This window comes from Corvus moneduloides, chromosome 1 (genome assembly GCF_009650955.1).
Source record: "Corvus moneduloides isolate bCorMon1 chromosome 1, bCorMon1.pri, whole genome shotgun sequence".
NCBI classification, from domain to species: domain Eukaryota; kingdom Metazoa; phylum Chordata; class Aves; order Passeriformes; family Corvidae; genus Corvus; species Corvus moneduloides.
In genome coordinates, this window is record NC_045476.1 from 133,482,421 (window position 1) to 133,551,800 (window position 69,380).

General features: G+C 38.6%; 1 protein-coding gene across 4 annotated transcripts; it reads left to right on the forward strand.

The window, feature by feature from the left end:
• The first annotated feature begins 3,232 nt into the window (after positions 1-3,232).
• PKIA (cAMP-dependent protein kinase inhibitor alpha) lies at positions 3,233-51,886 on the forward strand. 4 transcript variants are annotated; one of them, XM_032128019.1, is made up of 3 exons: positions 3,233-3,320; positions 39,816-39,993; positions 45,008-51,886. In XM_032128019.1, the coding sequence occupies exons 2-3, from the start codon at positions 39,843-39,845 to the stop codon at positions 45,085-45,087; spliced, it is 231 nt and encodes a 76-aa protein (XP_031983910.1). In that variant the 5' UTR covers positions 3,233-3,320; positions 39,816-39,842; the 3' UTR covers positions 45,088-51,886. The 4 variants fall into 4 exon arrangements, with proteins under 4 accessions (XP_031983910.1, XP_031983885.1, XP_031983901.1 ...); XM_032127994.1 differs by lacking the exon at positions 3,233-3,320 and adding an exon at positions 3,816-4,085; XM_032128010.1 differs by lacking the exon at positions 3,233-3,320 and adding an exon at positions 24,585-24,609.
• The last annotated feature ends 17,494 nt before the right edge of the window (positions 51,887-69,380 follow it).

A 69,380-nucleotide genomic window follows, 5' to 3' on the forward strand; every position in this document is an offset into this window, starting at 1 on the left:
TTTAAGGTTTGTGCCTGCTTTGTTTTTCTCCTAATTCTTATCTCACAGAAGGAAAATAAGTAAGTAATGAATATTTTGAACCAAAACCACTACATAATACTTCAGAATTTTTTCTTTTCCTTTGTGATTTCCAGATGATGAGTCTCTAGTGTATAATCAAAAATTTTTGGCTTTTTGTTTTCATTAAAACTTTATCTCAGCTCTATGGTTTTACTCTTTATCTGGTTAGCATGTTATTTCAAACATTCTGTATATTGCCTGTGGGTTTTATCCAATTTTAATTCATGTATAGCTACTTACCAAGACCACTTCTGAAAACACATTAAAAAAATCAAATCCAAAATTACTTTTTGAAATGCTACCCCTAACTTTTCTCTAGAATGCTATCTTCTCTTAACAGGACCACTTTTTGCCATCCTTCATATTCCTAATCTCTTACATCTACACCTATCTCTGTATTCTGCAGTTTATCAAATGGGTGCCATAGTAAAAACATCCCTGAAATTCAGTGTTGCATGCTATCACCAACTAGGTCATGTAACTTAAAATTCCTAGGTCTCTTTTCATTTCATAAATACTGGTACTGTCTGACAATCTCCAGGAATAGGGTACCACCTCTGATTTAACAAATTTAGATGAAGCTTTACTCCTCTGACTTGAATACACTCTTGATTTTAATTTCCCTGTGAAAACAGTAACATCGCTTTGTATACATTCATTTATTCCCCTTCACTGTTTTTATTTTGCTTCACCTTTTACTCCAGTCAGCAATTATCAGGAAAACTAGTACTCAGTTTGAGTAAGAGAGCCTTGAATTTTCACCCCTTCCTCACTAAAAAAAAAGAGCTCAACTTCTTCATTTCAGGATTTCTTTACATTTTTACAAGTGATGCACCTTTTGCTGTTCATTATTTATTTTAACAATCTAATTTAATTTGAATGTTGGCAAATCTCACCTTACCCTTGCTACTTCTAACCTCTAAGACACAACTTTCTCCTCCTACTACTTCTGCTATCTTGTTTGAAGTCACTCCCTTTGCAAATAAGCAGTCTTCCTTATACAATGTTCTTTTCACTTACTAATGAAATTTCCAGACTTTTCCCATATTCAGATGTTCAAGAGATCTCACTATTTCTTTTTCTTTCTATTTCTTTTTATTTTCCCTACAGCATACTTTTTAAAGCCAAAATGCTTAGATTACAATCAATATATATTGACATTCAATTTAAAGTGATTGAACTGATTACTAAATCAAAGATTATATCCTCTGAGTAGAACAGGCTTTTTGAATGTTACTAAATGATGAATATCTATCTGTTTTCTCTACTGAAATAAAATCCTATAGGTGTCTCACTCATTGCCTTGTTTTTGCAATTATGTATATTGGATAGTACTAACTAAAACCCTTGGGCCAAGAGCATTTACTTCTCTTGACTCTGGAATTTATTGCTACCAAAGAAATAATAAAAATTAAATAATAATAACTCCTAATTTTCCACAGATCTAGGATTTTCTAGTATGCTAATTATTTAGTGAATTGTATTAGGAGTTGCTGAACCATATAGCCCAAGAGAAGAGAGGCTACCATAGCAACGTTTTCCTAGGCCTAGTCAGTAGCAAGTCTGAACACATATTCCTAACAGGCACACATACATAGAAAGTAGGTACACTCAAATATATATATATATAGAGCTATAGATATAGATGATATAGATAGATATAGATATATAAGCACAAGGCAAACCACACAGATCAACATAGACAGAAACACTCAAACACAGATGGCATGAATGGTGAAATCCTGTCCTCCTCTCTGGCATGGCTCCCTGTAATCTGAGGTGTGACTCTTGCTGCTGGCACTTTCACCCATGCAGAGACACACATATAGCACAGGGAGACCTCTCACACAGTAAGTTTTAGAAACAGAGTCTAGTCTAGGAGAGACTACACTGATAAGGTGCAGGGCATAGCAAGACAAGCAGACTGACCAGCAGGTTGTTTACACAGGACTAGCCCTATTTACCTCCTCATCCCACTATTTTCTCACACTTGCTCAATCCCGTATCACCTTGATCCCTTCCTTTCCCTGCCTTTGGTTCTTCCCCTAAACATCCCATAAGTCTTAACCCCAAAATGCTCTATTATACATCCCATAATATGTAGCCCTAAGCAGTAACACCCACACAGAGCTTTTTGGTTGACTGCTGGGTGTGTCCCCCACCTCCACGGGAACTGAGGCTTCCCTGGGAGGGGCTAGATACGTTTTTTGTCTGACCTGGCTCCCCCACCTGCCCAAGTGCCCCTAAACTCCTCTGTGCAGGTGGAGATGTGCCTTAAATCACCTAACCTAACACAGTCAACTGAGATTAAACATCACTGTTGAGATGCTGCCAGTGCTGCACATTCAGGCCTGCAATTCCAATCAACAGAAGAGGTTCAAGGCAGGGAGTAAACAGGAGCAGCCCAAAACAGAGCAACTGCAGAACTGCACAGGTGAAAAGCCGTACCATAACCACTACAAAAATAAACACAATGGATTTCCAAAAGGGAACTTAGGTTTAGAATTTTGTATTTCATCTGAGAGACTAAGAACTTTACCTTAATGAGATTTCTCTTTGCTGCTTTCCTCTTCTACTACAGACAATCTTCCTATCTATACCCAGGCCACTGAAGCAGCTCTTCACGTTTCAGACCTTACCACAATGGAAATCATCAACATTTCCAGCTCGGGTCTACTCCAAAACCTTGCTGAGGCACCACTTGACCACTGGGTCAACTGAGCAGGCACAGCACCTTGGAAACTCCCGTGTGTGTTTGTTCTGGGAGCTCATCCAGCATGGCTTTTCTTGACCAGACACAACCCTGACTTGCTCTTGAGATACGAAGAGCTCTCAGACTACAATGATTTGACATGCACCAGTGACATGTATTATCAATCCAAACTAGACTGGTTGGTGTTATTTATGCACCAACATAACTGTGCTTGTCCTGCACATGGGATGGGTCATGGGTTTGTAAACTGTGATAGGAATCCAGCCTTCTTTATGAGCCTGTCGGGCACTCAGTATGTGCACAGCACTCTGTAAGCAACAAAAATAGACATGTTGCCTACTGCTGGATCTCAGAAATATCAGGACGCCCTTGGTAAGAGGGAAGCACGCCCAGGTGACCTTGAGCACAGCACAGTGCCTGTCCTCTGCTCTCCCCTTTCAGGCACAGAGCAGGAGCCACTGCCACAGGAGCTCTCCTCCATCCCAGGGAGCGCTGCATTTTTTAGGGGCACGAGCTGAGGAGCGCTTGAGCGCCCTGAGGCCGGGAGGTGAGAGTGGGAACAGGGAGCCCACACACGAGCACGAGCGATTACAGCGGATTTTCCTTCAAACGGCGAGACCCAGGCACACAGCTCTCCCGGGGGACGCTCCCCCTTGGCTCCGGCCTTGCGGCGCGGCGGGAGCTGCCCTCCCGCGTTCCCCGCCGCTCAGCGCGGTACGGCCGGGCGGCGAGGACGCGGTGCCGGGCACGGGGGTCGGAGCGGGGCGCGCAGCCCGATCCGCCGGGCGAGAGCGCCGCGCTCCCCGCGGCCGCCGAGGGGACTCCCGGGAGGGCCCGGCTGGCGCGGGGCGGAGCGGCCCATCCCGCCGCCGTGCCTGGGGAGGGTCCCCCGGGCCGCCACCGCACGCGGGAGACGGTGCCGCCCCTCGCAGGCTCCCAGGCAGCCGGGCACGGGTGTTCCCGCGGGAGCGGCGGCCTCTCCGGTGCGGGTGGAGCGCCAGGGCCCCGCGGGGCTCGGGCGGCCGGGCGGCGGGGCCGTCTCCCCCTCCGCGGCGGGAGCGGAGTGCGGCGGCCCGCGGAGGGGGCGGGGAGGATGACTTCATGCCGCCGGAGCGCCGTGAATTTAGGAGCAGCAGCTGCCGCCGCCGCCGCCGGCGGGATGTGGGGGTGAAGTGACAGCGGGAGCTGCCGCCGGCTGAGGGAGGAATAGCGCTGGGCACCCGCCGACTCCAGGGGCTCTGGGCCGCCACCAGCAGCCGCTGCGGGAGAGAGGGAGGGAGGCAGGAAGATGCGCTGAGCCGGTCGCTGAAAGGTGAGCAGGAGCTGCCGGGCGCGGGGGCGGGTGGCGAGCGCTGCGGCGCTGCCCGGCCGGGGGAACGTGGTGCTGCCGCTGCGAGCCCCCGCTTCGGCTCTGCCGGCTGCCCACCCGGACAGCGTCTGGAGCGGTGCTGGGGCTCGTAGCTTCCTTCTCTTTCCTTCTCCTCCCTTCTGCCGTGGTTCCCTCCAAAAGCGGCAAGGCTGCCCTCTCTGAAGCGCCACAGTGTTGCGTTTTATCTTCCGTGGGCAGGATGTGCCCTGGCTCGGTGCCTGCTCCCCGCTCGGCGGCCCGGGCTGCACTCCGTGCCCGAGGCGGGGGCACCCTGTCAGTGGCGTAGCACAGGACGGGGGCGAGAGCGGGAGGGCTGCGACAGGTGCGGGATTGCGCCCCGGACTGCCCGGGCTCCCCCCAGTCCGATGCGCGTTCCTCAAGTGACGGGGAAGACATCTTGGGGCAGAAGGGCTTCAGGGGAACAGAAGCAGAAAAAGATGTCATCTCTTACACATTCCTGGATTTGGACGTCGCTTCGCAGGGAACCAAAGAGTGTAGAAGTTGGGAGAACAGGCCCTTACGCCAAAATGGATTCTGTCGTCTTCTTCGAAGACTTCTGTGGTTTTTTCCTTTTATTAATTTTTATCATCTAGCCCAAGGTTTGCAACAAACAAAATAGCAGCAGAATTCAAATGCTTTGTTTGTTAATGGAAGAATTAGTGAGTTGCTGTTCCATCATATCACCTGTAGAAGTGGAAAAAACAAGAATGCATGTATATTGTAGCTTGGCTGTTGACATTGCACATCGTGGTATGTACATACGTCTTAACATCAAATGAATAGTGCTTTGGAATTGAGAAGAAGGAAAAAAATCTGCCTGACCTATTTCTGTGCCTGATACACTGGTGGGTTTTGTTGGGTTTTTGTGTTGGTTGGTTTTTATGTTTTGTGTAACTTTGTTCTGTTTTCAAAAGGAAAACTTGCCCTGAAGCAGATATGGCAATACAGGAGGTGGGTGTGCAGAGGCAGCTCATTAGAATAAGCACTATCTGTGTATGTAATGGTTAATGGCTCTATGTGGTTTGGAAATGGAAGCAATGACTGTGTCTCTGGGAAGTAAAGAATTGGGAATTAATCTGTTCTTAATGAAAAAGCAAGCAGACTACTGGAAGCTGAAGGTTATTTTATTCAATGTCTATTTACCTGTATATTCATCTTCAAGGATCCTGTTTCCCAAGCGTTCACAGAGAAGCTCAGACAGTTGAGGGATTCTTGGTTGTGGCTGAAGCCTCTGGTCATGGTGCTAGAATGACAGAAGTAATACTTAGGGAGGTAACAGGCAGTTGCTTTGTTTGTTGTCATTATTTCTGGGAAGATGTTTAAATACAGTCAGTACTGTTGCTGGGTATGCAGAAGGCAAATGACAGCTACAGAGACAGAAAATGTGTATAAAAAACAATTGAGGCTTCACAAGGCTGAAACAAAGAGCGAGTGATCAATTGCAGAGTCAGAAATCAGTTCAACAGACAAATCCTTTCTCTGAAACACAGTTATTAACTATGATCATGTATAGGCTTGTTGCTTTAAGCGTGTCATGGCACATGCAATGTATGTATTTCAAATTAGAAAAAAAAGTCTCATTTTGTCAAACCTGTATCTTTCATCTACCATACATTTATTTTGCTCCTGTAAAACACTTGGAAGGATTGGTTAGGACATTTCTATTGGCTTTTCCTTTCTAGAATTAAGCATGGCTGGCTGTTTCAGAGGTTGCAATGTTTGTAGTGTTTGGCTGATTTCTTCTCTAGTTGCGTTTGATTGGAAAAAAAAAACATGTAGCTGAGTCCAGATGCTTCACATATTAGCCCACCCATTCTACATAAAGTCAATTTCTTCACTGAAGTGAAGAAATCAAGTAATGGCCTCCCAGGCAGTTGTTGCAAGCACAGGGTAGTGTGAGTACTCACTAATGTTGACACAATGTTATCACAGCAAATTTAACTCTTTGTGCTTCCGGGCAAACCTAATATTTCAAGACTCTTAGTTAACATTCTTTTAAAACAATACGGTTGCAGAGATGAAGCAGTGGTTGACCAAGAACACGACTGTAAACTTAAATTACTTCTGTTTTTATCTTGTGTACTCTAAAGGCAAATGGTGTAATGTGCATTTTCATTGAAAAAAAAGTATATCTAATTATTGATGGGAGTTTAGTTCAATGGTGTAACTGATGTAAATCCACTTCCTACAGATTTCTTTCCCAAAATTCTACTTGCTCCTTCTGTTACTGTAACTTCCATACTCCTGCCAACCAAAGAAAAGTGTTTTTATTGTGGTTAAATGGCGCAACAGCACCACTGACTGGAAGAACAGCCTAGTTGGCCAGCTGGTTGGTGCCAGACAGACTGGGTAGCAGCTGAGATTTAGTTGTCTTTTCCTCAGAGGTTCTGCTATTTTGGAACACTTCGTCTGGGTTTGTTCTTCAGATTTGCAAGAGCTTAATTATTTTTGAGGTTTCTGGGTTGCCGTCGGCCTTTGAACCAGCAGGTTCACTTATGCAGTTTTATTAGTGGGGACCAGATGGGTATGTTTGCAAAAGGCTTGTTTCCTTAGTAGAACACACTGGAAAACCCCGTGACCTTGAATGCACTTGAAGTTGCAGAGGTTTGATTTCACTTGTGGTCCTTTCCAAGGGCTGAGATGAAACACTACAGTTAAATACTTTTTCTATTACTATGAGAATTTTAAAAATGATGTTTCCAAGTGCTGTTTGAACTAACTGAAATGACCGTGTTTCAGAGCAAGCAGGTCATTTTTCACTTACGTTGCTAGTAGGCTTTCAGTTGGATTATTTTTTCCAATTTAAGAATTCTATAAAAAAAGGCTTGAGCAGGGTAAAAGGGGACAGATATTACACAATGAACTTAAAACTATGTACTTTAGCATGTTCAAACAATCAAGAGTATTTCAACAACAGGGATACCATTTTTATTTTGAAGAACAAATGCATTCACACTTTCCAAATGCATGTCCTTCATGTGCAATAGCTCATGTTTCTGGGAGAGAAAAAAATGATTTCTGAAAAATAAATGCCAGACACAAACTAAAACTTTGTCTCCTACTATGCAATTGGATTTCATGCTGGACTAATTGTCAATAGGGGATCTTTATGTGAGTGCCCAGTCAACTGCAAAGGTAGCAATCATTAAGGAGAACTAACAGTTTTATCCATTTATAATATATTAGTGGTGGCAACAAGACAAGTATTGATTATCTTTTAATTTTGAATGTGACACAGTAAAGTAAGTCAGCACTTCACAACCCAAATAAAAAGCCCCTGAGTTTAATATGAAATATGGAGACAGAAATGCAGAGTTCATGTGTGCTTCTTGCAAAAGAAAGCTGATTGAAGCCTTTCCCTTGAAGGGGACTGTGTGTAAACAGCAGCACAAGCATGAATCTATTTATGTGTATTGCTTTCATGATGTATTGAGAAAGTCTCTGTATTGTCTACTCTTAGAAAATCACTTTATTGAAAAAACATAAAAGAAAGGATCTGATTATACAGGAACTGTATGTTTCCAGTATATATCGCAGTCTTAAAATATAATCATATCAGAGGAGATAGTCACACAAAATAGACTCTTATAGGACAGTTGGTGCAAATGTCCCAGCCAAATGCCAGATCAAAAATTTTCTTTTCTTTTTCCTTTAATTCTTATGGTAGAACCAATAAGGTATGATAGTGGGTTTTGTCTTTCCTAACATACTGAAGACACGCTGCATTTCTGAGCTGGTCATATTCTGTGATTGTAAAGCAATTCCAGGGTATCTCTGCTCTTCTTCCCTGGCTGAACCAAGTATAAAACATGAACTCTGAGGAAGAGCTGTAGTAGAAGAATTTCCATGTCAGCTGGGGTGTAGTTCTCTCTAGCAGAATTTGGTTTGTTTTCTAGCCTTTATTAAAATTAATTTTAAAATTGGCTACACTGCTGTTCTTTGCCTTTACAGGACTCATGGGGAATTTAACCTGCCTTTATGGCAACTGCCTGGTCTCTGCACAGCTCTGTATCCCTTTCTGCACTCATGTCCCAATGATTCATCAGATGTAATGGGCAAATAGGTCTAATGACAACATACAGTCTTAGTTTCTCTTACTTCGACTGCTTTTTCTTGGTCACATTTTTGTTCTAGCAACTATTCCAAAGATCCAAAGGTATATCGAAGTTATCTTGGCAGCTGTTAGCTGGCCCATGAAATGTGCTGCAGCTTTAATGAGATCATATAGATCTTAATATATCCATATAATTATATATATTACATAATATATATATTTGCTAGCTATTCACTTATTTGCCTTCTACCTCCTACAGAATTCCAGTTACACATATGGTGAGCATATAACTGTGGTGAAACGATCTCACCACCTGTTGTTTTAAAATAGCACAGATGCTTATTAATGGTCCTTCCATGATACTGTTTATAGTACATGTTAAACCTCACTTAAAATACTGTGGATCATGTTGGTAAAGGATATTATTACTTCAGCAGCAGCCTTAAATTGATTCCTGTTCAGCATCTTGACTTGTCGGTCGTTGGTAGGTAGGAGAGAGGTAAACTCCACAGAAGAGTCAAAGCTGTGATGCTCATTGAGTGAGCTGTCATGGAATCCTTCACAAGGTGTTCTGTGGAAGTGCCTGCTGCCTTTTGGATAACTAGTCAACCCCAAGATCTGCAAAAATCATGAGCACACAGATTGGCTAACTCATAAGTCTTGTGCTCAGCTGATATGAATTCCTTCAGGCCAAGCTCAACAGCACTTTCACACTTCAAAGCAAGGGAAAGTAAATAATTGCAGAACTTTAACCTTGACCAAGACTGTTGCCTAATGTATATGTATCTTTTTGTCATGGAAAAGTCATTTCTAAACTGACTAAATTAAGTTTAGGTGTATAAATATTCCATTAACTCCTGGGTTTTTTTGTTCAATCTCAGGAGTCACTGGGATTCTCAGTTTTGCTTTCAAACAATTTCTAGAGTTCTTCTTAATATTTCTGCTCTGCATTTCTACAACTCTACATTTGTTTTGGAATTTTTTTTTTTTTGGTCTAACCCAGTCAAAGTAGAAGTTAAAAATGTATCTCTCCTTTGAAATCATCTATCCACAAGTAGACCAAGAAAAATTCTTGATGTTAAGTGTCAGTTCGCTGAGATGTATATTTGAAAGTGCAGTCAGGCTAAACAGATTCAGCTACTTTCAACCTTCTCAAGGTGCTTCCTTGAGGCACAGAAAGTTCTTGATATTTGTATGTTGCTAACGAATTCCAAGAAAACACTTTTATATACTGAAAAAAAATATATAACAGAAAAAGGAACAAAAGACGGGTCTCATTCAAGTTTAGCAAAAACTCCTCATAACTAGTAGGATAAGTAGCTCTGGATTTTTTGTGATTTTTTTTTTTTTAATGAAAAATATATATGAAAACTTTTTTTCCTGTGGTACCTGACAGATGGCATTGATTATTTGTGTTTAGTATTGCTAATAAATTAAAGAAATAGTTGTTCACACTAAACAGTGACTGTCAGATGCCAGTTCCAATTATACAGGATGGGCAAAAACCTCTTCTTGTTCAGTAGAAAAACTCCATGGCATATTACAGTGTAGCTTGTAAGAATATAAGTCTGCTATTAAAATAAGATGGCTGGCAAAATTCCAGTAAAGGATGCTTAGAGAAGTAATGAATAAATTAGGTGGAGTAATCATCTTTTGATACAGTCTCCCAGTGTTTGGTGCTCAGCATTGATTAGCAGTTCTGTGGGCATAAAGCAATGTTTGCACTATTCGATTTAATTGCAGGAGGCATCATGTCCTCACTGCATGTGTTCGTTGATCTGATTTCTGTTCACAGGCTCCACAGTATCCTTTGGCATGATTCAGAGCATGTGGAGTGTAAGGAAGAAAGTCTCTTTGTTTTCCCTTAAAATTTGTTGTCTAATGGTTTAATTGGGGGCCTTTTTAATTGACATGATGTGAGTAATGTTAAACACTTGGGTTTTTTTCAGTTTCTCACAAGTCAAGATTTTCTGTCACACTCTTTTTCCTCAAGAACAGAATTGTCTTCCTATATGTACTCTTTCTGCACATATGGACTCTATTTCATATTTGTTTTATTCTTTGACGCTATTTTTATACTTCCTGAAAATTTTTTCTGATGTGCAGAATTCAGAAACTCTACTTAGTAGAACAATAATTTCATATTTATGTCCCATTTCTTTCCCATTTTTTTCACTATGCTTATTTTTTCCAGTTACTAATTGCGCTTCAATTGGGCTGAAACTTGTGTCCCTATGAGGGTCCTTTTCATTGTAGGATCAATACAATAATATGTTTGCATGACTTTAAGGTACTGGTGCCATTAGCAGGAGACAAAAGAGCTGATAGCTGGATATCAAAAATGCATTTTAAATGTAAGAAAGAACAAACTGTAGTGTGTAACCTTACAGAGAAATTCAGTCATAAACCCTTCCTTTGTTTTCTGTTACTGTTGTTTTAAAATAGTTGGATGATGGCAGCTTTACTGAGTTGGGCTAATGTTTTTGAGCTCAGACCTAGGAAGCAGAAAATAAGTGAATAGGATTTGTTAATGCATATAAGAACTGGAGCATGTGAAAATAATTCATACTCTAAAAGGCAGGCATAATGTGAAACACTTTATTAAAAAAAAAAAAAAAAACAACAAACCACACAAAACCAAAAATAGTCTGCTGAATTTTAAGTAACTGTTATTTGTAAGGTCTCATGGAGTCAAAACGTGATAAGAGATGTGAATGGAGTCTGCATAAATATAGAAGCTGTATGACTTGAGAAAGAGACATAGCTCATCAAAATGATTACAACATGCCTTTAAAGCCTAAGGGAACTACAGCTTTTTGTCAGTGAAATAAGCCCATTTTATCATATATTTGTTTATATACAAGCTAATAATGTTTCCAAACACCAAAACCTTTTCCAAGCAAAATATTTGTCCTGAATAGGGAGTTCTCTTAAGTTATTCTGAATAGCTTGAGGCTTTATGGAACACTTTGTTTCTTTTTTTTCTTAAACCTCCTTTGCTTATGTGTTTATTTGCCTGCAGGGCATACAGGTGCTGATTTACTGAATGGCAGCTATAATATTATACAATAGTAAGAATTGTATTGATGCCAGTGTCATTCACTCTAAGTGACAATATGCAAAAATAATGCCACCACTGCTACATGTCCTTTCAAAGTCTAATTTTTCTGTCTATACCTAATGTGGTACTACTTGGGGCTGACTGAGGCAATGGCAATATTCTCTTCAATTTTACAAAAGCAAAATCCCTGCTACATTGTGAAAAACAGGTGCAAAGCCTTCAGTCATCCCCAACTTGTGCACAAAGCATCTCCAAAACAGATAAAGTTTGAATGGGTATTTATAGAAGATGAACATGATAGCCTGCACCCAGAGGAACACAGATACTGTATAAGAAATTTAAGCATGTAATATCACTTCCTTGCTGATACTTTAGTATTCATTACATGTTCATGTAACAGTAGGCTTTTAATACTAGCTAATAATGGGGAATGACTTCATTAGCATTTAAGGAAGGAATTGAAAGTGTTTTGCATGGTGTAATTCAGTAGCCAATTGTCACTCTAGAAAATACTTTTCAACTTTACACTCTGCGCTCTTAGGGAATTGCTGTATAGACCAAAGAGCAAGAAGAAACATTTTTGTTATCCTCTTTTTCTCGAATACTGGCAAAATGTATTATTTATGTAGCCTCTTTCATCATGGAAGATCTCAAAATGCTTTTCAGCACTTCCATTTTCATTGACAATATTTGGAAATAAGGGATGAAAGCTGTTATTTAAACATTGTTTTCCCACAGTTGTATAGCCAATAAGACTGCAGATCAGGGAGTTACTTATGCAAATCTCCAGAAAAAGGTACTGATTTCTGATGACTGCTGCAGCACGCTGAGCTGTGGTATTTCCTTCCAGGCAGAAAATTCTCTTTCCTTTCACTTTTGTGCCTCATAGAAGCAATTTTTGAAGACCATTCATCCGTTAAAGACTGCTGCTCTGCTTGTTAAGCAGAGTTTCTAGTGGGATAACACACTATGCACATATATTTTGTGTAAGTTTTCTAGGTCCTCCAAGTCCACTCTTTGTTTGCATTTCTGTTCCTCCATGCTCCTCTAGCATTCTTGGTCTGGTGAAGTCAGGGACTGGTACTTGTTTTGGAAGTGTATTTTTCCACTGAATCTTTTAGTGTAAAATTTTTGAGTTTAAAGTTGTCCCTTTTGGTAGCACAATATTTCTTAACTACTGTCTTGAAAGTTTATTTGGAGTCTAACAGGTTGCATATGTTAAATAACTGGATATGATTTCTTAAGCCAACTACAAGGCAGAATTCTAGAAAGAAGAAAACTTTAGCACTGTTCTGAGGTCAGTATCCAAATGAATGCCTATTTTCCTGTTGTGGTATGTTGCTTTAATTTCCTGGAGCAATGGGAGAAAAAGAAGTGGCGAAAACATTCCAAGTTTCCTCTGCTTTCCAGACTGTGTAATCTGAACACTGTGTATTTTTTGATCCTAAGGCACCACCTGAGCATTTCATTTTGCTGTCCAAGCATGTTTCTGGCAAGTAAGCTCTTCTATCCAGCTCCTCTTGAGAGGAGCAGTTGCCTGTGTCTCTGTGCTTAATAGTGATTCATTACACTCTCAGGGCTCATCTTCAGTGTCATCTTTCATAATTCTATTCTTGTATGAATTTTGGTGGCAAGTATGAAGTTTCTGCATTTGGGTGGGGGGTTTTTTGTGGCTGGCTGTCAGCAGGATCAGAGTTGCAATCTTTGCTTTCAGTTAAACAATGTCTGTGAGTACTGCTGAGGACTAGGACAGTTTCATACATGACTGTTAAACTGTTGCCGAGGCTTTTTGTGCATTTTTGACTTATGTCAACTTGTTCTTCCAAAGAAGGCAAAACTTGTTCTGGGAATTGTTGTGGGTTAGATGGCATTTCCCAGCAGGTGATTTGAATGTTGTTCAGAAAATAAATTCTCCTTTTAGTTTACCTGACTCTCCTTTGATGTGGCTGCTGTTGAGGCAGGCCACATTTTTAGCTAATTTGTCTGGCTTTTCTCTGCTCAAACTGCTGAAAACAGTGGAAGCTTTCTATGCATCCTGTGATACCTGTCTTTCAGCTAATGTTGCTTCTATGACATTCTTCTTGAACACTTAATCATATCTGCTATTTGTTCTGTTGAAAGAAACTTCAAATTCCCATCCCCCTTTCTGAAGTATTCCTGTTCTGCTCATAGAGTAGTAATTTCAGTAAAGTGTTCTACTTTGTATCTCTTTTTGAGCATATTTAAAAGCCTTTTTAAGGAAAGCAGAAATATTTTGGAGTATTGTGGTTTTCATAGTAACAGGTGTAGATACTTTCAGTAGTTTTACTTTCTGCATGTGGGGTTTTTTTGTGAGAGATGTGACAATCCAAGATAAGTCATAATTTAGCACCTTAAATTTCTGGATTATCCCTATATAATCCCTGTTCTAATTTATAATGTAATTAACATTCTGATAACAGTGGCCAAAATACTAGACTTTTCTTTGTCACCAAGATGCCTCTGTTGTAAGAGATTCTTTTGTAAGTAAGGACATTAATGTGGACAGGTTGGAAAGTTGTTAATGGGAGTTAAATGTCACCAGAAGAGTGGGAGGGTGGATCTGGTGCATGTCCTTCTGGATGAGTCAAAAATATAATATCTAAAAACTCAATTGTATATATGTAGTCATGTTGATACACATTATCAGTTGTTTGTCCAGTGGCTGACTTTTTCTCTCTTCTTCCATATGAGGTGCCATCTCTGGAACTAACAAGTGTCAGCCCAATATGAGTGAAGGAGTAGTTCCTTTTACGAAGATTAGTAATAGCAATTTGAGTAACCCGAATTAAAGGTACCTGTGATCTCCACTCTAAACTTTTCCTCTCCTTTTTTCTTTTCTGCATGTATATGTATTTGGGTATTAGTTACGTGCTTCTATCTTACGGTTTGAGCATAAAGACTTCTTACGCAAGCTAAGAAACAAAGACTTCTGTGTTGGGTTTTTTAATTTTGTTTTTCTTATAGGTTTCTACTGTTCTCTCCAACTAGCCAGCTCACTGAAAGCCAAAGTCTTATACTTGGCTTGACGGTTGTTTTTATCTAACCCAGCTGATGTATCACTAAAGGAAAAAGTATTCAGAGAAGCATGAAAAGATTCAGTAGGATTAAATAGCAAAGCATATTTTATTCCATGCAGGAGCAGCCATTGAAAGCTAAAAGCAAGCTAAAGAAAGAGCCATTAATTGTGGGAAGTTAATGTAAAATGGGAATCATGAGAGATAATTTTTCAAATCCATTCAGCTACTGCACACATTGAATCAGAGGTCTTAGGTTTACAAGTGATCAAGTATAAAGAGAGATAGAAAAGAAGCCTATTAGGGATAAAGTAAAATTGTTGAAGTAGCCGATACATACCTGCCCAAAATCAGCTGAGTGTGAAAAGACTCTCTTCTTTCCTACCCTTGAGGACGGTTTTAGACACATTTGACCAGAAATGTTGCTTATTTAAGGTGGCATGAATGACATCTGAGAGTGAGACAGAGATGAAGTCAGTATCCATGTGGTTCTATAAATAAAGAAGGTTGCCTGCAAGGCCTTGCTGAATGCTGGCTTGTCTGTTAACTGAAAGGGCTAACTCTTCACAAGTTTAATTCAAGTTTTATTCCTTCAAGCACTTGATTGTTCAAAACTAAGCCAAGGCAGAACACTGGTTACTTTCTTTTTGTATTTCTCCTTCCCTATTTACTGATTGCTTCCAGAGCTTCACGTCAAACTTGATGAAAACATAATTCTCTCTTTTGTAGTCATTTGCTTGATTTCACCTGGGAAATCTTCACACAACTGTATCTGACAATAACCAGTTACTCCTGAAGGATCCTTTGTCATCCTCTAAAAATTCTTTTGTCTCTGAACACAAGAGGAATAAACAAAGACTTGAATAAGCTCTAAAGTTCCAACCGAGTGCTTCGTGTGGACTTGGGTAATCCACAGCACAATTACTTGGACTGTGCACATGTGCATGTCTTTGCATGGAAACTGGAATGATGGTGCAGAGAATGGGAATGCCTCGGTCTCATCCTGACATTTTATCGTGACAAGTCTGCAAAGTAATTGTGAAACATGCAACTTTAATGTTTTGTCTCGCTCACTGGCACATTTTGCTGCCAATTTTCTTTTAAAAAAAGAAGGTAGACTTCTTTCTTTAAAAAAATTCTTATAATTTAAAAAATTACAAAAGCTAGTCTGCTACCTGCACTGAGTAATACTTCAACTGTTTCATTTGCTGGAGCGGGTCCAGTAGGATCTATCAGAAAGCATGGTTTAGCCCTAGTTTTCTCATGAAAATACCTGTTCTGGCAAGTAGTTTCTATTTCCACAATTGCTGGGAAGAGGACATACTTGATGCTTTCCCATCTATCTGAAGCTGAATAGAAAGTTTTACACTTATGTGGTTTATCTCAATGTGCAAGCTTTCTACCAGGTGCTTTGAGGGAGCTAAAATTGTGTTCCTTCAAGCAACCCATTTCAGAAAGAAAGTAGTTAACCAAATTGTTATTTGTAGTTTTCTCTACTCAAAGTGCCTTTTTGAAAAGATACTTCACCTAATAACTGAAATTATTTTGACTCCTTCCTCAAGCTTCCTGGGAGAAGACATAGGCCAGAGAGTTTTTATATTCAAGGGAGAATTTTCTACAAGCTTTTGATGAAGTCCACTTATTTCTATGGAACATTTGTGGTATTCTTCTCATCTTCAGATGGCATCTGTGACAAATTTTCTAGTCTTTTTCTCTTACTATGTGTATATAAGCTACCAAAAAGAGTGGAATTTATTTGTGCCACATTGTTGGATAAACTTTCTTAAATAAAACCCAAGCATCACTCAAATTTAAATTTAACTGTTCACCATTCCTTCTTCCATGCTTCTGTACTCTTCACTTACATTTTTTTGGAATAGCAAGGAAATGACAGAAGTCAAAAGAAAGCTAATCTAAGATCTTCTACAAAAAAAAGGTGAATATAGTGACTTAGTTACCAAGATCTGCTGAGCTGATAAATCCCAGGCAAAACAATAGAAAAAGCAAAGCTGTACGTGTAAAGTATATTGAAGGACAGGATTATAATTCATGCAGATCACTGATGGCTAATGAAAAAAGATCGTGTCAAAGAGACTCTGACATGCTGGCTTTACATATTTTGGAGGTTACAAAAAATACACTATTAAGCCTATTTTACTTGGTGAAAACTGAAGTTGAGGCTATTTCCCGTATTCCAGGCAAACACGGTGGTGGTTTCAGCACTGTTCAGCATTCAGGTGTATTCAGTTCATACCTATGACTTACCCACTGCAGCTTTTTTTGTACCATGTGTGAGGAATGACTTCCCAAAAAGTAGTTCATAGTGGTGTTTAGATCAGTACTGGCCCAGACGGTAAGCAGCTCCTCCTGTGTCCACTGTGAAAAGATTCCTAGAAGATGAGTTAAGAGTCTTACCTCCTCAGAAAATACCAGTATCTATTTGAAGGAAAATGCCTGGTTTTCCCTTTTTTTCTTCTGTCTCTGCAATGGTTTGCAGTATTTGTAAGCGTTCCATTACCTTTCTCTCTTCCCTGACTACCACCCTGCTCCCTCACCCGCCCCACCAAGAAATAAAAGCAAGAGGGAAGTTTTTCCTACAGCAGAGAGTAGAAGCAGAATTCAGAATTCAAAAGAGCTGTGAATAACTGGAGAGCTGATTTCATAGAGCTGATTTGCACCAGTTGAAAAAAATTGTTTACTGATAACTTACCTTGACACAAATCTTTCTTTTGAAATAGAATTCTGAAACCAAAGAAATGCAAACTAAGTTTACTTGTTAAAAAGTGTTGGTACTCAGAATATATAAGTATAGCAAATTTCTCAACAGTATCTTAAAAATACTTCTTCATAAGACTCACTAAGAATGTTTGTTAGCTGAATTCAAAGGCAGCACAAACCAGATTGAGTTCTACCAGACCATCTAAAAAACCTGCATGACGAGTGCTATTTTGTCTGTCTACATCTAATGCATCTGTGATCCTGTTCATTGCAAACTTATGTAATAAATCCACTAAAATGGTCCCTTTCTTGCTGTAAAACTATGAAACTGTTGAAACACTGAAACTGGACATTTCTGTTTCTTTCCATATGACTCATCACTTTGTTTGCCTCATTTAAATGTTTTACAACTCATTAATTTCTTCTCATTATTTTGTGTGTCTTAGTTCTTTCTACTTTGTTTGTACTGGGCAATAAGAACTCTGTTTTATTTGTCTTTCTGCATTTCAAACTTTGGTACAGGCTGCTCTCCATTTCAGCTCCTTGTTCCATCTACAACAGAGTAAGATTCTTCCAGACATCAGCGTGTTGCCTAAAAATCAAGAGGGTGGTTTAATGTCCCACTATCTTCCCTACTCCTCTTGCGGGAGATATAGTGAAATCTTGACTGCTGTGAAAACAGCTGCCTGCCAGCTGTGCCACATGCATGTTACCTAGTACCATGACGAGAACCTCTTGTATCTGTTGCAGTCAGAGGATGCTGGCTGGGTCTTTCAAATTATTGAAAGTGGCACATGAGACACAAGATGAAGAAATGCAAAGAAAAAGCTCACCAATTATAATGAACAAGGTCTTTCAAGAAGTCTCTGAGAAGCAGCTTAAGAAAAAAAAAACAAACCAACACAAACCAAAAAGCACTGAAAAAACCCCAAACACTAAACAAAAAGTCCCCAAACCCTCCCACTTTAGAACATACTTATTTTTCAGTGCTGTGGTTGGAACACCATATGAGAGTTCCTTTTGCAGAATCCTTTGTTTTCAGCCTCTAGCAGTTCCAGATCACTCTGTGTTTGTATCCCTCCCCCTTCTTCTTGTTTTCCCTCAAAGAACAAATATGAAGGTCAGGTCTGGGCTCAGACCATATTTGTGAGTGATTGATTTTTCCTATACACCTACAGCTTTTTTTCCTAACTTCCTTTACAAAATCCTAGGATGAGGGAACCTCTCTGCAAAAATGCATAATTAAGTCATTTTTTCCAGATGCTATTAACAGATACAATTTCTTATTAGTTTTTTATTTTACTACTTCAAAAATTTTTAAAAAGAAAACCTTATTTCAATGTCTGCTTGCCCTTTGTGTTCCAAAGGCTCGCTTGTGGGCCAGTTTATAAAGGAGATCATGGTTCTGCCTCTTGTACTTTGCTACTGAGCTTGTAGGTATAGTATATATGTAAGACTTTATGAGATAGAATATGTATATGCATTAAAAGCAAAATGCATAACAGCCTTTAAGCTATCATCAAGCTGAAGGCCAGAGAATGTGTGTTCTTGCAAGTTTAGGAGTTAAGTATGCAAATCCTCAGCTTCTCTTGAGATATTATATTTTTTTGACTGTATGGGTAGAATCTGATGAGAATTCAGCCTGTGAAAATTCTCCAGTAAAGTTAATTAAAGCTGGTATCCTGAGAACACTTTGCATTAATTTTGAATTAGATTATACTTTTACTTTCTGCAATCTTAAGTAATCACATCTTAATGATTACTCAATCTATAGCACTGTTTGGGGCTTAAAAATATCAAGGGGTATATTCCTAATTGAATGCTGGTATGTGGGAGAGGAGGGGTAGGTAGATATTGGTCCCCTTTTCTAAAGGGGAAACAGATTCCGAGCAGAAGGCTGAGAAAGAGGAAAAGGGCAGCTGGTCCTTCAGGACAAGAAATGGCAGCAGAAGGGAGGCAGCAAAGTAATTAACAGGTCTTTCTCCAGATGAGAAGGTGGCCTTTACTGTGCCTAATTACACAGGCAGTAATTTAAAACATGCTGTCTTGTCTCACAGTTGGATCTTGCAGTGCCTGGTTCATGCAGGCAGCCTCCTGGAGTCTCAGGCCTGTAAGCAGAAACCCAGGTAGTCTTTGCCTGAGACCACAAGCTGAGAGGACAGATTTCTTGTGAAGAGTTAGAACTCTCATCCTTTTTGGATTAATGTCGTAGTTTAATCCTTTGTAGATTAATGGCTTTGGCCTGTAATGTTACTGTTTCGCATTGTACCAGGATACAAAGGAGTATCAATTTCAGTGTAAACCTGGGCTCCAGTAAGTAGAAAGTTAAAATCTGATTTTGCAAACTCTGAGCAGATATGTCATTAAATGGAAAATATTTAGTTACTTGTACTATACGTCAGGAATGGGCAAATCTAGAGCAGGCTGTACTATTGTCAGGGAATCATCTTGCTAAGACTCAGCTGTGTGTCTAAGTTGGGGCTGTATTTCACCTATGACATGGTGATAACTTTTTAAGCTCGTTAATAATGGATTAATCAATGTTCCTGTACCCTTCGCTTCTCCAGTGCTTTTAATGAGACTGGACTCTTGAGCCAAGAAGGTATCTGGGAACTACATACAGCCTTGAGGAAACTGAATTCAAGACTCTAATCTTTCCTATTTTACTTAAAAACACTAAGAATCTAGAACTGCTGGCCAGACTCTTTGTATTTGCATACCATCTGTCTCACCTCAGATCTGGTAAGTAGGACTCTGATCTTGAACTTGCTAAGAGGCACCAGTGTGCCATCACAATCATTCAGACAGCTGCTACAAAAGGGATATATTGACGTGTTAACTCAAGTTTAGTGGAGCCTACAAAAAACGTGAGGCTGGAGCACATGATGTACAAGCAGGGACTGCAGGAACTGGGTTTGTCCAGCACGAGGAAGACACTACAAGGAGGTCTAACAGCACTACCTGAGGAGGCATGGTGGAGATGTTATAGACTTTTCTTGGAGGCCTGCAACAAAAGGGTAAGTGGCAATAGTCACAAGTTGCAATACAAGAAATTCCAGCTAGATGTAAGGAAAATCTTCCTCTTAAAAAATGGTTTAGCACTGGTACAGCTTGGCAAAATGCGTGGGGAACCTCCACCCTTGGAGATACTCCAAATTCATCTGAAGTCCCTGAGCAACCAGACTGAAGTTTGAGGTTAGCCTACCTGTGAGCAAGTGGTTGTTGGACTCAATGGCCTCCAGATATCCCTTACAAAGTTTTTGTGTGATTCAAAGACTGCTGGTTTACTAGGTGTACCTGTACAGTCCTGACTCAGGGTCCGAATTTAACTCAAAAACCTGTGTGGAGGTAGGGAAGAAGTGAATCTCACTGCTCATCTTCCACATAATATCTTCATTCTAAGGAAGGAGGAGACTTGGTATCCAGACTGTCCTCAGTCTCAAGGAACCCATGGACACAACCTCCAGTAAAATGTCTGTTGAAGTTGGTTTATCAGTTAGAACCGCAATTGTTTTCCTTCTGGTCCTGTGCCTTTTTGCAGACAAGGATGCCTAACTCTTTAGTCTTATGATTTGTGTGCTGAAGACTAGGAAACCTCCACTTCTGCTCCTTAGATTAAATGCGTTGATTTTAATGGTCTCTAGAGTAAAATATGTGAGCAGTTCTGGAAGTCCTCTTAGCTTTTGGTGTTATGCTTAAGACAAGCTTTTCCGTCACATGGTGCTTATTTCACAGGAATAAGCTGATGTAAGATCATGCAAGAGACAGAGCTTCAGTTACACCTGAGAGTGTCCAAATGCAGCAGAGCAATGCTCAAGTGCCAAGATGAAATGGGTCTCAAACTCCTATGTGTAGAAGAGAGTGACGGCAAGCTGCTTTTCTCCTGAACCTGCAAGACATGACCACAGTCTTTTTGTGAAGAGATGATTTTTTTTTCCATATGCTGCTGCCACATGTGAAATTCTTACTAAGACAATGAGATATGAACAAAATAAGCAATTCCATATTTAGGTATTAATGACTGTCATTGTTTCATGTACCTTACTCTGGTGCAGAAAAACCACAGATATGTGACAACAGGCCTTGCAAACTAAATTTATCCTTCTATAAAATCCACCCACGCAGAAGATATTCAAGAAAAGCTCCATCACATGCTGAAATCTGTGAAAATAAAAGAACCTTGGGAAGTAAATTAATTTAAATTAATAACTATATCGTTCATATTGTACTGGGGGGGAATGACACAAGAAAGCACAGAAATACATTAAAGAGTGTAGAATTTCAAGACTATTTGGGGGGTTTTTTCGTGTTTTGGTTTTTGGTTCATTTTTTAATTTTTAATTGTGAATATTGTCAACATTATTCTAGGAGACCCTGTAGCTTCTTCTCCTGAGGTGTATTCACTCTAAACAACTGCCAAAGTCCTTCTGTACAAACCTGTTAAGGAAAGATAGTGAAAAATATTCTTTCTGGATAGAGAAAACACTTCTTTTCTGATTCTCAGAAAAAAATATATATATTTGGTAGTAATGTTGCTAGTGGCATAACATGAAGTAATCACTTTGTATAGAGCACAGGGGTTTTTTTATTTATGCATGCTGCACTATTATATTTTATACTTTATTTTTCCTATTTGTAACTTTATACTTAGTTTTTCCTATTTCCTACTTGCTTTCTTACAAACTATCATTGGATTGTATCTTCTAAATTCTGTCCTAATCTATTTGGTGTTAACCATGATCAGCACAATATTTTCCAGTCTTCTTCAAAGCAAATAGAAATACCCTTGTGACATAGCATGTTTCTGGGTCTGTGTGTTTTAAGGAAAAAGATATTCAGCCTTATAATGGCATAATGAGAGTAATTTTCTTAATGAAGCATGTGAGCTGACTTGAAGTGCTTACTCTTCTAGATGTACCTCATCAGGATTTGTTTCTAAGAACCTTCTTACCTAGTATCAGGCATGGTTCTGTCTCTGGACCTCCTCTGCTCTATTGTTTTAGAGTGCCCAAGATTAGTAGGAAGAATGCAGAAAAAAGAACATAATATGAAGCTGAACAGAGCAAAAATTATCTGAGTCTCGTATGGTTTTGCTTTAAAAGACTTGGTTGTTACTGTTGTAACATCTGAAAGACATAATGCTGTGCTGCTTCATTAAAACTTCATGCAGTAACATTAGAGCTCAGTGGAATCTTTGATTACCTGCTTAATAATCAAACTAAACCAGTTTGCCTGTGTTGGCAGTGTAATCATAGTCTGTATTTAATCAAATTACAGGTGGTGGCTTGTTTTGTTATTTTTTCTTGAAGTTGTCATTTAACCAGAAAGTTAACTGAAATTGTTCCAACTAAACTTCATTGGGTAAGAAGCAGTGGTTTGGTCTCGTATGTGGTAAGTGGAAGAGGTGTGCTTGTGTTTCATGGAATTATGGAAGGTTGGTTTGATTTTTAACAATAAACAACCCCCCTTCTTTCTGCTTATATTCCTAGATCAAATATGGCAAAGGCCTTTTTCTGTTCTACTGTTTTTATCATGAGGATGGCGTAGCACTTAATTTATCCTTGTCTTCATATAAATATCCTCTTTCGATTGTCAGGCTTGGAGAATCTGTTTACATGTTCTCAGCAGTCCAGTTGTATCTTTTTTAAGAAAAGGAAAAAAATCCTTCAGATTTGTGTTGGGGGTTTTTTTGTGGGGAAATTTTGATTAAGTTTGATTTTATTTTCTGTTGAACCCATTAATTTTTGAAGTCCCTTAAATGGCATCCTGAAGTAGGCCAAACAAGAGGAGAACTTACGAAAAATAGCTTTAATGAACCTAAGAATCATCATGTTATATAATGTGATACATATGGAGTTTCAGGCAATAACCAAATTTGACTTTACAGATAAGTTTGTTTCATTTGGCATATGAGTCAAATGGCTGAAAGATTTGTAGTGATTCCCAAAAAACATCTTGTCACATGTAGATGACTGCTGTCTGGTTACAAATGTGTTAATCCTGTAATGACATCATGAAAAATATCTCTGTGGAAAGGAGATTAGACATGTCAAGACATGTTTAAACTTTTATATTTCATAATTAATAACCTAATTTTTAAAAAATTTCATTGATTTTAATATTTGAGTGCTAATGTTTGAATAATCCTCATAGGGTGTTGAGCAAGAAAAGTGGCAAAATGCAAGAGGGAGAAAATCTTGTTTGGTTCTGAAAATCATACTTTAAAGATATTCCCAACAAAGGGTTAACAAGCAAATTACTTAGGGGGAGTAGAAGCATTTTATGAAGAAAGATTTAAAACAGACTTTGAGTCTGAGCATGGTATAGTTAAGATGTGTCTTATCAGAATGTTATTTCATTCAGACTGCTGAAAAGCTTTCCTGAACTGAAGATACATCGTCTTTCCATTTTTAGCTTGGCTCTGATTTCATTGGAGTCTGATGAAAACAAATATGGAATGTTATCTGTTGTGCAAATATCAGTGCTATTTGTTTGAAAATACTGGCGGTGTTTCTGCTGGGTCATGAAGAGGCTGTAGGTATAAACTGTGTAGTAGCAATGGAAAATTTTGTTAAAGGGAAGGGTAGAGAAGATAATTCTTGGTGGTTGAGATAGCAAATTTCAAATGTATTGCACTAAAAGTTAGAATTTACTTACCTAAAGGTTACCTGTGGAGTACATGCTCAGTGAAGCTTTTAATCCAGTTGTAAATAGCCATGTTAGAAATTAATTGGTTAGGAGTAGAAAAAAAATGTCTTTGCCTTCTCTCTCCTGCCTCCCATATTTCTTCCCTTAATGTTTTTTTAAAGTCTGACTTTAAAAAGTCAGCTGCAATCTAAGTGGGGTTTTCCTTCATCAATGTTTGGTCTTCAAATTTGCATTTTATCTTCAAATTTCATGGGTGGTGTCCTAAATTTCAACGTTACATTAAGTCAAATTTTCAGAAGTGATAAGAGGGCTTGCAGTTGCTAGTTTATTTCACTACTTAATCCTAAATACTTTTACAAAGGTTAGTTCATACTAATTTCTGAAGCATAAGGTCCTTTGTAATATCTCATGTTGGTCACCTGAAACTGAGAATATGAGTCTCTATATAGTCTAATTATTTACCCAATCTTGGCATATGGGCAAGTGTTTTCTTTTTACCTATTGTTCTTTCGGAATGTTTACTTTATGAACAAGCTAATCAATGCTTAGAGTAGACCCACAAACAAACATGTTACCTCTTGCAGTGTGTTTGCATTCTTGGCACTTCTGGCTCTTCTGAGAGGCATTAGTTCAATTGAATAATGTGGTGTGATCTTGAAGAAAACTTGTAATTTAGTTTCTGTAGTGAATGCTTTCTGGGAAGTAGCCTGTAAGTTTGAAAAGCTGGTGTATACTCCTCTTTTACCTTTCTTGGTACAGAAACCTAAAAATGGCAGCGCTAATCTTGTATTAATATTCTTTAAAATAGCAGAAAAGATTCATTGTCCTTTCTCACGTAAAACAGGGCTACAGTCTTGGGGAAAAACACATTGATTCTGGTGTCTATGATAAAGTCACGGCTACAGTGCTCATGAGTGCTGAGTTTTCCTTGGTCTGCGATGGTAGAAGCTGGTGAGTAGAGAATAGTGCCTTACTGTCCATCTCTCATGGTGTTAACGTGCTTATCCACATAGCCTTTGCTTGGAAAGAGGCTGCCTCCTATCAGCTCTGAGACACCAGGGGTGAGAGCCTCACATGGTTGTGATTTCTAAGTCTTAAGTGAAGTGACAGGAGGGCAGTCTCAGCAGTTAGTGGAGTTTAGGGAAGACGCTGGAAAGCACAGTAAGTACTTATGGTACTTTTTTATTTATTTATAGCCACTGAGTATCTTCTGACAGATACGAATTTTGTTGTTGGGTAGGTGTCGGCAGCGAGGTGGCTTTAGGGGCATCCTGTGTGAGGAAAGGCCAGGGTCAAGTCAGCTCCATGGATTTACTGCAGGATACAGCTGAGCCCCTCAGCCAGGACAGTGGTGTCTCTGGGAAAACTCTGGGAAAATATTTAAGCAAGGAAATAAAAATACCAAAACAAACAGGTAGAGGAGCAACAAACAAAGGTAGTGAGACACAGCACAGGGAACACAAAGGTTGAAGGAAAAGGAAGAAGTGGAGGTGTCGCTCCAGGCACTGGAGCAGAGATTCCACTGCAGCCCATGGAGGAGACCACAGTGGAATAGGTATAGGAGTAGGTATTTGCCTGCTAGTGTGTGCCACACCAGGTGTTTCCTGAAAGAACTCCAGCCCACACTGGAGCCTGTGGGAACAGCCCATGAGAAGGACCAATGCAGGAGCAGGGGAAAAGTGTGAGGAGGAAGGAGCAGCAGAGATATGACTGCACGTTCCCATTCCCCATCCCCTTGGGCTGCTGGGTGATGGGATAGAAACTAAAGAAGTAAAGATGAGCCTGGGCAAAGGCAGGGTGAGGGAGAGTAGGGGACTGATGTGGAGGAAAGGTGTTGTTTTAACTTGTCTTTGTTTCTCACTATCCAAACCTATTTTAATTGGGAGTAAGTTAGTTTTCCCCAAGTCTAATCTGTTTTGCTAGTGCTGATAATTACTACAATGTCTCCCTGTTTTTATCTCAGCCCACTGGTTCTTTCATCTTACCATCATCTCCCTTGTCCTGTTGAGGGGGAATGAGAGAGCAGAGTGAACATCAGCCAAGGTCAACCTACAAGGGATTCTTTAAAACTAATTATTTCAAAAATAAACAGACAAAGGTTTGGGATGAAGGCAGTTCTCTTACAGCTTATAGGAAATCTACTAAGCTTACAGAGTCTACTGCTAAATATGTCTAGATGAAAGTAGTTATGCAGATGAAGTGAATAATTCATGATACCCACCTCTGCAGGTATACATACATATATTTACATGAGTAGATAAAGCCACGTTCAAAGTTCTCTAACCCTGAACACTCAAACTGTTACATAGGAACATTACTGATTTCTACCACTTTTCTCAGGTGTTATGGTCCTTTATGTTTTTCTAGGTATAAAGGTGGACAATGGTACTTGGGATGGGATAGAGGCTTACAGATCAGCATCCCAAGATTTTTGCCAGGAGGAATGACAACTACAAAATAAATAAAAATAAAATAAGTCTCATCTCTGTCAGGAGACATTTCAAGTTGATTTTCTTCTTGCTCAGTCTGAGAGTCCATTTGGGTTTGTTTTCATGCACTTTCTTACTGTGCTCTGCCCATATGTCTTTGCAATGGCTCCTAATTACTTAATTATTTTATTGTCTTCATTGCTAAAGTTTACCTTTTACTTGAACAATGCTCTTCCCTAGTGACTATGAGATGCGGGTTTCATTACTTCAGATTTTGAGCAGCACTTTTTTATATTTTTACCTTCTTCCTCTGAATTTGTACCTGCAGCTTGCCTTTTATGGGGAACATGGTATCCAGGAACTCACATCTGTGGGTGATTCTTATTCTTGAGAGGTTTTTCCCTGTGCCAGGATTTAAGAAGTGGAAGTCTTAAGAAATATTCTGCCCACATATACATTCTTACTGTAAGCAGACAGCTGGTACTTCCTTTCATTATCCACCAGCAGGTAGTAAAAAGGAGGGAATCTGTGATTTGCATGGCCTCGAAGCTCGGGTAAGCTATTCAAATACAGATGGATTTGTGTAGTCTAACAACATGAATTCCTCTCAGGAATTTTGTGAGGGTTTCTGTAAGTTCTCCTGTGTGCATATGCTCATATCCAGAAAACATGGCTTACACATTATTGTATTTTATTGAGTTTATGCATATGGCAAGAACTGTATGTTCAGATTCTTCTTAGGCTTTTCTAACATTTCTTAGTGCTCAGCAACTTCTGCGAAAGGGAGAGTTGCAAGGTAGAATTAAGAACTTGAGCTGCAGGAAATATGTGCTTGTTTGTATAACTTTTCTTGGCATGAATATAAAATGTCTACTGTATGTGGGTTTTAATAGGCCATCTTTTAAAGTGATTGAGCAATTTGTTAGGGTTGGCTGAAATCAATGAGCTTTGTGAGAGTCCAGAAAATTCTATTTCATTTATATGCTTCCATTGCTGGCTTGTAAATTGCCCAAAATGTTACCTCCATTTGGCAGTTTCTTTTTGTAGATGAAGAATTGGGACATTAGAGGAATATGAGTTAAGTATTTGAGCTTTAATTTCACTTGAAATTGGAGCAAAGAGAAATATTTGACCATCAGATTCAAAGCTTACTAACAGTGATTTTAAGTAGCTGTGGTTTGCAGAACTCGTATGCTACTCAGTTGTGGTTGGGTATTGTGTTTGTCAGGGTACCTGGATTCGCATCTAGAAATGCATCTTAAATCTGAGTATCGTGGACAGAATGTGTAATGCAGCACTTTTTTTTTTTTTTTTTTTTTTTTTTAGTTTCCATCTAATTCCAACACGTGGAAACTTGTCAGGAAAGTACTCTATAGTGCGTAATTCTCAATACAAAGTGTACAAAATGTTTCTACGTGACAAAGGATTATTCATCAAAAGAGTTGTTGTTTGTTTTGCTTTTTTCCTCTGCTTAATTAGATTATTTTTTAAATGTGGATGTGCAAAAGAGGTTGATAAGGTTCCTATCTTCAAGCATATTGTAGCAAATATAAGGGACTTCTTCTGGCTAGGTTAGAAATTATTTGGCCTGTCTTCCAAATGCCCATAAATACTGCAAAGTATAAAATACAAATAACACATAATAACACATATAGCACGTGATAACCAATCTCACCATGATAAAGAGTTGTTTATTAATGCTTTCTTCTCCTTCACCTGACTCTGGGTCGTTTTTGAGGTTTCAAACTGATTGTTGATCCTTCCAAGTGTTACTGCTCTTCAGAACTTGATCTCTTTGCTTTCAAAACAATACTGTTACAGGTTTGAGTCTGAGCTGTACTGCTTATGTGGTTTAAAGAATAGAGACTTGAAGTGCATCACTCTGGGAGAGTCCCACTCACTAAACCTTGCTGAATCATATTCTTGGATAGCTTGGCTATTATGCATGTATGTGGTTATGCATATGAATGTGGAAAATTACCCCTTTAAGCCACCTCCTGCATTTGGTTTTGAGAAGCCTAGCACAGTCCACTCCATTTAAGAAAAAGTCATCTTTAAGACTTGCAAACAGTATGAAATTACTGCTCTCTTCTCCCTCTTCCTTTAAAAGACTGCAGGTAGACTTGCCTCTGCCGGGACCTTAACTTAAACCTTACTCTTATTTTCTCTGGCTCTGACAAACATCTTTCTCTTTACCTCAATTCTGGACTGACACATTGCTCTCTGTAGATGCAACTGCTGCTGAACATGCTAAGGTGAACAAGACAGAGAAAACAATAAGAGGTAAAATATTTCCTTTCATTAAAATATTCTGTACTGTTAGACCTCCTTCCTTTGATCCCTCAGCCTGGTGCATTGTAGGGCATTTGGCCTTCTGGAATTAATCAATGCTTGATTAAGAGACTTGTGTTTATATTGCTGTATGTATTTTTACAGAGATTAATTAGCTTAAGATTCCCAATGACCCCAGCTATAAGAAAACAAAACATTATTGTTCCGCTCTTGAAGCAGCAGCACTAGGAAGGTTGTAAAAAGAAAAATGCTGTTGAAGGCTGGAAAGATTGAAGGTTTCACAGGACAGTTTCTCAGGGGCTGCTTGAAGATACCTCAGAAAGCAAATACATATCCAGTTTGTGGTATCTGTAGTGTGATTTTAAAAATTTGGAACCTTGTCCTAAAGAATTCTAAAATCAACTTATTTGATAATGAATGGCAACAAAGAATATTTGCATATGTGTTCATTCTGTTAAGATGATTAAATTTATAATAGACTTTATATAAAGAGGGTTCATTTTTCCTGAGTGGTGACATACTCTAAATAGAGAACTTTTCTGTTGAATGAAATAGAGTGAAACAAACAGCGATTAAGAATATTTTTTTCCTCTGATAATATGTGGCTCTCATACACAGGAATAACATCTGGCAAAAATATAAGAATATTTGTGATATTTACCTCCCTGTGAAAATGCAGCAGGTATGTCTGGAATTTTGCAAGCAGTAACATCATTTTTTTTAATCTTAGGTAGCTACCAATACTTCCCAGGTGATCACTATCTAACACTGTGGTAATATCAGTGGTCCATTATAAAGAATCTGTAAAGTATTCCTGCTGGAAACAAGTCTAAAAAAAGCACATTTGAGACAATTATTTCAGGAAGCCCTAAGTAGGCTATGCTGTTGCATAGCAACAGAGCCAGGCAGTCCTTAGTCTCTAAAGTAGTCAGTGTACACATGGGAACAGAATGCAAAAATGATGGAAACCTTGAAAAATGTAAGCCTGAGAATAGGAGAAACCAAAGTGAAATGATACACAGTATAAAATGTGAATTTATTTTGTGAGTTATAATAAATTGAACTGCTTTTAAGTTAAAAAACCTGAAAGGCTGTTAGCCAAATTGTGTGGGGTTTTTTGTAGCTTCTAGATAGTAATTAAAAGGCAGAGTGTCTAATGGCTGAGAAAACTAATTCAAATGTAAAGTAGGTTTTAAATGCCTGCCACAGAAAAAAAATGGATGGAAAAGGCAATTTGTTATTAACAAACCAAAAAGCCGACCAGATAAACCAGGAATGTGAACGTCTTTGTGCCACAATACATTAATCAGTATTTTAGAAATTGCCTTTTCCATCCATTTTTTTGTCTGTGCCAGGCATTGCAAATATACTTTAGATGTCTCATGTTCACAGGTCTTCAGGCGAGCCCAGTGGTATTTATCTCTGCAAATACTGAAAAATGTGATGTCATTGTTAGTATTTTTGGAAACTCCAAGCTTGCACATGAAATGTGAGATCTTAACAGAAGCATATTGTACTATAGCAGTTTTATTTTTGTGAGAGGTAATTGGTTTTATTAAAAGCAAATAGGAACCAATATTTAATAATTAGAAATATATGGTTTTGATTGATCCTGCTATCAAAAAAAGGCAAATTCTTTCCTTTCAGTACAGTGTTTGCCACTGTCCAAGAAGAAACAGTAATAAGCTCAAGCTCTTCTGTTCTGGATGCTGCAACACATTCTTTCATGATGAGTCATGACTGCATGATTTTAAAAGGTAATCACATGCAAACAGTTGAGCTACTTCTCCAGAAACTGCTGAAAAGATATGTAATGCAACAAATGTTGCTTCTATTTAGTAGCTTACATTGTCCTAAAGATTTGAGGAAAGTGCCTTGGAGGAGGGACAGTTGTTTGTTTTAATAATAGGGAAGAATTTAAGGACAGCTAAACTGTGGTGCATTTAGATGTCTTGAATATTTGATAGCCGGACTACATACACACTGTACTGAAACATTGAAGAATCCTAGCAAATAGGTCAGGAAGAAACCTTATGAAAATGCTGGTGCATCCTCCTGTTATAAATGCTAAGTTATAAATGCTGTCATGATACTGTTATCTAGATATTTTCTTTTTGCTGTTCTAACTGCATGCTTTCCCTTTCAAAGGCTTTTGTTACCTGCAAATGGCTGTTCTAGATGCTGTAAACATATCAGTCAAATTGACAGAATGCAGAACATCACAAAATGCAAACTTTAGTTAACTTGGGAATGGGAGCAACCCATTGCAGTGGAGGAGCCTTGCCCTGCATTTAAATCAGTGGCCCTGTGTGAAGTCCTTGAGTCAAGTTAGCCCACTGGGAGCTTTTGGTAGAGCAGCTGGAAGAGTCCGCCACTGTCTTCCTTTTTGGTTGTAAATTGGTTTCTCTAACTGAACTCTTGCATTATCTAAGGCAATTGCTGCTTCCTCCCCATCTCCATGTGCTTTTTTTTCCTCTCTGGTCTTGTTCTGCAGACAGATTACCCTTTCTGGATGGTACCTCCCCACCTGAAATCTGAAACATCCAAATTGTGTTTTTATAATGCAGTCATATTCCTCTAGCCCACCACATGCATAGATAAGTCCTGGCAGTGCTAGCTAATATCTTCTTGCTAACCATTACCTTTATCGATATTTTAAAACAATGAAGAGCAAGCTCTTACCCTTTGCATAAAAAAGCTGTGTATTTTGTCAGACTGGGCATATGTTTATGTAGAAGATATGGGCTACATTTCTTGGCTTGTAACAAAGAGCATGAATCTTCATGTTAGTTTCATGGTTTGCTGTTAGGAATTGCAACAACTATAATGAATTACTGAGGGATGTTTAGCCATTCAAAGCTATAGTTCAGTTGAGTATTTGAGCCCTTGTAAAGAAATGGAGGCTGCCTTGCACCATGGAGCTATTTTTTGGAAAACACAGCTGGTTCCCAAATGGAAAATGCGCCACAATGTACTGCATACGGTCTGTGTACCACTTCTTGTTTGTTGGTGTTTTTGGTTGTTTTCTCCTTTTGATGAGAATGGAGTCTTCTCGTGGGGAGGGGCATGACTGGGGGGGGGTTTTGAGGGTTTTGTCAGGTTGGTTTTTTTGGGCCGTAGTACTAGTAAAGTAATATCCAGCAAGATGTATAACTGCAAACTAAAAAATAAAAAAAGATAGTGAGGGAAATAGATCTTACATGATAAGCATTTTATGGATGCTGAATTAGAAAATTCAATGGACCAGAATCCTTTTAGGTCCTCTAGAGCAGGAATCAAGGAATCATAAGATACCACGTTAGAAAGGGACCTCAAGGGTCGTCTAGTCTAACCTCTCTTGGCAAAAGCACCTCTAGACAAGATGGCCCAGCACCCTGTTCAGCTGAATCTTGTAAAGTGTCCAATACTGAGGAATCCACCACTTGCCTGGAGAGGTTATTCCAATGGATGAATGTTCTAATTGTGAGTAATGTTCCTCTTGTGTCCAATTGGAATCTCTCAAGTAGTAATTTGTAACCATCACCCCTCATCTTTTCCATTTGACTCCTTGTAAAAAGGGAGTCTCCATTCTCATTCTAGCCACCCTTTAGATACTGAAAGATGGTGATAAGGGTCTCCCCTAAAACCTTCTTTGCTCAAGGCTGAACATAAGCAGTTCTCATGGTGTAATAGATCTCATTCTTAGCCCCTTCCATAGCATTAAACTTCTGCCAAAACCTGAAAATCTGTTCCATAGAAAACCCTTTATCTGAGTGGCTTCCCCATTATTGCCTATGTATCATTGGTTGTTTGGAAGGCTCAAACTGGTCTGCAGGTAATTCACAGAACTGTTTTGCTATCAGACCTTCAGTTAAAAGTTTGCTAACCCTGTATATTTTTTTTAGTGGAAAGTTGTCTGTAAGGAAAACAGTGGCTCACAGCAATTTGGCCCAAAATATTTGCAGGTCACTGATCATGACTTCAGTGTTTTGGGGTTTTTTCCCCATGAAGCCGTATACGGGCTGTTGTATGTAGCAATGACTAAAGGAGACATGGCTGTTACAAAAACAGTCACTACAGTGCTTATATCAAGTTCTCTAAGGCACAGTCTCAGCTAATGACACCTGTATTGATCAATACCTTTAAATCACTGGCTGTGAATGCTGGCACTACTGACAGCAGTGTCTGAGAGAATAAACTTGATTATAGCATGAACCCTGAATTAAAGGCAAGGTTAGGAAGATACAGAGCTTCATGAGCAAAGCCCACACAAATTTCCCTCCCCCCTAATCTCCATCCCCTCTACTAAACATCCTGATGCTAAGCAGACACCAGCTTCACGTTTCTGCAGCAAGTCTTGTCTTTTCTGCGCAGAGCATTTCCAAGCTGCCAGTCAGTTATGAATTCTCAAGACTGGTCTTTTCCAGTAACCCGGCAGTTGAGGAAGAGCCCGTTTTTCTTGCTGAGGGGTGGCTTTTGTGTCACAGTCTTCATGGGCTTATTCCATCTCCCTGTTCTATGAGTGCTTCTGGATTGCCGTATAAAGACCCCAATAAACAGTCTTTCTCCAAAGGCTGAAACCAGTCCTTTTGACTATATTTTAACACTGTATTTGTTCAGTATAGTGTCATACCTGTGCTCCTTGAAGCAACACACCATTCTAAGGTGCTGCATACCTGGTCTCATCCTCCCAGAACCTTAAAACATTGACCTCCCTACATCTCAGATAGATTTGAGGATGCTCAGCAGATGTGTGTCAGGTGAGGAGCTAAAATGCTCTCATCTGGCTTGAGGCCCTTATCTATCTCTATGATTATGAGGTGCTTGCAATTGATTTAGCTGTTCATAGAGAGTATCAGAGCGTGCTGAAAAGTGGTGCTGTAACTCACTCCTTCCCTTCACGAACCAAGACTTTACAAATTGCAAGTAAAAAGTCACACAACAGTGGATGCCTTTTCTCACAAACACATGTTGCTTGCCATCAGTATTCTCTTTAGGTTGGGCAGTGAACAGTGATGGTAGATTCTAGGTCACCCTCTTCTGCTCCCTAACGTAGTGTCCCCATGTGGATATTTAAATATTATGATTAAATTCTTCCATAGGATGCTAATTTCAAAATATCAAAACATTTATTGTTATTTTTTAATTACTCCCCAAACCATCAATAATCATCTGCACTGTATCTTTCCAAAGAACCAAGGTCTCTGTAGTATTGCTTCATTGGTTATGTTTGCTTTTTTTATTATTATTTTCTGCTGTTATTTCACTGCCCAGTTTTATGGAACAGTGGAATCCAAAACTAAATTTGTGAGTGCAAATTAAGTGGTGGATGAGAGACCAAATTCTTATGGTCATGGGCATAATGAAATTTGCCTGAGCAAGGATATGGTAAGAATTGTAATTATTTGGCTTTTAGTTCTGTAGATCTCTTTAGGAAAACTGCAGTTTAGATAACATAGAAGGAAAACCTATTAGCTGTCTTTGTGAATGATTTTTTTGTATAGGTTGTGAGCTGAAGGATATCTAACTTCATAGTGCTTTTAAAATGCAGATTTAAACAAGCTTAGTTTTCTTCTGAAGAAAATCTCAGGTGGTAATTTTCTTTGTTCTGTTTCATTGTTTGACCAGTTGAATTGCCCACTAATTTCGTTTAAGATCTTAGTAGTACTAGGATTGCTACGTGTAGAATGTGAACCCTAAAAGTATGCTAATTGTCAAAGGTAAGTGACCTGTTCTGCATTACTATTTTATGGAGCTGGTCACTCCAGAAACATCAGACAGAAAAAACTACATGAGGGATTTTCAAAGTGCAGATTAAAATACTGCCCAGCTTGGTATCTTGCATTGTTATTAATATTTTCTTTAACTGGCTTTCTAGAGTTAATGCTATTTTCCTGTTCATCTGTATCTGTGCAAAAGCACACTATGGTATAACACAATAGATACAATCTCTGCAGAAGAAAAATGCTTTTTGTTAAATTGTTCCTCTGGTTTTGCTTTCAACGTAGAAGACCATGCCTAAATCTAGGTACAGGTTGCTGTGGAATAGATCTATATCCTCACTGGAAAGAGCCCTGTAGCCCTGTCTCTAAGTTAAGGCTAGATTTGGAACCCAAATTTATTTTAAAAGCATAATTATACACCTTCTCTAAATCAGACACGCTATTAAATGACAAATTCTCTTTTTCTTTTTTTTTTTTTTTTGTTCCCTTGTGAAAGCTGAATATAGATAATTACATTTAAATAATGTGCTGATCGTGATACAACATTCAGCAGCCAAAGCCTGGGAGAGTTTTATTTGAAAATCTATTATTTGATGCTGCCATTAAGCATAGTTGGAGAAAGAGTATACATTGAAGGATTGTACCTCTTAGCCTTACACTGCAGCTTTGCCAAGAAAATGGCAGCTCTCTGGTGCTCTCCAGCAGCGTGTGCCAAATTCATGGACAAGCCATATGTATGTCAAGTGCCCGCTCTTGTTCTGTCTTCCTTTTAAAATAATCATGAATACCAATTAGCAGAGGTACTTCAAATTCACTTGGGCTTCTTTTAGGTATCTAGTCCCTTAAACAGACTAAATCCAACAACCCCAGCTGCCTCTAGCCCATAAGCAGAGACACTGATTTTTAAGTCATGCTGGTATACCACATGATTTCTGTACTTTTCCTCCCAAACCCTTGAGAACAGTGGCACCGTGTAGTACTGGATTTCACTGATTGATTATGGAACACAGTCAAATTTGGATTGCATTTGCGAACTCATCAGTAACTTCTTAGGATTTTTTTTTTCAATTACAGAGATTTGACAGTCATCTTCAGAACCTTGTGGGATAACATTTGCTATATATAGTGTGGAAATGGAAAATTTAACATAATTTGGATTATGGAGTTAAAGGAGTATTCTGGTAAATTTCTGAAAACACAAATACTGATTCTTCCTGTATCTGTTAAGTTATGCTGTTCTCATCATAGAATCATTAAGGTTGGGAAAGACCTCTAAGATCATCAGGTAGAACCATTAACCAAACATCACCACATTTACCACTAAAGCATGGCCCTAAGTTCCACATCTATAAGTCTTTTGGAAATTTCCACAGATGGTGATTGACCAGTTCCCTGGGCAGCCTGTTCCAATGCCTGACCACCCTTTCAGTGAAAAAAGTATTCCTAACATCCAATCTAAACAGCTCCTGGTGTAAGTTGAGACATTTCCTCTCATCTTGTTACTTGGGAGAAGAGACTGACCCCCACTTGGCTACAGCCTCCTTTCAGGCAGTTTAGAGTGATAAGGTCCCCCCTGAGCCTCCTTTTCTGCAGGATAAACATGCCCAGCTCCCTCAGCCACTCCTCACAGGACTTGTGCTCCAGACTCTTCCCCAGCTCCATTGCTCATCTCTGGACATGCTCCAGCACCTCAGTGTCCTTGCCATGAGGGGCCCAAAACTGAACAGAGGATTTGGGTGCAGCCATACCACTGAGTACAGGGTGACAATCACTGCCCTGATCCTGCTGGCTACAATATTTCTGATCCAGGCTAGGATGCCATTGGCCTTCTTGGCCACCTGGGCACACTCTGGATGTTCAGTAGCTATTGACCAGCACCCCCAGGTCCTTTTCCACTGAGCAGCTTTCCAGCCTCTTTTCCTCCAGCCTGTAGCATTGCATGATGTTGTTCTGCTGCAGATTCAGGACCCAGCACCTTCCCTTGTTGAACCTATCCTTGGTATCCTTCTTTTCCCCTTCTGCATTCCTTGGATACTTACTCTACCCATTATGTTCAGTATGGTATATTCATTACCAATACAGGCATGTCTTGATGTACTGGCTAAAATCCAAGGTAACAACTGTGCCTATCTGCCATTCTCATCCTCTGTAATTCTTCAAGTACTTACAAATAATTTTCAGCTAAACTTTTTGTGAGGAAGGAGTTGGGAAGGGAAAGAGACAGAAGTCTAAGATACCCACATTTCTAGAAGTTTATGAAACTAAGAATCTGAGATGAAATATGCTGTATGAAAATCCCCTGGGCTGTAATGCAAACTCTAACCCATTATCTGGCATAGTGACTCTACATGGGAGGAAAGGTAAAGCACAGCTGGGGGAGATTTCTGGTGGGATAGTATTTTATCAGTTACCAAGGAATCCAATCTTGCAACAGCAGGTTTCATTAATCCTTATTCTCTCAGAGCTTCTTTCTTCAGTTTGCTGGTTCAGTTGGCAGTAGCAATGAGGTTTGCAGCCCTCTTGTTTCAGTTAAATACCACATAGCAGAGTACTGGTTTTGCAGTGTTTTGAAAAAATTAAATTAGTAGAAGTAGAGGGACTGTGACCACAATCTTTAATGCAGGAGTACCTGTTAATGCAATTATTTAAGAAATTCAGATTATATTTCACAGAGTTATTAGCAAATTCTGCTCCTTCCACAGAGACTGAAGGGGGGAAAAAAATATTTTTTTGAAGTGAATGTTAATTCCTTAATGACTGGTTCAGTGAATAAGTACAAACTGCTGGGCACTGAGCCATTCATTGGAAGGGGAGCTCTTGGGTGATGTCAGTGGAGTTCCATATTTATGCAGTAATGTCTCAAGATAATGCCAATACAAAACAGAATGGTATTTGATATTTAGGAGGAGACACAGACAGGAAAATTTGGAAGTGTCATAAATGTATGTTTGATAACATTCTTTTTTGATCAGAATGTTGTTAGTAATCCCATATTGAGCATACAGAAAATGAACATTTAAAAACAAGTTCTCTACAAGCACATTTTTCTATGGCTTTGTAGCTTGTTTCATAGCTAAGACTAAATAAACTTGAGATTTCCCTTGCTGTTCTCCATTTTTTATGGAATGTTTCAAGAGCAGTATAATCTTACAGAAGCATATTCTGTGGAGTGTAGTTTGTATATCCAGGGAACTGCTCATGGAGTAGAACCTGGATTATTTTGCAAGTCTTGCAGCCCTGTACCTTGTTCCACCTCAGTCACAGTCTTCTCTGATTATTCTGGGCCTGATGCAATCATATGCACTTTTCAAAGAAGAAAAGAAAACAACTCTGTGGTGGTTTTTGCTGTGCTAAAAATAAATGAATGTCTTCATGGGGGTGATAGCTATGGTGAGTTTGGACTAGTCTATACTAATATGAATCCAAGCCTGTATATTGATTGCTTTCATGGTTTGCACTTCCTTTTCTAGAAGTCAGTTGCAATAAAAAACATGAACAAATATAAGTGAATTCTGCTTAAAATCTTTTAGTCTCTGATTTTGGTGAATGCTATTTAGTGAATGGGTCAGATAAGTCTGAAAACTTATGCTGTTTTCTTATAAAAACTGTCCTTCTTGTTTCCCTTCACCTTTGCAAGTGACATGCTGCATTACTACATGGTTGATATATTTGGCGTTGCAGTGTGTGCACCTTGGGCAAAGAACAAATGGTAGACTTTTCACTGGCTTCAATATTCTTGCAGTGTTTCAGTAAGAGGGCAGTTCACTGGAAGAAGTGCACATGGTCTCATTCTCATAAAAGCTTTTGTTATTAAACAGAGGCACTGTGCTATTTTACGTGTGTCAGGCAGGCTTTTAGTCAATGCTGACCTCTTTTCCCTCCCTAGGTGGTGGTGTTAGGTTTTGTGGGTTGGGGTGGTTTTCTTTTGGTTGTTGGTTTTTTGGGGTTTTTGTTGCTTTGTTGGTTTGGGTTTTTTAAGCAGTTTCCTGTTTTATCGTGGCTGTTCATAAGCGTAAAATTAGCCTGTCAGCCATTGAGTATTTGGCATGGGACACCACAGTTTGATAGCAGTGAACTTCTTTTCAAGTCAGTCAGTCTTGCAATGATACTTGATATAGTTATATTTAGACTAAATAAAATATGGTGTAGAACCCTTTTCTTGGCTTCTCAGACACATTATATGTACACCCTCATATAGCTGACTGAATCTGGGGAGGTGAGGAATGGGGATGAAGATGAAGAGTGAACAGGGTTTGTAAAGTTATTCAGAAGTGAGGGTGGAGAAGGATTGGCTGTTGTCTTTTTTGTATCTATTTTTAAAATAAGTGTTTATAAAAAATGAGGGGTTTTTTGATTTATTTGAAGAGAAAAAGATGAACCTTTTGCTGCTGTTAATGTTTGTGATGACTTCAAGAGCTGCTTGTGTCCAGCAGCTGCAGTAGGAACTGATTAAAAAGATTCTTGCACTCTATGCAAATGTGAAGTTTTGGCTACTTTAGTAATAACAGTTAAAGCTTCTCTCTGTAGGCAGCTGTGAGTTGCTGCCTGTATGGCCATGTCCTCTGTCTGCTGTGGGCAAAACCAGAGAAATTCTGCTTAGAAATGAAGGAAGCATAAAGCTGTGGGGGTGCTGCTTTGGTTTAGTAGTTCTGTAGCATTTCTTTTCTTTGGAGTACTCCTCTAGAAGAAAGCTTCCCTGATTCCCCTATGACATGGAAACATAAAACATGAGGAAAGCATGGTTGCCTAGCATTTTGCAGGAAACCTTAGAAATGTACACGTGAAACTACAGTAAAAGCAATGTGATCAGCAAGAGAAGGTGCTCCTCCCCATACCCTTTAACATTTTATAAATTAAGAAAATAAAATTCCAATAGCTTGGATCTATAGCATGTATTGCAGCAGGGATGCAAATCTTTTTCTTACTGAGATTGAAGTACTATCTTGTATTCCTTGTATCTTTGTCAGATCTTGCATTAATGCATATCATCACATTATTTCATAATGACATAAGAAATAATTGTTTTCTAAGGAAAAGAAGTTCTGAGTTTATACCTAGCTTACAGAGCACTGCTTTCAAACCTCTGCATTATAGTTTAGCAATTCTGCTTGCTCTGGTGTGCAGTCATTTCAGAAGCATGATGGTAAGGCATTTGCTTTAGGGAAACTATCACACCAAAATAAATTAGTTGAGCCTGAAGAGGACTGTATACAATGCCAAAACTAATACTAACAGAAAAGAAAATACACTAAACATAACTGTGTCTGTGTATGAGCACAGGGTTCTGCATGCAAAAGCATTATCGATTTGTACTTTCTTACTCGTTACACTCTGCTTTTTGTGGAAAAGAACTTTGTTCCACCCCCTACCTACCTCCTACATCCCAGCTAATATTAAAAGCAGAGACAACTCTATAAAGAAATTATGTTGCTGAGGTCATTGCTTTTATAAAGTACTCACTATCACTTTATGAAGCATGGAAAATGAAATTGGTTAAAATACTGTTGAATACAGATGGCATAAAATACACACAGTGTTTTTTCTTGCTTCTCTGTTTCTTCTCTAATTTCTCCAAATTTTGAGACTGGCTAACCAGTCAAAGAAGATTTATCTATTCCACAATGGGAACCTTCCAGTTATATTCCTTCCAGTTATATTCCTAATCCATAAAGTCCTCTGTTTTTCTGGTGGTCTAAGTGGTGGTTTTTGTTTTTCTTTTTTTCCTCCCATCCAGGTACTGCTATGTGGATATTTGTTAGCAATGACTGATGTGGAATCTACATATGCAGACTTTATTGCTTCAGGAAGAACAGGTAGAAGAAATGCGTTACATGACATCCTTGTGTCCTCTCCCGGTGGGAACTCTAGTGAACTAGCCTTAAAGTTATCAGAGCTTGATATAAACAAAACAGGTGAGTATGTTTTGGGCTTTTATTATATTTATTTAAAACTAAAATGAGAAGAACAGTACACAAAGTATGGTTTATGTGCCCACATTATTCCCTTGTCCCTCAGCAGCAGAAATATTTTATTTTCTAATCAACATGGGTTGCCTGCAATAAGAACCACAGATTTCATAAATGGGAAGGGTGGTTATTTGCAAGTACAACACATCACTGAAAAAAGAAAAGTTGTTCTGCAGTGGGTTCCTAGTGGCAGGGAACAGGATAAATTTTGTGAAAAGTAGACTATAAGGAAGAAAATACGGAAATCTTTATTAAAACCCAAGTCTTCATAATATCCTTTAATGGAAGCTCTCTGGTTTGAAGCCTGTAGGAGAAGCCATGTGTCTACTGAAAGGTTATTGTGAAATTAAATTTTTTTCAGCTGCCAAAGGAAAGAGCAATAGGCATGCGCTGTTGTTTGTTTTACCTGGATCTTTGTTTCTCCTTTCGGCTGATACCTGTCCTTCTTTTAAGGTGATAACCAGTAATGCAATCCTAAATCTTTAAATGCTTGTGCATATTCAGTTGAGAGGAAGGAGGGAGAGTGGACCGTACAAGAAGTAAAAATAGTAATATGACTGGGTATTTATTTTTGTTACATGAGTAGCAGCTGGTGAATGGATCTTACAGATATTAGAAAGCCCTTTTCAGATGTCAGGGGAGAGGTGATTTTGCTTATTTTAATAATAGCAGAAGAAAACAAATTCAGCAAAGAAGAAACCACTGATAAGCAGCCACCCTGTTTGTGCACATACTTTTCTCAGGGATAAAGACGAGAGTTCTGAGAGGGAGTCTCTTCTCAGCACAGTCAGATGTGGGCAGCATGGTGTTGAGGTGGTTGTAGTGCTGTTTTGAAGGAGGGGTTCTGTTTTTGGCTTCTGGACTAATGTACATCCTAAGTCATTCTTTCTGCAGTTGCCAGTAGGGGACCTATAGATTCTAGATGCATGGAATTCTATCTGGGCAGGACCTTTAGTTTATTTCTATTTAAAAAGAAATGCTTTATAAGTATGTGTGTAGGTGTGTCTATTTATTTTAGTGGGGACAAATGTAAAATGTTGGATAAATAGAAAGTAGGTGCCATTTGAAAGGCATAAGGCCAATGTTCCTTCATGCTTTAATTTTCTTCAGTCTCAGATTTACACTTTTCAAAATTGTCTTTGATCTTGTCCATTTAGAAGATAAAAAGAATCCCTGATTTTAAGTTAAACAGTGGAGTAGTTATAAGCCAGAAATGTGTTCTTTTGTGAGCTATAAAAAAAAAAGGGACTCTCTGCCTGCAACATATGTTGATACGCATTTTGTACGTGCAGTTAGCTGTGTAATGATGAGAATGGTTTAGGTAACTGTTAGGCTAATTTTTTATACATAATTCAGGAGTCTCTTTAGTTCTTCTTGGTGATCCTTTTTGCAGCCTGGGTAACTTCATCAATGCAGAAAAGTATGCAGAGCTGCTCATAAAATTGGATAGTAGAAACACAGAAATGCCTGCATGCTTCTTCACGAGGTTATGCAGTTTCCATTAGATAAAATGAAAATACATTTAAATTCGGTATTATTAGTGCAACTAGGGGCTAAGTAAAAGCCTCCAAACCAAAAATACTGGAAAAGGCATTGTCTTACCTAGCATTCATGTGAGTATTAGTGTATTATCACGTCATGTCTTTCCAAACCAAGAGAGGCTAAAAATTATTTTGCGTGTCAAATCCCAGTTCAGAATATATTAGTGCTTGTAGGATGCATAAGTGCATCACACCTGACAGGATTAAGAAGAAAACACATGTTTGGGGGTTATATCTTATTTCTTTCAAGGTGTATGTCAAACAATTTATGCTAAGTACAACCTAATTATATAAATACAGACATCAAGTTTTGATTCTGTCCTTTTTTTATTCTTATTACAGCTGTGTGTATTTTCTAGCAAAACTGCAAGTGTGTTTGGTTTCAGCTGCGTGGAGTAATGGCAGAGTAGGATAATGCAGATGTTAAAGAAAAAAAAGGTCGTTATAAAACATATGTAAATTAAACTACCCAAGCATATTTAGTACATTCACTTCGAAAAGCCTGCAGATACATTTCCTGTAAAAAAACAGAACAGCTTTTAACAGCACTAGGCTTATTCAAGGACTATGTATTTTTCTGTTACTCAGTAACTGATACCTGAAGTGAGTGTTGGTTAATCCCCTCATTAATGAGCCAATGACAAATAATCAAGAGTTTACTGCATAATTATGTATAATAACATATAAATACTGCATAATTATGTATAATAACATATGATACTTCTCCCTTCAAAACAGCTGTCCCAGTTTTCTTTGTCCATAACAAGCTAACAACCTGTTATTATCTGTGGAATGGATATATTTTTCAAGCCCCAAAATACAGGTTCCAAGGACTGTGTCAACACGTTTTACCTAAATTAACTAAAAGCAACACTGTGTACATCTGATAGAAAACTGGAAGAGAAATCATAAAACAGAAGCAAAAGAAAGATTTTTAGTAGGGAAATCAGCAGGTGTCTCTCCTGCTCAACACTCTCAAGGTAACCAGTGCAATCCAAGAAACTTGATCGTCTTACAGGTGGTTGTAGCTAAGTGAAGTCGTGAGGAGAAAGTACATTGAAGAATGAGGACAAGTCTCTGCAGATCTAATCTCTAAAACAAACTGCTGGTTTTCTAGGTGCTAGAGAACACAGGAGTGAAAAGGATGTTTCTGTATAAAAGTTGTAGGGGTCCAAGCATCTACAAATAATGGGGGCAATAGGGTGTTGAAGTCATACGGAACCGGAATGAAGAACTGGCTGTAGAAATTAGCGATTGAAAAAAATTGATTTTAGTCCACGGTAGAAATGTTTTGGGTGTAAGCGGGGGGAATAGTGATAGACACTGTAAAGTCAGTAATGTTACAGGAAGAAAAATGAGTTAAAAGCTGCACATTAGCAGGACTGGTAACTATAGCCAGCTGACCAACTCACACAACTGTATGGTGGCTTAGAATATGGTATTATGTTTTGTTTCTTTTTTTAATACTGCCTGCTGGTTTCAAAATGCTGTGTAAGAATTACAATCATGCTCTTGAGAGTGTCTAGCCATCAAATTTTAAAGGAAGAATAGCAATGTGCTTAGGAGTTTTGGGATTCTCAGAACTTAAAGGCAAATTTATTTCTGTAAATATATTTTAAAGCCTTTAGTAGGAGAGCTCTGCCAGCAGAAAGAAAAATTTGGTACCAAGATAGTGTATTACAGATTAAATGGATTTAGATTAGTGAATTTTTTCAGCAAGTTGAGAAGAATCTTTCAAGAAGTGGTGTATTAAAACCTTAGTGCCCTTTCCCTGAACCTCTGTGCTCTATGTTTAACACTAAGGTAGTGAAATACTTAGGCTTTTTGTCCAGGAATGAATTTTCTTTTAAAAACAAATACCTTGCAAGAGTGTTTTTTGCTCTTCAGTTTTGGGGGGTTTTTTCCTATATTTTTTTTAGTAAGATTTCTACCAGGAAAGTTTGGCTTGCCCACATAGTAGTAGTCAGAACAGATGGAGGGCAGAGCGGGCAAAAAAGTAACAAAACCCTGAGGTTACACTCATCAGGTCTTCTGCAGTATCAGAACAAATGTAGGATGTTTTGTAGAAGGTGTTTGGACAACTGGGGCAAAAGGGATTTCTGTCCAATAGTAAATAATCACATGTAGATCCATCCTGATGGAATCCTTTCTAATTTGAGAGATGAAACTGAAGAAGAGTTTTCTGAGAAAGTACCTTGCAAAAAAATTGTGTATTTATTACTCAACCCATAATGAACAGAACAAACCTCACTGTGTATAGGCCAATCAGCTTTCCATGCAAGTTTTCAAGAGGTTGAATGTGATAATTCACAGTACGCTTTGAGGTATTTGCCTGCCTAAATACTCAGTGCATGCACAAAACACAGCTATCATGTCTAAGCTGTTTGCAATGTTCTTTGCAAGGCAAAGAACTTTTTTCCACTACCAGTGTGCTCTTTCTTCTACTCAGAAAAGAGAAGGTGTTTATGATGCTTATTTCTATAAACAGAAATAAATCTGCAGATGTACCATGTGATCTGAAATGAGGGAACAATAAGTATCTGCATTGAGAACCCTGCCTTTATTCTAAAGATCTGTAGATTAAAATACGAGGCACTGCTACCTCTATCTAGACCTCCTTACAACTAGCCATGAAATTTTCTTCCCTTAAGTTATTAAGCCAGTTCAGTACAAATTACTCTGAATCCTTGCAAGGTACAAGAGACAATGTAAGTCTTAACATTATTCATTGTTATGTATCTATAGCTGATGCGTCTGGTATTCAGGGACTTGTGTCTCACTTGCACTTACCTTCCTGTTGCCTGAACCTGTGAGGTCTTTAATTGTTACATAAAATACAATACTTTGCATATAGATACTAAAAGCATTTGCCAATGCTTTTCTTAGCCTTCTTTAGACAGACTGTGAGTTGCCTGCTCAGTGGGCCCCTGTAGGATGTGATCTGTTCCTCGAGTCCTTCTGTGGTTTGCAGTGAGACAGCTGGACTGAATACCATGGACACAGTGCTGAAACCAGACGCACAGAACTGAAGCAGCTTTAACAAACAATTGCTTCTATTGAAGTTGCTTCTCTTCATAGCAAACTTTGTTCAGATTGGCGCAATGAGGTTTTTTCTCTTACTCTGTTATAGCATCATGGTGAATACATTTTCAAAAATACCCTGCTGTTTTTGTTAAATTCATTATTTTTTAGCTACTTTTGTCTTTACTTAAAGTGATACTGTTGGTTGTAGTAGAAATCTGCATCTCAAAAGACTTTCAAAAACGAAGTATAGCTATCTTAGTGGTAAAGAGTTTCATATTTCAGTTTCAATTTCTTTTTACTTTGTTTATGAAACTCATGGATGAACAGTCAGGGTTCTGGTAGCAAGACCTCTTTATATTAGGGTGGATTACTCATCCTTTTTTCCTGTGTTATAGAAGGAGAAGGAGATGCACAACGAAATCCAAGTGAGCAAACCGGGGAGGCCCAAGGGGAGGCAGCAAAGCAAGAAAGCTGACATCCGACTTTGACCGAGTGGAGCAGCTGCTGGATGTTTTCAGGCTACAAGAGTGTGCTGGAACAAATTTGTTTCCATGAGCAAGCTAGTAGAAAAGAAAGTGCATGTGTCTTCACTGCTGGAACCCACTCAACACAATGCTAAAAATCTGGGTACAAGCTGTGACAGAAGACAGAATTTTCTCTACCTCTGTCATTAGCAATGGTTGAACATGTATTGATTTTTTGGGATAGTGTCACCAGATGGATCCCTTCATAATGACTACTCGATGGGAACACTTTTAGAAAGTAGAACAGGTAAATCTTGTAGCAAATGGCCTTTGAAGCATCAGAGGATCTAATTGTGTATCTTAAGCAAAGGCTTGTGTGATCCTCAGAGTTTAATATTCTCTGGCCAAAGTGTTCGCCCATTATAAGAACTGTAAAGAAAGCACTGTTTTTAGAACTTTGCATCTGTTTTACAGCTCTGTTATTTACAATGGTTTTTGTATTGTACAACTTAGATGCTCCACACTGCCCCTTCTCAACTGCTCATGAAGAATATTTCTGTTACTGTGAATTTTTCTACCACACGTTTTGAAAGGGCTGGTTTTTGCATAAGGTGGTGATGTGCACATGATAGATCTAAACGTCAACCGCTGAATTGATCATGCCTAAACCTAAATGACTCAGCAACACTAATTTGTTACTAGATGAGCCTTCAAAACGATTTGTTAATGTGAATACTTGAGCGTGTGTTGTGTCCTTGGTACAGTTTTGCCACTCGCCTGTAGTTAGTTGCATATCAGAGACTCAAATTGAATCTTTTATGTTATTCTTCCCCATTTTTCTAATTTTGATCCCAATTTCTTAATCTTTCTCTGAGATATTTTTTTAAAATGTTGTTCCAAGTATTTTACTGTTATGGTAGTTTTAAGAATACATTTATAACCTTATATGGGTTAAAATTCAAACTAATTCCATGGTGCTAGAGGTTTTCCTGATTCACATTGTAAAAGACAGGCCTTGTTTACACATGGGAAAATAACTGGCATAGGTTATTGCCAATTATGTATTCTGAATGAGTTTTAGAATGCAGTATAGTCCAATGAATGGATCCTGGTCTAGATCCAGCAAGGGGTTCGATTTTCACTATTCCTTGCCTTTGCCTCAGTTGACCAGGCTGTTGAGTTTGCACAGCCAGTAGCCTGTTACTGATGCACCAGAACAGCCAAGTGCTAAAATCTGCTACAGCAGCCTTTTGGCTTCGAGTTGGAAAGGGAAGTGAGAGACTCTAGCACCCAAAGCCTAGGTTTTTTCCCATTTCATCTATTCCAAAATGACAGTCCAAACTGGGCCTTCATCAAAATACCAGGATAGCTTGTCCATCCAGGACATCACTTAAAATGTCTACAAATTAATAACCTGTTCTGCAGTAGCTATTGCTGATTGATTTTTTTTTTTCCCCCCCCTCATCCTGCCCCAATAGACAAGGCCATACAGGAGGCTGAATGCTGCAAAATGGGGCAGCCACACCTCTGTGTGACTAAGGTGAGTGAAGAGTGACTGATAGTAAACCATGGCAATCACACAAGCACCAATCACAAGGTCAGAAGATTTGTTTTCTTTTACTAATAGGAGGTGATGTCACTTTATATATAGTATATATATATATTATATATATTTTTGTGTTGTTGGTTTCAAATGTTATGCACTTTTTAATGTTTGTAAACTTTTACTAATGAATAGTGTGATAGCTTCCTGAATATATTAATCATCAGTTAACAAAACATCTTCGTGGCCACAGCTGTTTGTTTCTACCATATGTATCATAGTACTTGTCACCTGAAAATCTTTTGTGAGATATGTGGAGGAAAAAAAACACTTCTGATCAGTATTATGAGATCATCTATTAGTGTTAATAAAAAACAAGCCAGCCGTATGCTTGTGGCTCATGCGTGTAATATTAACTCTCACCTTTCAGTGTTTGGAAGCTGAATGCCTTGCTGTCTTATTAGCTGTCAAATGCCCTGTCTTCTTGGTAAGAGAAGTAGTCCATTTGCTTTGAAAATACTGTTATCCTTAAACAGTTTTTATTCATTTGTTTCACTTGGTGGTCCTTTCAAACGTAACACATTATTATTGACCTTTTTTAAATTTTTTCTCCCCCTTTTGCTCTTGCATCAAGTCTTCAAGCTGAACTGGTTGTCCCTTTGTCATGGACTAGTTACTCTCAATCTAGCACAAATGCCAGAAGAAAATAGGATTCTAGATTTTTTTTATAGTGTTACTTTATTGATGATCTATGAAACATCATCAGTAAAATGTTGCAGAAAAAGGCAGTAGTGAAATAAGTATTTACAGTATATTAAAGTGATGGTTTTCCTTATTTTCCTTCAGTGCTTTTCTTTATTTCAGTATACTTTCCTTCTTAATTCTTTTGTGTTGTTAAATAAAATTAATTTCAGCCTTTCCTCTCTATTTTGTATTTGTTTCTTCTATTTCTCCTCTTTTTTTTCTCTTGTTTTTCAACAAATTATGGAGACTTTTGCTGGTTTTTGAAATACATCTCTCTGTGATGAAAATAACATTGTTAATTTTAGTGGAGTAAAAGGCTATTTATGTTCCTCTTCCCCCAAAAGTGTATGAGTGCTTGCTTTATCACTTGAACTGTGCTTGCTGTCTTAATTTTGGATATTTCTGTAGCATCTATAAGCAGGCCTCACTTAATGTAAACATGTGCCAAATCACAACACTGTATCTTGAGTATTATTGTTACCAAAGCAATTACAGAAGAGCTACTTTAAATATATTCACACCTTTACTGCTATGTAATTGCATCATATAGCAGGGACACTGATGGTAGAACCAGACTTTGATTGGGTTTTTACTTTTGTTAACTATCTTTTTCAGCTAACCTGACTCTCTGGCTTCTGTTCCAGTATCTTCTTTATATTTTATTGTGTTCCTGAAAGTTAAATGTCTGTTTAATCCATGATTATCTTAAAAAGATCTTGCCAGAAAGCTATATAAACATAACGAAGTCAGGACTGAAATATCAGCATAATAGAATACTCCTTATCCTTAAAAGGTTTGGCTTTGATGGGATGGTGGTAGGTTTGTTGTGTTTCATTTTTGGGGTTTTTTTTTGCTGTCTCTTTAGATGGATGTTTTCAGTGCTCTTGTCACTCTGAAGGACCATCTCGTAAAAAGTCTCTGTATTCAAGTTCTTGTTTCCATAATAAAGTCTATGACTATATCCACAAGCATTGCACTTGCAGGGTTCAGGTTCCCTGTCCACTTGAAACATGTGGAACTTTTAAAACTAGAATTGGACAGAGATACTAGCATTTCTTTCTTCTGCTTATTTCCATTAATGTTGGCCGTGTGCTTCAAAAAGCATGTGTTAAAAGACAGCAGCAAGCACACACATTTGTTACTTCATCAAACTATCATTTTAGAGCCAAAAGTTCACCACGACCTTCCAGAACACAATTATTGAATGTGAAAAAATGTCAGTATACTTGCTCCTCATCTACGTAATTTCTGTTGCATTTTTTTTCCCACAATTTTGAAATAGGAAAAGGTGTATCCTTGTAGGAGTGCAAGTGGATAACTAATTATCTAGTGTCCAGAAGGAGCAAATACCAAAGTGGTTAAGATGGAATTTCTGCAGTGTGAATGCCTTTCTCAGCTAAACTGGAGAATTTCAGGTGTTCTTAATGTTTGTATTTTATGTTTCAGAAACTTCACTGAATTTTGTTCAGAGGAAAGACTGAGAGCTGCTGTAGAGACTGAGTACAGTATAGTAACCTCAGCTTTGACAAAGTTTCCCTTATCTCAGCAGTATTCCTATGTTGAACTGCTCTATTTTTGCCAACTTGTTACTTTGTTTTGCTCTGCATCTCTTTCTGGCAGGTTTATTTTCTGTCCTGTGGTTCCCTGATGTAAAATAATACCCTAGAAATACGTGCAGTGCTGTATTACTGTGTATTGACTGACTAAAGTCTGGTAGTGGATAGGATGCTTTCACTTAATCTTTTTGATCAATGCACAGAGTGGGATCTGTTACAAAGTTCTTTTCAAGAAGAAGCAGTAGAGCCAGGAAGGAAGTGTAGATTCAAAAAGATAGGCCAGCAATATAAGGAGGGTATCTTTTCTTAATAGTAAGGCAGGTGGGCCCAGTGCACAAAATAGCTTCCTCCATCATATGATGAACAGTTAGGATGTGCTGATAATAGCTAAAAAGAAGACAAATAGTTCAACTTTAGGTGATATTTTGATTTTAGAGCCAGCTTCAGGTTCTCAACAGTACTCTAGAACACAAGCATCCATAAATCTGTGGCACGTACCCTTGAGACCAATCATAGTATCCAACAGGTTCTAATGAAATCAAAGGTATCTCTTGTTCTCTAACACAGAACACAGAATGCTCTTAAAAAGATAAATACTTAACAGATAAGAAAATTATAGAAATAAAGGTAGTAGCAGGAACATTCTCACTGTTCTCTATAGCTTCAGGCTGAACTTATTTTTTCCTGCGAGAGAGTAGGGACAGAAATGATCAATGTGGATGTTTGGTACACTTCCACTACTTTCTGTAACATATTGCTAATATCTGTCTGAGGGAAGATAATGAACAAACTATGGTGTGGACAAATCTCAGATAACAAGGTACTGAATCAGTTCCTATTGTTGTTAACTCACTGTCTAATAATGAGTTACATAGTGAGTTATCTAATGAGCGTTAACTCACTATCTAATAGAGAGTTAACAAAATATGAACAAGTCTTAAAAGCAGAGAGTAAAGCTAAACAAAAATATAGTGCACTCACACTTACAAAAAGCATCCCCCTCTTCTGAAAGCAGCAGAACTTCATGTTCTATCCTTTTACATTTATTTTTACATTATGGCTTTGGAGTTGCTGATGTTTTAGGATGGAGGACAGGACGGACTTGTCAACACATGACGTGTGTGTACAAATGATCTCTTGGTATTTTAAGGCAATGCGTGCTTCGGTACCCTGAAACCAAATGTTTATTAAAAAAACAGTGCTAGTGATGATTTGCTTATGACTTCTTAAGGTAAGCTTTTAGCAAATTAGCCATCAGTATACACTTTCAATCCTATTTGTTATTAAGGAATTCTCTGGCACTGATCCATGAGTGTAGTGTGATAGTTGGTAGCCTTATAAAAGTTCGACTGAGGCAGATGATCTTGAGTGCTCTCAAAATGTCTGAGACAGAAATATTCATGAAAAATCCACACCACCTTCTTGCAATAGCAAAGACAGATGATACGTGTTTTATCGGTGGTTAATCAGTTAATGCTTAGATCTAGTTTCATGAAAAAACACCTTATGATCTTGAAAAATTAATCAGGTTTTTGCATACAAAAAGATAAGAGATGGGATTTTAAAAAAAGGTAGCTTGGCAGTAATTTATAGGAAATAGTGACATATCACCTACAGGGATGGGAAATCTTTGCTGAGAGATCAAATCTTGAGCAGCTCTTCATGTGAGTTGATCTATTCTACATCTGGTTTGTTGCATTAGCATGTAAATGATGTCTCATTGTGTTCATCAAACATGGGTATTGCAGACAGATACACAAAACAGTTTTTAAGTATGAACCCAGAAAGAGAGGCTTCCAAGGCAGCAAAGAAGTAAACGTTATTTTTAACCGCACAGCATGCTAACAGATCCATTTCATTACTCATATATTTTTATTTGCAGGTCCTTCTTTTCAATAAAAAAAGAGCAACACATGATTGTGCAGAGAAATTCAGTATTACAATGTGCACATCAGCAAAACCATGCATTTTTCTTAGTAGGATTCAGTTATTTTTAGGGTCCTCAAATGGCAAGTATCTAGCCAATGTGTATTAGCTATGTCTTTGATGTGGGAATCTTATCGTTAAGTCTCAGTGAAATTTCACTGCATTTCCTACTAGTTCAATCAACTCACTTTAGTTCAGTCAACTCACTTGCCTGTAAAATGTCTTGTTATCCACATTCTTTCCAGTTCAGTGAGTAGCTGGCTATTGATGAGAGAACACATGTATTGTAATGATATCTATCTGCTGCTTTAATATTTCTCTCTATCAATAGAACTCAACATATATGAGTCCTTGGGGTCCAGATTTACTTTAAAATGTCCTGGGACCGCTGTCACTTGTGGGAATCCAATAACTGGTCCTGGAAGAGGCTATGTTAAGTTTTTGGTGGAATGGTGTTATAGTTACAGATGAATATAAAAGACCAACACTATGCATAAATTTGGGGAGGAAGGGGGGCTTTAAGCTTACAGTGTTACACAGCCAGCCTGAAAGCCACATCCTCACAGAAATGTGGCTACTAAATTAGATCTGGCAAACTTAAAAAGCTTTTAGTATTTTAAGAAGTTTTGCCATAACCCATAAAACACACCATTTTCAGGCTAACAATTTCTTCTCAACAAGGATGGTCTGCACTTTATCAAAATGCATTGGTTAGAAGATGCAGTAAAAAGTAGAAAAAGTCAATCTGGCTGTACAGCCATGAAAAAAGTGTCATTCCTGCACATTGCCCTCCCTCAGACAAAGCGTCTACAGGTCGTGCTTGTGACTGTTGCAACATTGTATTTTTGGTTGGAGCACGATTTTCAAGAGACCCTGTGGAGTACAACTGAACCATACCTCGTATCACCAGGCTCATTTTATCAATTAATACTTTCTTCCTATCTGATGTTCAAATGAGAATAGATTTACTGTTCACTCTGATGTATACTTCTGAATATCCATGTGGTAATAAAAATGGCTCTACTTTAGGCTGAAGTGTAATAGGATGTCTTGTAGTTATTTGTAATGTCTGTACATATCTTATGCCTGTATTTGCACTGAAACTACACTATATACTTTCCAGTTAAACATCACAGACCAAATGGGAATATGCAACATAAAAATACTGTGAGATATTTAGCTTTTTGAAGTACACACTCCTGTCTTCTTGGAAATTATACACAAGTACAAATAGGGCACAACCTAAGTGTTTCAGTAAAAATCTTTGTTTTCACAGCCTCATCTTTGATCCTGCAATGCAGTCAAAATGTAGACTGTGTAACATCTGATTATAGTCATCATTTCCCTAGCAACAGACTGATATCCTCACTCAATACATTATACAGTTTATTGCAGAGAACAGGGCATGCCAGAAGGGAAGAAGATGGATGACTCAACAGGTCTTTTTCATCCATAATTCTTGCATCCATGGAAAGAATTAAGAACTCTCTGGACACAAACACAACATCCTCATTTGTTTGGAAGTGCAAATACCTACAATGTATAATAATAATTATAATGATTCTATAGAAACTGCTACTATTTTGGTGTTATTATGGAGCTTCCCCCCCAAAAATAAAAAAAAGGCAAGCACCCTGGAAAGTAACCAATAAATGGCACACTGACACCTCCTGGTGGCACTGGGGTGTATTTTTAAATAAAAGGATTCGGAATTAAACCAACCCATAGAAACAAAGGTCTAAACAGCTACAATGGATCTGGGGTGATTAAGGGATTGAGAAAAATCTTTGCAGTCATGAGAGCGAAGTATTGTAAATACATCTTTTACATGAATGAATTATGACCTTGGCTTTTGTACTTAATCTGTTAAAACACATTATTTTTCGGAGTTTCCCCAGGCACTGCACCCATACTCCATAAATAAGATTTCCATAACTACTGGAAATAAACCTGGGGGTTTTGAAGTAGGCCTTGAAACTGGTTGCAGTAGATGAACTGAAATCAGAAATGCATTATTGGCTGGTCTTCATGCAAACTCTGATAGCCCCGAGGACAGCCCATAGAATCCCAGCCTATGTTCACCAGTGTGGCAGCACAGACAAAACAGTGTAGCTTCCTGGTGACATTTACTATCAGGAAATTAATAATGTGAGTATATAAAATAAGCTTTAAATTAAAATAGTCGTCATAGCAAAACCAAAGAACAGTCATCTGTAATTTATGGAAAGTTTGTGCTCATTGGAATTCCACCTCCCCTCCCCCCCCCCCCCCAAAAAAAAACCCTCAGAACAAAACACATCAAAAAAGACCCAAACGAGCAAGAAAACAAACCTCAGAAATTTCATCAAGGCAAATTCAGAAGGAAAATTCCAAAGCATTACAGGGTGTTTATGATAGACTTCTCTTTCCTTGTGCTATTCCCATGATCAGGGCCAAACAACTAGGTCTTAAAAAGACAAATAACGAAGGGATTTGGTGGCTATTACCATAAGTAGCCCAAGATGTTTCAGAGAGAAAAGGAAAATGGAAGAGAGCTCTGGTGAGTAAACCTATTTTCTACCTTCTTTCCTAATGTCTGAAAGGTGACCTAGTGCTGCAGTGGGTTCAATTTTATATCAACAAATTTTTTCTCTTTTCACTATCTTCTTCAACCTTCTCCAACAAGTCTTGTGACCAATCATTTAGGATTATGAAACAGTTCTGCATAAAACAAAGCCACAGAGAAATTTCATTCCCTTTAAAGTGGCCTATCTATGCTTTCACAAATATAGACCCCACAGAATATTGTAATATGAATTGTGACAGGGGTGGTAAGTTGTTTTGCAATGGTACTTCCAAACAGAATCATAGAATAGTTTGAGTTAGAAGGAGCCTTAAAGATCATCCAACCCCCCTGCCATGGGCATGGACACCTTCCACTAGACCAGGTTGCTCAGAGCCCCATCTTTGAATACTCCCAGGGAGGGAGCATCCATAACCACTTTGGACAACCTGTTCCAGTGCCTTGACACCCTCACAGTAATGAATTTCTTCAATACGTAGCAAAAGCATTACACTTGTGTCACTCAAAAACCAGAAACTGCTATTTCACTCTTGCAAACACATCTCTACTGCATGCACAGCTTTCTTCAAAGGAGTTACTGGCAACCTCAATGTATGCAGCCACCTGTCAACCATATCAGTTGTGAATTCTGTTTCTTTTGTTTGGGAGCACGTTCTTCCCTAAAACTTCCTGGTTTTTTCAGAGCTGAAAATGATAGATCTGTCTGATGAAAGCTACTTTCCATATATGTATATGTGTGTTTGTATAAGTATTCAAGGACTGGAAAATTAGGCAGACAGTCCATACCCTCAGGCACAGGGTATGACTCTTGGAGACAGTGCTATGTAGGGCCAGGAGCTGGACTTTATGATCCTTCAGGGCGCCTTCCAACTCAGTTTATTCTGGGATTCTGTGATTCTTTGTCAAAGAAAAACATGTTCACATATTAAATATTAGAGAAAAATCCACATCCTTTACTAAATAGCATTCTTCTACCAAATTTTGGCTGTAAAATACCTGACATTAATGTAAATGTCAGCACCTTGTACTGTGGTATCCTGAAGACGCTGTTTCCAAAAGACAAAGTACCTTATTTATTCTACCATCGTAGTTTAGCAAACCCTAGCCCTAATTACAGTAGTTTTGCAAAACTTGCACACAGATCCATCAAGATAATATTTTTATCCCTGTTTGACCTGCAGGAGACCTGCTTTCATGTCAGCTACATGCAAGACCAGTCAACATCTTCCCAAGACCTCACAGCTTCTTTATGGTTCCTCCTTACTGCCTTCCATTAAATATTTAGGGTCTGTTCTCTGAAGCATGACTGTTTCTCTAAAATACTTCAGTGACTGCTGTTCATGTGTTTTGAGGTCAAAAAGTATTTAGGGCTTACTACTTTTATCTCCCATATTAAAACTGATTTGTTTTCTCTGCTGTTTTTATTTCTTTAGGACATGTAAAACTATTCAGTAGATTTTCCAGCTTCCTGAATATTTTCACAATAATACTAAATGTGAAGAACTGCGCCATTAATTTCAAGCTAGAAAAAAACAAGTAATGACCTTGAGTTTTATGGCACAGTACATATACAGTAATTACTAGACTGTGCTCAGTACCTTTTGCAAAAATAACACTTTTTTTTTTAAATGTGGACCTGATTTATACAGGTTACAGAGAAATCTCATAAAAACTCTCTTGACTAAAGATAACAGATTTGGAGAAGTATAAAACTCATATGGAGATAAAACTCATATGGAGAGACTACCAGAAGCAGATTCAGCTGGTAATTTTTTTGCGTTCAAGTTTCAGTCACAAGGAGAATTAATGGCTTATTTGTTGCCCTGAGGTTTCACTAAATAAATTGCCCCAGTTAAACCCAGAAATTCCTATCCCTCATCTAATCAATTGTGCTGGTTTGGGCTGAGATAGAGTCGAGAGAGAGAAGTTTCTCCAGGGGATGATTAAGGAGCACAATCTAGTTTAGGTTCTTTGAATTGCACCCTACCAAAAATGTTTGGTAGGACTTCCCAGTTTAGTTACACAGACAATTCCCTTCAGTGTCTAGCACAAATATTTCTTTATTTCTAAAAATATGACGAAGAATCAAGACTCACAAACTTGTCTTTTCACCTTCATTTTCTATTAATTTTGCCCTTTCTCATGAAATGAGATAGCAAAGGCTCATATCACAAGTGGAACTGGTATTTCAAATGTAGGTACCAGTTTCACTATAGTCATCATTATATTTTACGAACCACATTAACTGGGTGAATGGGGTTTTGCAGATTTAGACACAAGATGATTCACAACGAGGTTGCAGTTCAAAACCACAGTGATCAACTACTCCACATATGACAATCCACCAACCTGAAAAAACCCAAACTGAAATGGTAATCAAAGCAGTACTTCAAAAGACACTCATTTGACCCGCTGTGCGAGGTTCTAAAGAAAGGGCATCAATAACCCCAGCAACAGGCATTTGGAGTTTGCTCACTGTAGCAACTGCATTGCTCATAAAAGTACATGACTGAGCTGACAATTAAGTGTCCTCAGTGGTAACAGCTACAAGTCTCTGCATTGCACAGGGTCACAGAATGGGTCAGGTTGGAAGGAACCCCAGGGGATCATCTGGTCCAGCCTCCCTGCACAAGCAGGGACATTATAGAGCACCTTCAGTGCTATTCGATGTGAATTTTAAAATTGTTCTAACATGAAAACTTTTTCCTGTATGGAAAAGCTGTGGACTGAGTTGTACCAGTGATTTTATTTTAAAGGGACAGGATGACACTACTGTATTTCATATTATCTTATTTCTTTGCACTCACATGTAGAAGGAGGTAGAAGATATGGAACTTGGAACGTATTTCCTTTCCATTTATACTTTGTTCTTTTCTACTTGAACATTTGAGTAGTCCTGCAAGGTGAATGTAACAGGACTAGCATAATGAATTAAACCAGTGGTAATATCTGAAACTTAATATATTTAATAGAATTCAATACAATTAAATATAATCTAATAGTTTTTTACCAATATATGTTTCATTGATATTAGTAAATTGATTTCCTTTCTTACTATTTCTGTACCATATACTGACATTTCTCTCTCCACTTTCTGAAGACATTAATTGTTTAAGCCTGAGACATCTACTTTTAATGCTTTAAAAATTAGCCCATTGGGCTTAAGTCAAATATAAAGGCTTTTTAAACATTTTTACATAGGAAATGCGCAGTTTCAGGGAAGTACATGTACTCTGTAGGTAACGGCTTCAATGTGATTCTGCTATTTTGCCTACAGCACAGAGAACACTTAGGAAGAGTTTTAGAAGGATACTGATGAGGCTTTATTTCATAATGTGGAGGCATACTGACTAAGAACATCAATCTATTCCACTGCTCAGCCAGGAGTAACAGGTTTTTGCCCACTTAATATGTGAATGAGTTCAGAGCAGTGAAAGGCTCCCTCTCTTACTACTTGTTTCTTGGACCATGTAGTGCATCAATAAAATACCTGTATTTATATCTATACCTATATATCTTTATTTATATCTATATCTCCATCTAATCATATGGATTAGATATAACCATATAGAGATATACTAGCTACATTTATACAGATACAATCATACAGATATATAGGAATATTATAGGTATAGATTATACATCTCTGTAATCTATAATGAGTACAACAGTACAATTTTCCAAGCAGAGTAATTGCTCAACTCACCAACCATAATCACATGGCAATTCAGTTATTATTTTTTTCAGCTTCAGCAACAGGAAAAGCTGAACCTATTTTTCTTGAGCATTATAATACCTAACATGTCCAGGTAGGATGAGTTTATTTTTGTCTTTGTTCAAAAGTCTTTGTTAGTATTTATATTCCAGTAAAGATAATACACTAAGCTTTTTGCAGACACATTACTGGACAAGGAAGCAATTTTATCTTAAAAGCTTTCAGCTTGGGCTTTGAAATTTGTGATTTCTATGAGCCAGTCTGCCAGGCTGCATCACAAGGAAGTACAAACGTGCTGTACATGAAGCGAAGGTGCCGCATGTAACCTTAAAACTTCACAATTAGGAAAGGTTAGCCTTCTCTTTCAATTACCATCTTTTAGCCATAAGCCAATATGCTCACTCGTCCTTGCCAGAGACATGAAATAAATGTTGGAGGGAAGCATTCTTCACAAGGATTATTTTTGATTAAGCTCATTTAGAGGCTCTGAATGTGACAGCGACTGAGTATAAGACTCAGAACTGCTCCCTAAACCCTTCATTCTTCCAGAAAGTCGAGTTCCTACTCTTTTAGACAGGTATTCATCACTTTACCAATGATCTTTTAAAGTCAAAACTCAAAACCTTAAGTAAGAGTCCTAAACATAACTCAAAGTCCAGATGCCATGTCCCATTGTGGCTGAAGGTGAGATCTCTTCCTCTTTCCTGTTGAAAGCCACAGAAACTTTGGGGCATTTTGCTCTTTAAAGAAAGTACCTCAAGCATACATGAAACAAAATAAAGGCCAGATGATCATGACAGTTCACTGTGTCTTAATCTAACAGTCATTCTTCCTAGGACACCACTTTATTAAAGGATGTAGCAATAGTGCCTGTTTCCACAACATTTTGAAGAATAAAGCTTTGATCTGTGACATCAAAGGTTTAGCATAATTCCCATGCTTTGTCTGAGGCTTTGAATCTCCACCATCTACCTTCTAGACAAGAAAGTATTCTGGTGCTGAGACTCTCAAGCCTTCCTTTTAAAGTGTTTCCCCACTGTGTAAAAAGAAATTAAAGGCCTTACTTACCTTGTCCCAGGTGAATGCCACAACCACTAGATTACCTCGCAATGGGTCCAAAACTACACTGATTATTTTCTTTAAGGAAAAAGACTAGGATTGATAATCTCATCTTCAAAGGTAACTACTCAAAGGAATTTACATACTTGATGAGAGCAGTCAAACCAAACAAGAGAAAGGCATCCCAGTCTCAAAGGGAGACATTTACATCCTTGACACGCAGATCTTCGACACTACCTTGTGCTAATCTGTACAGGCTTATGTACAGGCACGTGACTTCTGCAGATCCCATTTCTATGCCCATAACCCAGAGTCAGTCTAGGCATCCTCAAAGGACAAAGAACTGCAAGAGTTGCATCCTCCTCATGAACACAGTCCAACATTTATTAACTCTTCACAGAAGAGATTACAAGCCACAGCTGATCTGAAATTTAGATATAACCAACATTTTCTGTCCTACAACAAGACTAATAAAACATCCTTAAACTATAACTGTTCAACCAAGCATTGGCATCCAGGAGCAGATTTCCTTCCAGCATTAATATTCCGAGCTAATTTTGGGAGAGGTTAGTGACAAACAGCTGCTTTTGAAGCTGTCAGTTACTCACTGCTTCTCCATCCTAGGGTCTTTAAATTTATAACACAACCTGCCTTTTTCATGTATTATGTTGATAATTCATAAAAAATCCCAAAACCTCCTTTATCAAGAGAAACATACATCTGGAAGAATGAAATCTGGGGACAGAAGAAGAAAAAAATTCTACAAAATCCTTGGAGTTAGTCCTTTTCTGACCTGGCAGTTGCTTTTATAGTATTCCAAACAAATATTTTGACAACACTTTTAAAAATAAAGACCTATTCTTCACTAAGAAATTACATTTAAAACTAATAGGAAAAATGTAACTTATATAGCTGTGTTTAACAGAATGATTTATCTGATATGAATAGAAATAGGTGTTTATGTGACAGAAAAGTATACCATAAATCTGTAAGTGTGACTGGAGAATTGATGAAGGGAGACACTGAAATTAAGTGGTCGTCTGAAAAAAGAAAATTACAAGAGGGCATTTTCCCTTGACTCCATCTCTCTAAAATCCGTTGTTCCTGAGTAGATGTGAGGCTGCTGAGGCAAATTCGGCTCCTATGATGTAAATCTAGGCTAATGGTGTTGAAGTGAATATTAAATTTATTTATTGGCTTTGAGGGCAGGAATCAACTGTACCCTGTAATTTCTGCATCAAGCCCATGCTGTAAGTAAGATTAATCTTTTATCAGAATCTAAATCTGTGCATAGATGCACTTATTCTTAGGGAATTTGCTGCAAAATTGCTACTACAGGTCCATCAGTGGAGGGGACGGAGAGGTGTCCAACGATGTAGCATGGTTCCTTTTAATGCAAAATGTCTGTATCCTAGAAAATTATCCTTAACAGAATCCAGTGAAGATATTTCAGAGCTCACTTCTTTCTTTGAACATATGACTACAAATATTGTTACTGCTTGCAGCACCAGGGCTGTATGGCGGCATCTGAGAACAGCATATTGTTCTGAAAGTTCAGAACACCAAACAACACATTTGAAACACAAATAAAATCCCCATTCTTCAAACAGAATCTTGATTATTTTCATTCCACTCATATTTATTTGACATTCCGCTTTGAGACTTTAAGGAGTCATGAGGGAGGATTATTATTACTATTATTGTTGCTATTGTTTTTATTATATAATACTGAGTTCATGTTTCTTTCATCATAGCTTGATTATGCAAAACTTTCTCACAGAATAGTCACCTAAATGGAACTGTTGTGAAATCCATTTGTGGTGGTACATGCCCGCCCCCCACCCACTCCTTTCCAGGCTGCAGTGTGATCTGAGAAAATGCTTGTTAGGCCTTGTCCTTGAAAACACCGCCTGGGCTCAGCTCTTTCTGAGCTTATCAGAAAACGCTGTCCGCTCTCAGGAACTCCTAACAAGCTTCTGGTTTTTGTCATGGCCAGCCTTGGAAAATAGTTCTCTGGCCTGAATGGCATAACATTCCTGTTCTCACACTTCCAAAGAAAGTGCCGACCCAAACGGTGGCCAGGATGAAACACTGTTATGATTGAAGCCCACTCTCTTGTGACCCGACCCTATAAACAGCGGTCCAAAATGGGGCCTTTTGAGCTCTCCTGGACCACAGCAGGCCTGTGACCAGCATCTCCCTCTAAGGGGGACGCCTCTCAGAGCCAGCAAACCCTCAGGTCTGCAATACCTGGAGGATCGCCGAGACACGGCGTGTCCTGGGCCGATACCCTCACTCCTTGAGGCCCGATCCTTCGCCCACCAGGAGACAAAAAAGCATCCAAAGTGAGTATTTTCACTGCCCCCACAGGTACCTTATCTTGCACTGACTATTTCTGTCTGTGTGCACGCCCCTTTGCACATATGCTATAGCAAATCTGGAAGTCATGTCAAGTTACAATTTAGGCTAAGTGATGTTAAGTGTTATTTCTCTGTTAGATAGTTAAGGTTAAGATATAAATTAAGGTAGAAGTTAAGTACTGTTAATTTTAAGCGTTGTTAAACTTTAGGCCACACTCCTTTTCGTCCTTGTTTACACTGTCTTTACACACAGACACACACACTCCCCTAGGTAGTTTCAATTCATTTCTGTTTTGATTGCCTGGATTTCGTTTGGTTTTGTTGTCGCTTACCTTCCCTTGTTGTGCCTTAGTTGCCCTTGTAAGTAGAGTGAATCTTGCCAAGGAATCTGTTGTGCTTTGTAGTCTAATATTAAATCTGACTTTTGCTCATAGCCTTGCTGGTGATTTTTTGAGTGATCTCAAGCACACTTATTCAGGACAATATGTTGAGATGTTATTTTTTACAGTTCTACTAGCAGGCAAATTCTTAAAAAATAAGTGGGCAATTCAGAGCACAGAATATGCAAGCTAAACAAACTGAATTTTGGTAAATCCCCTGCACCATTTGTATTTCATTTCCAACACACTTCCATGCTTCAGCTTGCTGGTTTAGGACACAATCTGTTTTATAAGGCACAGCACAAGCCAAAAGTGAGAGATTACTGAGAATCAAAACAATGCCTCAAAGTTGATTTTGCAAAGCCAGAGAGTTCCACAAAGCACTTTACATGTTTGTCTTTCCTAAGTGCTCACTTAGAAGATGGACTTTGCTAGGTAGACATATAAAACTTGGGTGCATTTACGTAATGTACCAACAAATTGACCACCCAGCTGGTGAAATATTCTGCTCTTCTGCAACCCTCCAAATGCCTTGCAACAGTAAATAAAATTAAATTTATACATATGTGCCGTGATTCTGTCAATGAAATGAAATGATTTCACCCTTTTAGGCAATTTTTTTAAATTAAGAAATTAAAATGGCATTACAAATTAATTTATATTTATATTGTAATTTGATAGTGTATTTCTTCACTATGAAGAGGAACAGGTCATATTAGATCGTAGTAAGACTAGAAATTCTGGCTGAACTTAGTGTAAAAAAAACCCTATTCAGATATAGAAGCTGTTACTTATGAAAATAATATCCAGCAACCATGGAATTCTTTTGATCTCAAGCTGTTACTGACACTGGCAGAGTAAGACATGGAAAGAGGAAATGAAAGCACAAAAAAACACAAGCAGAATAAAGAGCTGAAATTGTCCCCTCTGCCTTCTTACTCACAATTATCTTCCTTTTGCTTGAAGAGAGGTAAATACATGCAAAATAAAAACTTAAGTGTGTGATTTTGGCTTTCATTTAATAATGGGTACAAAGGAGATTTTGAGGAGACAGTAATCCGCATTGACTATAGCACATCATGATGGGATTTTTGTTTGTTTGTTTTCTTGATGCCACTTCCATGATATTTATGAGGATTTTGTTGATTTTAAGTGGGATTCAGTTTTCTTTTCTCAACAGATTATATATAAAATAAGACAAAATGACCTGGGCAAAATTCCTTCAATAAATATTTTTTTTTATTTTGTGTCTCTGTGTGTCAGTATTTCTTATGGGCCTCTTCTTAGTCTTTAACATATGAACATGTTTTAAGAGTTCACTGTATTTTTGTGTCCATTTGGGAAGGCTGTTCAGATCATAAATGTATCAGGTGGTGCCAAGTATTGTCAATTAAAATGCAAAGGAGTTAGTCAGAGATCAAACACAGGCAGTAATGAGGGGGAAAAAAAGTGTTTTGCTGGCAGGCACCGCTGGTTTTCTCTTTTCTTATTGATTCCTTCCTTTGATTTTTCTTTAAACACTTTTGGAGAACTAATTCTATAAAAAGTCTAATTAAAACTGAAGGAAGAAACAAGGAACTCAAACTCAGCTTCAAGCCCAATTTTTTATTTTCGAATACCCTTTTTGTGTGCATCTAGCTGCCACTAAACTAGCACAAATCTTTTACAGCTCTAGGATACCACTTACACTTCCTGAAAATTTTGCAATACAGTGTCCTCTTACCTGCATCTCTGTCTACCTCCCTTTGGTTCTAGGAGTGACTTCATTCAATTTCCACCAGTGTGAAATTCTTGCTTTTTGTGGACCTAATTCATTAGCAATACAACAGAAAGAGCTGGCTTAGCGATGCCGTGCAACTGGCAGTTCAGGGAGAAAGCCCACTGAATTCTATTACTCCTCTGAATACTTTGAAATCAGTCTCTCGTGTTACTTTCTTGGCTTGATTTTCTCTCAGTGTTTCAGATTGGGCTATTTCCTAAGTACTCTGTCCAGGTATTCAAACAACTATTTCCAGGACTTTGCTCTCAAGAATTGCTCTTGCAACCTCAGGTTCTTCACTTCCCTCTCATTATTATTTCCCTCACTGATTTCTGTATTTTAAGCAGAACCAGATGAGGCCAGCTCCTCATTGGCACTTCTGATCTGGCTTGGATGACTATGTCTATATTATCCCTTGTATGCATTTTATGCACCATAAATAAAATTTGGGACAGCAGCCAGAGGAGACTACTTGTACCTACCTTTTCCTGAAACCAAACTTAAGCATACAAATGTGATTTGACCTTGTGAAAGAAGATTCTTGGGCATTTCAAAGTACCCCAAGTTCTCTCACCCATCCTGTGTTCTACATAAAATCACCATATGCAGTTGGCATAGATGGAGGCTGCTCAGCCATGTCTGAGGGGCTGGCGCTGTTTGCACTTCAGATAAACGTGTGACTAAGTGGGTTTCAAAGTGCCTGCTGTACAAGCAGACAAATGCAGAGTTCTGCTTAGAGCATGGTGGCTGAGTCACTGTAAAGCAAGCCCCATTTATGTCTCACAAGTCAGCACTTTGCGTACCTGCTGAATATAGCCTTTAGCCCATATTTACAGATAGGCATACCCTCCCTACTAACCAGTCCTACAGAATACGTTACCTCAAGTCTTGGTGTCTTTGCTCTTATGGCAAAGAGAGGGAATGACATCCTGGACTGCACTGACAAAGCATTGCCAACAGGTGAAGGAAGGAAACTCTGCTGCCCCACTCAGCATGGGTACTCAGTACCAGTGAGTGCTACACTGCATCTGGAGTACTGTGTCCCATTCTGGATACCCCAGTGCAACAGAAATATGGACATACTGGGCCTTCCAGTGGAGGGCCGTCAGGATGCTGAAGGGACTGGATGGAGCATGTCTCCAGTAAGGAAAGGCTCAGAAAGCTGGGACTGTTCAGCCTGGAGAAGAGAAGGCTCAGAGGGATTTCATCAATGTGTAGAAATTCCTCAAATGAGGGGGCAAAGGGTACAGAGCCAGGCTCTTATCAACAGTGCCCAGTGATAGGACAGGGGCAGTGGGCACACACCGACACACACAAGTTCCTTCTGAACATCAGAAAGAGCTTTTTACTGTGAGGGTGACTGAGCACTGGCACAGGTTACCCAGGGAGGTTGTGGAGTCTCTATTCTTGGAGATATTCAAAATTCACCTGAACATGGTCATGGGCAGCCTGCTTGAGCAAGGGGGTTGGCAAATGACCTTCAGAGGTCCCTTCCCTCCTCAACCATCCTATGTTGATGTTGATGTTGTCCTGTGATTCTATAATTCATTTCAAACATAAAAATCCAGCACAGTTCCTGGCAGAACCTGAATATGCCCTTGCACTAATATTTCTATGTCAGAACTACAGTGTATTATGAATGAGAAGATACCTTTTAGGTCCTTCAGTTTCCCGACATTCAGACCTCAAACTTTTTGGACCTTGGACCTTGTATTTGAATTGTCATTTTAGCTCTTTCTAGCTCTGTACTTCCCTCAAAGTTCTCCACAGAAATCTCAAATATAACTTCCATCAGATGATGCGTTTAATCATCCATTATCTTAATCAGTCATCTTTTGTATATGTTATCCTATAGTTGTGTGCGTGCCACTTCAGTTAATATGTTTGATGCATAAACATCTGGTTATTGCTAACAAAATTATTAGTATTTTTGCCATAAACAGAAACAAAAATTAAAAGCAAATGCTGCCACTGACATTCTTTGAGGTAATTGATTTTTTCTTGCCAATGGCTTGCAATTACTGTGTAGCTATTTTTGTATATAACAGATTGCATAGTTCTAGTAGAAGGGATGAGGTCACTGTTTCAGATCTATGGAAATATGGATTATCATGCAGTACTCTACTTGATACAGTAATTTACAGGAGCTCTGCATTGTTCCTGTTTGCACCATGAATTCAGAAATCTGTACTTGCTATCAAAATAGCATATGCACACCCTGTAAGGCAAATTCTCCCAGTTTTGTTTGCTGAAGAGAAATTCTTTCTTTACTGGTACCATTTCAAGGCTTTTGTTTGCAGCTTTAAAACTCCTGCCATTCCTAGTTTGAGGAAACACCATTTTAAAAGAAAGCTTTGTTTATTTATGAAATATTCCCATTACTGCTATGGATCATTAAACCACCATGAAAACAGCAGAGGAGCTGAATTTGGATGCTGCTGCAGTACAGATGATTTATGTCCTTATGCTTCTTTTAGTAATGCTTTGTGAAGTGATATTGACAGATACAAGGTTTCCTACTTGCAATATGATTGTAGGCCTTGGCAAGGAAACTATTTTGGTTTCATTTTCAGATAGACAAGATTTTTTAGAAACAAAAATTCTTTCTTTCCCAGTAATCTGTTTTACCTACAGTTCTTTGAAATGACCAGTAGAAAGCCTTTGTGTGAGTGGAAGGACATCCTTAAAGGTATGAAAAAATGTCTTGGTCCAGTTAGCTGCATGCTAAATAATAAGGACTGAAAAGTACTATCCAACCAGAAATAGGTGAAAACCAGGTGACTCGATATGGGCATGCATTGTTGTTGAATATCAGAACAACAAAACAAGCTTATTGAGCCTTTTTCTCACAGCAACTCTGTAATTCCAGAAATATTAATAATAAAAAGGTATAAATTCTTCTCTACAGTTGAGAGTAGGTGTGAAATATCATTTTTATATGTTTTGATCATGCTGTCTATAACTATTCATCTATCTGCTGTGGGGTAGAAAAACAGACTGAGAAATCTTTTTTTTTTAGGGTCTGCCTTTCATTTTGCAAGATGTGAACTTTTTCTCCCTTAATAATACCTAGAAAAGTGGTTCTTAAAAGGCTTGACCTGGGTCCTTGACTTTCTGACTAAAGAAGGCTACACCCACATAACTGGTGTAGAAAAATTGTGACCCCTTGTTACTAGTAGATGCTAAAGTGTGCATTCAGTATGTGCTTCCAAAGCCATCAGCCTGAGATCTGACCTCACATTCTTACAGTTTCTTACATTATTCTGAGATTCTTATAGTTACTATGCAAATATTTCCTTCATTGCAAAGAGGATTTTGCTTGAAGGAGTTGTGCAGAAGGTTCAGTGTAGTCAGGAAACTTGTAAGTAGGAGCAGAGAGTGAAACAATGATGTGGTCAAATGCCATTACAAAAATTCTATTGGTATTTGCCTAACACCCCTCCTGAAATCCAGGCAGGCCCTTAAAGAGTACTCATTTTCCTTCTTATACAAGCTATTATAATATTATATTAAACAGCAAAGGCATTCAATCCCAGAGCTTTTTAGTAAGGCATGAAGGGGCTGCTCCATAGTTTTATCTTACTTCTACATTGCTTAATTAACCAGTAAGACTTAGTTACTTATTAAGAGTTATCATTCTCTACCCAAATCTTATTAACGGGTGACGAAAAGCATGTGTCACCAATTACAACTATCATAATTGTAATAATCTATTGTAACTTTTTCATTAATGAGTTCTTCTATGTTTGTTAGCCTGTGACTTGGTCAAGAACTGTGAGGGGAACAGAGCTCTCTCTGCAGTAGCTTCTTCCAGATAAGACTTTATGAAAAGTGGTAACAGTAAAGCTTGTGCTGCCAAAGTGACTGTGGAGTCCTTTGGCATCTGAGCCTCTGCCCAGTGAGGAGATTTTGCCTGACTGGCTGTGCTACCTTTCTACTCAGGTCCCCAGAAGTGTAAGTTGTCATTGTTTTGGGTACAGAGTACTGGCTTACAGAAGAAGCTTTGTAAGTGTTCTTTCCTTAATGAAATACAGTCAAGCAAAATGCTTGAGAAACTTGATAAGAAATGGTTTTTTGTAAAAATGAAGAAGAAGAAGAGACTGTCATGATCTGTGACTGCCTTAATAGGCGTCCATCTGCTATGTGACTTCATAGCTTGAGAATGCTATGCTGCATCCATCTGCTATGTGACTACAAATGGCTTTCTGAAATGCCTAAAGAAAAGGATCTCACTCCATAACTCAGGCTTAGAAGACTTAAAAGATGAAATGGGACATGGTGAAGTGTCTAAGAGGGAAGGTTCATCTACAGTTATACAGGAAAACAAAATTCTGACTTGTCTGTACAATTCTTGGAGGATGCCCCAGTTTGGGATGTCTGACTTGCTGTTGGAGAGGTCCAGACCCAGCTGGAAGAGAAAGGTAACATTTTCTGTGACCAGCAGGACTGGAGACAAAGCCCAACATTTCTAGAACCAGAGTTGCTAATGACACACTTCAAAAAGAAGAGTGAGGCTGGGAAAGTCAGAGGAAGGGTACTCACAAAACCAGCAAATAAGACTGTCATTGCAAAGAAATCTAACTGCCCTACCTTTTCTTAAAAATACTGCTGTAAACCAGAAACTGAACCAAAAGTGTGATGTTCATAAGGTTTCCGGAATCTCTGTGCACACTGTCTGCTGTGTTCTCTGCTTAGTCAATGTTTTAAATTCCAACTGTCCTCTGTCATCTCTTCTACAGCACTCGAATCATGAATAATTCCTCCAATAGATCTCACATACATTTACTGTAATTAAGTGTAACTTGGAAGTACATGATGTTGACAAAGTTACCTTCCTCTGCATATTTTGAGTGAACAAAAATTGTGGAACAGTTACCAGACATCATATCCTAGAAAAGATCTGGTCTGTAGGGTCTAGCAGGCATGGGATGAATCCTCATAGAACACAGCACTGAACATCTAAATTGTAGAACTCAGGCTTGTGCCCTTGGTCCTACAGGGAAGTAAAATTTCTTTATGTACCAGCTCACTGTTCTCACTCACTCTAATGGTTCCCATTAGAAGGAAATTATATCTGCTGTCCTATAAAGCCCCTATTTTGGACAATGAGAAAGTCAAGTGTACTGATGGCATCCCTTGACCTCAGCAAGTATCATTAATAAGTTCCAAAAAAAGCACCATGTTTCTGGTAAACAGGATTTAGCATATGAGAATTTCCTCTTTACCCTTCCCAGTGAAAAAATGGTGAGGATGATGTAGAAAGCTGTCATTATTCAGGTTCATGGGTATGTCAGTCCTCAGGGTGGGGTTGTCCTAAGGATAAAACTTGGAGGTATGTAAATAATGCATGCCATTATATTAAATTAATTAGTTGCCATGTATTAAATATATGCATGCAGTGATCTTATTTTTAGTGCTGTATGATATCCTGAATGAGTGTGCTTGAGATCACTCAAAAAATCACCAGCAAGGCTATGAGCAAAAGTCAGATTTAATATTAGACTACAAAGCACAACAGATTCCTTGGCAAGATTCACTCTACTTACAAGGGCAACTAAGGCACAACAAGGGAAGGTAAGCGACAACAAAACCAAACGAAATCCAGGCAATCAAAACAGAAATGAATTGAAACTACCTAGGGGAGTGTGTGTGTCTGTGTGTAAAGACAGTGTAAACAAGGATGAAAAGGAGTGTGGCCTAAAGTTTAACAACGCTTAAAATTAACAGTACTTAACTTCTACCTTAATTTATATCTTAACCTTAACTATCTAACAGAGAAATAACACTTAACATCACTTAGCCTAAATTGTAACTTGACATGACTTCCAGATTTGCTATAGCATATGTGCAAAGGGGTGTGCACACAGACAGAAATAGTCAGTGCAAGATAAGGTACCTGTGGGGGCAGTGAAAATACTCACTTTGGATGCTTTTTTGTCTCCTGGTGGGCGAAGGATCGGGCCTCAAGGAGTGAGGGTATCGGCCCAGGACACGCCGTGTCTCGGCGATCCTCCAGGTATTGCAGACCTGAGGGTTTGCTGGCTCTGAGAGGCGTCCCCCTTAGAGGGAGATGCTGGTCACAGGCCTGCTGTGGTCCAGGAGAGCTCAAAAGGCCCCATTTTGGACCGCTGTTTATAGGGTCGGGTCACAAGAGAGTGGGCTTCAATCATAACAGTGTTTCATCCTGGCCACCGTTTGGGTCGGCACTTTCTTTGGAAGTGTGAGAACAGGAATGTTATGCCATTCAGGCCAGAGAACTATTTTCCAAGGCTGGTCATGACGAAAAACAGAAGCTTGTTAGGAGTTCCTGAGAGCGGACAGCGTTTTCTGATAAGCTCAGAAAGAGCTGAGCCCAGGCGGTGTTTTCAAGGACAAGGCCTAACAAGCATTTTCTCAGATCACACATGCCTGGAAAGGAGGCATGTACCACCACACATATAAAGACTGTTATGCAGGCTACAAAGGCCAATATATGGAAATAAGAAAGCTGCAGAGGTACTACACCCAGTGAAAAAGTCACAGTCTCTGGTCTCTTTCTATTACTGGCTACTCAGCTTGAGAAAATCTACCCTACAGCATGGCAACCTAGAATTTAAACTCATATTTTCTTTGTCTTTTGGGTATTATTGTAATTCATTTATGCTTATATGTTCAGTTTAGACTCAGCTTTATAAATTGAGCAACTCGTGTTCTGAGAGA

Excerpts from the sequence above, each read along its gene's own strand:
- PKIA (XM_032128019.1), top strand. The coding sequence starts at position 39,843 with ATGACTGATGTGGAATCTACATATGCAGACTTTATTGCTTCAGGAAGA. Across the intron at positions 39,994-45,007 it reads GCTTGATATAAACAAAACAG|AAGGAGAAGGAGATGCACAA; the intron begins GTGAGTATGTTT and ends CCTGTGTTATAG.